This window comes from Eretmochelys imbricata, chromosome 5 (genome assembly GCF_965152235.1).
Source record: "Eretmochelys imbricata isolate rEreImb1 chromosome 5, rEreImb1.hap1, whole genome shotgun sequence".
Taxonomy (NCBI): domain Eukaryota; kingdom Metazoa; phylum Chordata; order Testudines; family Cheloniidae; genus Eretmochelys; species Eretmochelys imbricata.
Genome location: NC_135576.1, coordinates 77,726,361 through 77,798,449, shown reverse-complemented (window position 1 = coordinate 77,798,449; position 72,089 = coordinate 77,726,361). Strand labels below are relative to the sequence as shown.

Below are 72,089 nucleotides of genomic sequence, written 5' to 3'. Positions count from 1 at the left end.
AAGTAGATGTGTCATAATAAGTGACCTACTGAAATGTTGTTTCAGTCTGTTACTGTGTACCAACATTTCTTGAAACAGTAGAACACTAACATATGTGTTAACTTGTGTGCATTAAAATGTTTACTTAACATTTAGTCAAGAAAATATTTTCACTTGTTTTACAAATATGGAGTTTTCAGCTCATATGTTGTATTCCTGATAGTTAAATTGGCTTATATATTTTTGTTTTAGGGTGCTAATGCACAAGTTAAAAGAGCCATGCAAACATTCTTTTATACTGTTGTATAACATTAAAATATTTCTAGTACCTCTTGCAAATAAGAAATTGAAATTCAATAGCATTATAAAAAGCATTATTTAATCACTTTTATCACATCCTACGGTTCATTAAAATCCAGTTGAAGTATATTAATCCTAAACAAAAAGGAAATAAAGATTTGTACTTCAGCAATTTCTGTATGTTACTTTGTTCTCTTTGTAGAGGCCCTTATACATAACACAGTCTGGTAAGCATCATATTTGGATTCAGCACACTCTAGTTGTCTTAAAAAGACTTGTTACCCACTTTGTCTTACAGTTAACATTTCTGAAAACTGGGCTAGTCTACATAGGGAAGGAGGAAGACCAAGGTATTAATAGCCTGGGGAGTTCAGATGAGTTGTCTCTTGGGGAGGGGGGGTGTCTAATTATTTTGGGGGAGGGCACAGTTTTGGTGCATCTAAGATACAGCCACCTGGGTGTTAATTATGACACTTCTGCAATTCACAATCCCTGCTAACCTCAGAAGGAACTGAGCTGGAATTTTCATACGACTTATTTGTGTCCTGTCTTTGTTCTCTTTCTCTGGAAAACCAGCTGGCTTTATATCTTCTTAAAGGGTTATAATATGATAGATCAAAAGTCAAAATCCATGGAACTCGCAACAACTTACTTCCTTTTATCTGTCCTTGGCTGCCAATCTTTGCTGACAGAAATGAATGTTTAGCCATCAAATGTCAAACACCAGTTTAGTCTATCATATCTTTTTCCTTTCTAACTCCAAGGGTGAGTTTAGTGGTTTCCTCATATAATAAACCACACATACGGGACATCCATATGCCATGAATGCCGTGGTGTATAATTTGTACTTTCAAGGGGGCAACATTTCTTATGGTGCCTGGCAGTGGTTTGGAGTTTTTTGTTCAGTAGCAGTGCTTTTGTTAATATGCTCCTATATTTAACTGAGCAAATGTAATGGCATGTCTCCAATGTGAGATTATACTAGCAGCGAGGGAGTGGCAGCAAGGAGGCATATGTGTATACAAATTTCAAACTGTCGGCTACATTCGTGCTGCCAGCATACCTTGAGCCTAAACTGCGCTCTCAGGCACAGGCCTCTCCTAGTCAGAGAATATCAACAGCATCAATAGATGAGGTGATTGTGGCATACGTAACTAGGGGAAACATACTTTTTTTTCCACTTTTAATGCAGGATTTGAATCCAGCTTTCCAGATATGACACACAAGTGTATTAACTCACTATAACCCACTCATACATTTTTAGATGTCAGATATCCCAGTAACAACAGTTATGATACATCAGTAGTAAGGTCACGATAGGCTGCTGGTTTATTGCTCTGGCAAAACAAGGGAGGTTGCGTAGCTAATCCATATGGTCTGTCTCACTGCTCTCTGAATGCCAAGCCCCTGCAGTTCACTCAGGACACGTCTACACTGGCCTTTTAAATCATGTTCTAACACCTTAGCTAACATGATTGGAAGGGAGATCATAAATGTTTGTCCCGAATGTCCTTTTTACAATACATTTTACATGCTCATTAATTAACACTTATTAAAACAATTTAAAATCCAGTCTTGATGATAACAGCTAGCTAAAGGGTGTATAAAAACAAGGACTATAATACTAATCTAATTCTTTCCCCATTAAGGCCCCAATCCATCAAATCACATAAGCACATGCTTATCTTTGAAATTGAATGCAGTGGAACTTCAACCACATTCTTAAGCATTTTGCTGAATAGGATGGGACTGCATATGTGCTTAAGTGACTTGCTGAATTAAGACCTATATTTTCAAAGGTGGGCTCTCACTGCAGTTGTCATGCCTCTTGTCTCTTGCAAATGCACACTGATAAAATGGCCAATTAAACATTACATGTTTCTAATTACACATTTCTAGTACTATCTAATATGCGGGCCTCTTAGAAATGGGCTCCTCCATGTGCTGTCTCTATCTTGAGCTTTGGGTTCATCCACCTGCTATCTCTTTGAGCTTTCCTTGCCACTTTATTTTTAAAGCTCTACTTCCAGTTCTGAAATGTTACAAACTCTGTCTCCCTCTGGTGGTCAGTTGTGCTATATTGCAGGAAGCATCTCAGTACAGCTGCAGTTTGTCTATAGCTCCTCTTCTACATTCTAGGTACAATTATCTTTTTCCTTAATGGTAAGGATCTGAAAACCCTTCTTTACAAGCCATGTCGTGTAACAAGGAAAACCCCTGCAATGCTCACTTTGTTGACATGTTGCTGAAATATGCTCCTTTAGTGCTCAAGATTGGGGATTCTGTTATATGCTCTGCAATAATAGTTGGTGCATATTGCATTTCCCCCGGTACACTGAAAGCATCTGGAATACAGAAAATTAATTCTCCTAGGACAGATGCTGAACTGATGACCATACCATTCACTTTCAATTACCAAGATTTAAACAAACAATCTCTGTCAACACTGTTTTGTACTTTTTCATATTGTTTGGATTTAAAACCTTTCCAAAGTCATGTTACCTGAAGCCTTAGATATATCATTAAGAAAATTTTGGCTCCCATAATTTGGACTGGGAGAGGATAGTTATCTGAAACACTCATATTCCTTGTACAAAACAGAGTGGATCTATTATATCCTGACTACTGTTAGGCCAACTGCCTCTATACAAGCATGTGGCATTTGAATTCTTGTGTGCTCCGGTATGTGATCAGATATGGAGAACTCCAAATCCTGGAGAATGCCAGACAATAGGCACACAATTCAACTAGCAGGTGTCAGTGAGCTCCCACCATAAAGGTGGCTCCAATTTCATCTTCAAGATGGGGAGTGGGTGCAATAGGAGGAAGCTGATAGCAAGGTAGTAGGCCACAGACTCCAGAACTACAAAAACCTGCCCACAGCCATATGCCCAATTCTATATAGTTGTAATTGGCAATTTCTCCCTTTAATAGTGTGAGTAACCTTGACTATAATTATGGATCTTTAAAGTGCAGCTAGTAATGATGTTGGCTTCCCTCACATCTGTGGAGCCACAAACCTAGTTTTTATCCTGTGGCTGAAATTGTCTTAAATGTGTGTTAAAAAGCATAGCTCTCTGAAAACACCATGCTAAGACCGACTAATTGATGTTCAGAGCATGAATGGAGCCATCATACTTCTGGAATGTGAACATACTCATCTTCACTTTACAGTCAGTCTGTTTCAAGCTCAGAACATATCCATCCACTTCCTGTGTTTTGCTTTTCACCCTGAAAGATGGCAATCTCCATTGGAAAGCTTGGAAATATGCCCCTCCAGGAGAAATACGAGGTGGCAGTCATGCAGTACCTTAGGAAGCAGCAAGAGAGATTTCCTAACAGACTTACGTTTGGTTTTAATCAACCCCATATTCCCTCCTCTTTTGTCTGTGTCAGACACTCCCTGGTTCTTATTTTAAAAGCTGCTCAGAGTAGATACCCCATATATTAAGTACAGTCAGTTTCTGGAATACAAGTTTCTGTCAAAATTCTTCCTCCATTAGTGATACAAGCTGGAACTAGAGAAATGATACTTCCCTACAGATGCCTCTGTATTATTTTCCCCTACAGTGCAAGAAAATTCTTTACAGAGGGAAATTAAGTATCTTAGAAAACAAATAAGTGATTTTTTTTTTGGTAGTGTGAGAATGGAATTTTATAAGAACAAACTCAGGATTCATTGGAGAACATAAGGGTTTTATCCCCACACGGGTGTTTTACCCAGTCAATGTTTGTTTCATAAAATAATGTGTATGTTTTATGTTTGTTGTGAAACTATACCCTCCCCTTTGGATTGCTCATTAATGAAAAACCTGTGTGGCTCCATAGTTTGGTTCTGCTTTGGGGAGCAATAGTTCCTAGGACTGCTGGGAGGCTTGAGGGAGTGGTGAGCTTCAGAGTGCTGTACACCTCTCTGCCTTGTTCCCGACTAAGGTACAGATAATAATCTTACTTGCCGCTGTTGTCCTCCTACATGGCCAGGCCACGGAACATCTGGAACTCCTCCTTCCATTGGGTCTATCGCTGGACTAGGGCTCCAGGGGGCTTCACATAGAGTCTATGGCTCACACTGCCAAGGGCTGCACTGCAGAGAACTCAAGAGCTCAGACTCTGCCATCATATTTCATTAACAAAGAGCACAGGTGAATGCAGGCTAAGATGAACATATTTTTAACATTGTTAAACCTTGCGGACTGCTTTGTCCATGTGGTGAGTTGCTTCCAACCAAACTCCTCACATTCCCTGTTTTCCTGATGATAACGGTCCTTCCAGAGAACATGGGCCCTCTGACTCCAGTTCCACTGTTCATGATATGATGGGGACCTGAACCATCTCCTCACCCTTAAAATTGATCCTGCCAGGTCACGACTGGGGCCCATTTTTGGAATAGTGCAGCGGTTCTCAAACTGTGGGTCGGGACCCTAAAGTGGGTCGTGACCCCGTTTTAATGGGGTTGCCAGCATTGGCGTTATACTTGTGGGCTGGGGCTGAAGCCAAAGTCCGATCCTCACCGCCTGGGGTGAACGCTGAAGTCAGAGGGATTCAGCCCTAGGTGGTGGGGCTCAGGCTTCAGCTTCACCCTGGGTGGCAGGGATCAGGTTCCAGCCCCCCCTGCCCAGGGCTGAAGCCCTCACATTTTGTCCCCTCCCCTGCAGGGTGGTGGGGCTCGGGCTTCGGCATCTGAAATGCACATGCATCTGGAAGTCCTTCTAAATCAGATTTTAGTGATTGGATTGAGCATCCAAACACTCTCACTATTAAAAAGCCAACTGAATTTCCTATCATATTTATTCAGGCAAATATTTTCCAACTTTGGCTGTGGGGAAACACTTAAAAAGTAGCTTTTTATTAAAAAAAAAGTTTCCTAACAGACTTATGCTTTGACATCTTGTTCTAAACTATACCCATAGCTATCACTCACCCCCGCACACCCCTGCCACCTGTATCACACTTGTCTGCAAGCACACACCCTTAGCTCCAACCATGTCGACTAATAAAGGAAGCAAGCCATTGTATAGATGTAAAACATGGAGTTGTGTTCTTTTTAGGAAGAATGTAGTTTGAAATAGTATTTATAGTTGTATTTGGCTAGATAATGGTGTGTTATAAGAATGTGAATGTGTGGGTAGCTGATGTTGCATTATTATGAATTGTATGCTATGAGATGGAGGTAGATGTACTTAGGATATATCTTAGTTTAAAAAAGTGATGTGGCATATGGCGAACTTACCTCATTTTTTTTCCTGGTTGTAAGTGCGTTTTTGATGTGGTATTTGGTTAAAGTTGTGTGTTTGCTGACAAGTGTGATGGAGTAAGTAGTTGTGTTGTGGGTGGTTGATGGGTATTTTATTCCTGGGTGAATTCTGTGCCAAAAAATTAAAAATTCTGTGTACAATATTTTAAAATTCTGCAAATTTTATTTGTCAAAATAACACAATATAATCACACCAGTTTCAATGATTTTGGTAATTTATTTCAAAATACCTGTCAGTCAGTATGTCTGTAACAATACAGATGACAAAAAAGATTCAGGAAATGTTTTTTGACAAATAGATTCCTTAATAGGTATATTAGTTCAGAACGTTGAGTAATAATTTATTTAAACTACAACACAGAACTGTGTTTCTCGCCCCCCTCTCAGAAGCAGTGCAAAGGCTTGGGGGAGTCAGGGGTAACAGAGGAGCTGAAGATGAAGGAAGTAATTGCTGGGAAGAAATAATTGCCTGGGTGTGAATTTGGAGGGTGGTTGGATGTGGGTGGGAGAAGTATGGAACAGGGTTTTTTTGTGTGTGCGTGGGGAGAGATTGTTAGGGAGCCTCGCCCATGCAGACCCTGACTGACCCCTAGCCTCTCCCATTCAGTCAGGCACATTTTACCCATCCCCATGTGTCCCTACACCCCCCACTCAGCCACTTTGCCTCCCTCCAACCCCATGTGGCCCTGCACCCTTCACTCACATTCAGCCCCTCCCCGCAGTTTGTCCCCCCCCCACTAGCCCTTCTGAACCCCAGTCTGTGACCCCTGCAGTGACTCCCATGTTCCCCATGCTGTCCATCCTCCCATATCCCATGCCTCTTGACCAGGGCCCATGGGCAGGGTGCTGTGAGGAACACAGCCTCTTCTCTTCCCTTCCCTATCTGCAGCTGGAGCTGCTCCTGCCTGGGAGCAGCTGCTTTCAGTTTTGGTGCCACAGCAGCCCTGGTGGGTGAAAGGCATGACTGCAGCACCTCTTTGGCAGAGTGTATTTTCTGCAGAGAAAAAAATGTCTGTGCAAGACATGAATTCTGCATGTGCGCAGTCTCACAGAATTCCCCCAGGCCTAGTAGTTGTATATTTGAGAAAGTGATATGAAAGCAATATTACGTAGGATGGGATGATGAACTTAAATGGGGATTTCCCGGAGTTTGTGTTGATAGTTGTTGCTCTTTAGCAACCTTAACTTAGGTTGTGTTTTTTTTGAGAGACAAGACTTTGGTTAGAACCCATACACTGCACATGTGAAAATATTATTTTATTTTCATGCACAATTGTGTACTTAATTTTACCATCCTGCATGTTTTAAAATGCATTTTTAAAAATATATATTGTGATCTAGGCACATTTTTTACAGTAGCTATAACTTTTAACAGGTGCTTCTTGGACACATTTGATCAGCAGCTAGAATAGTCTTTCTTTATCTCATTCAAAACTTAGTACAGTGAATGCACCATAAAGTAGAGCGATTATTCATATTATATTTTGTCATTGGGAAGTTGTTGAATGATTGACATTTAAGCCTTGCAGTAAAATGTCTTTAATACTGTTGATTCAGTGATTATGCTGTAGATGATTCTGTTTGTCAAATTTCACTCAAAAAGGTTTTTAAAAGGTTAAGAAACACTGCCAGTTTGCAAGGGTAGTAGCAGCTGAGTCTTATTCTACAATCAACAGACAAAAACTGCACCAGCACTAATCTCTTCACTAACACATTAATTTACATTCAGCACATAACGTGCTGACATTTTCAGTTTATTTTCAACTCTGCTGCTTTGCAGTATTCTGAAATTACTTTGCCTGAAAGGTATGAAACATCTTTTAATGAGCACATTTCAAGCCAGTTATTAGTGCTACAGACATATGGATGCTGGAATATTTGTATTGTTATGCTGCCATTCATACTTTGTTGTGCCATTGATCTTATGTCAGACTTAATGGTACAAGAAAGTTTTTGAGTGACAGCTTCAGTGGAACGAATGTTAAATTTAAACTGATACTTTCTTTGCCTTTCTAACTTGTCTTACACAATTCTTTGTTTTAGACCCACACAAACTGATTGTGCTGGATCTTATGTATTTCATTTATCAGTAACCTACTCAACTAATATTTTTTCTTCCAGTGTACAAATTTAAATACAAATAAATGTTATAACCAAGCTACTTTGCTGATGTTCAACACCACATCAGCTGTCATGATAGAAGAGCCACACTCATAACATTATCACCCAACATCTACCCAAGCAGTCCCACCCCACCAAATCCCTCAAAACATCTGTGACAAACAAATCAACTAACCAACTAAAACAAACATTCCTAGCAGAGTTTTTAATATTTGAAAGCCAGGAAAGCCAGAGACTAAATGAAGTCAACAAGGGATTGTTAGATACTGCTGTTCGATTTTATACAGGAAACACTAGGGCTATGTCTACACTTGAAACTGGGGTGTGATTCTCAGCTCACATAGATGTTCCTACACTAGCTCTGCTCAAGCTGGCATGCTAAAAATAGAAGTGTAGCCAGGGTTGCACAGGCAAGAGCTTGGGCTAGCTGCCTGAGTAGATATCCCAGGGCCCAGGCGGGTATATACTCAGGATGGCGAGTCCAAGCCACTGCCAGTGCTGCCCCAGCTACACTACTATTTTTAGCATGCTAGCTTAGGCAGAGCTTGCATGGGAACATCTACGTGGTGACAGATATTGCAATCCTATGTAACACCTCTGGGGACCATATTGTACAAAGTTTATGTATCACTGTGGGCCAGGGATTGTATGCAACAACATGGGGGAGGGTTACCAAAAATCCTTCTGGAACCAAAAACAGCGGGGGGTGATTAAGGCGAATCACTCAATGAACACCTCCAGAGAGGTATCACTTCCTGGGAAGGCTTGCATGTAAAGGTTCAAACTGGGTTTTCCAGAGACGAACAGACAAAGAAAGGGCTTTTGGCATAAAAACGGCTTTTGAATGTGTTTTAATTGACTCAGAGCCTTCCTTCTGATCCAGTAAATGGAGAGGACCTTCTGCCTAAGAGGGTGCCAACACTTGCAGAAGGGTTGGAAAGAATTTAACCTACTAGGGCCCCATAAAATTGATGGGTGACCTATGGTTAGCTTTACCATGAGTATAGGAATTTTTATTGTTTTGTATGTTCTCTCTGTAATGTTTTTACCTCAAGAATAAATGTGCTTGCTTAGAAAGAGCTGTGTGGTACCTTGTAACTGCAGGCAATACACTCTTCATAGCCCTCAGAGAGAAAAGCAAAGCACAGGCACCGGACTGTAGGCAGACTGGCTTGCTAGGGATATTGCAGTTTAGGCAGGGAGCTGTGCAGCCTTAATAACCCCAGGCAGAAGGGAGTGGGACAAGGATCCTGCCCACAGACAGGTGATGGCTGGAGACTTGAGACTTGACTGGGCATGGAGTGGGGCAGGGAGAGTGGGAGACTACAGGTTCAGTTAGGTGTGGCATACACATGCTGGGAATCACACCCTCAGCTCCAGTGTAGACATAGCCTCAGATACTCTGGTGATAGGCTGCAGTATAAAAAGAAAAGGAGGACTTGTGGCACCTTAGAGACAAACCAATTTATTTGAGCATAAGCTTTCCTGAGCTACAGCTCACTTCATCGGATGCTGTAGCTTAAGAAAGCTTATCCTCAAATAAATTGGTTAGTCTCTGAGGTGCCACAAGGACTCCTTTTCTTTTTGCGAATACAGACTAACACGGCTGTTACTCTGAAACCAGTCAACTACTTGCATTTCACCCAGCTGGAGGTCACAGAACCAGTGCATTTCTCCACTGGGGACAACATAAGTTAATACCTGCAGGCTCTGGAGCCCTGGGTGGGAAACTGTAAATGGCTCCAACTCATCCCTGAGTGCCCCCTTGTAGATGGGCACTTTAACACCGCTTTCTCTCTTGGCCCCTAAGGCCTCCATGACAGACTTTCTTGCCTCAATAATACTCTCTTTGGGGTCAGTTTATTACAAAAACCACGGTGTACCTATCCATAACAAAAGTTCCAAGCCACAGTCTATTCCCCACCCCCAGTGCATGTAGCCCTGACAATCTGACTTCCTCTAGTCCATAGACATAGCACATACCACACTCCAGCCTCCTCCAACAGATCCAGATGCTTCTTCAGGCCTTGCCTGTCATTCGGCCAGGAAAGCCATCCCCAGCTCTTCCAGCTGGAGTGCAACCCCACTCTTCCCAACAAGAGCCCCAAAGCATCTATTGGGAGTATCCATCATACTCCCTTGTCAGCTAACCTCTTGTCATAAATATAAAGGAAAGGGTAACCACCTTTCTGTATACAGTGCTATAAAATCCCTCCTGGCCAGAGGCAATATCCTTTCACCTGTAAAGGGTTAAGAAGCTAAGGTAACCCCACTGGCACCTGACCCAAAATGGCCAATGAGGGGACAAGATTCTTTCAAATCTGGAGGGTGGGGAACAAAGTGTTTGGGCTGTCTGTGAGATGCTTTTGCTGGGAACAGATCAGGAATGCAAGCCTTCCAACACCTGTAAAGTTAGTAAGTAATCTAGCTAGAAAATGGCAGGATTCAGAGTAACAGCCGTCTTAGTCTCTAAGGTGCCACAAGTACTCCTTTTCTTTTAGCTAGAAAATGCATTCGATTTTAATGGCTTGTAAAATAAGCTGTGCTGGAGGGAATGTGTATTCCTGTTTTTGTGTCTTTTTGTAACTTAAGGTTTTGCCTAGAGGGATTCTCTGTTTTGACTCTGATTTCCCTGTAAAGTTATTTACGATCCTGTTTTTTACAGAGGTGATTCTTTTACCTTTTTTTAAAATAAAATTCTTCTTTTAAGAACCTGATTGATTTTTTCATTGTTCTTAAGATCCAAGGGTTTGGGTCTGTGTTCACCTGTACCAATTCGTGAGGATATTATTATCAAGCCTTCCCCAGGAAAGGGGGTGTAGGGCTTGGGGGGATATTTTGGGGGAAGACGTCTCCAAGTGGTCTCTTTCCCTATTCTTTGTTTAAAACGCTTGGTGGTGGCAGCATACTGTTCAAGGACAAGGCAAAGTTTGTACCTTGGGGAAGTTTTTAACCTAAGCTGTTAAGAGTAAGCTTAGGGGGTCTTTCATGCAAGTCCCCACATCTGTACCCTAGAGTTCATAGTGGGGAAGAAACCTTGACACCTCTCATCTCAGACAGGCCACCAGGTAAACCCATTCTCTGCTTCCCCACCTGCATTCCTCTCCAGCTTGGAAGTTGGCAGGAAACTCCCTCTGTTGCCTTCAGCCCTCTCCAGATCTAGCTCAAGGAGATCAGCAGGCAACCCCCCCCCCCCCACCTTCAGCCTTCCATCAGGGAACTCCTCTCTCATTCTCCTTGCTCCTTTATGGCCCCAGGTGTTACCTCACCACCTTAATTGGCCAAACTGTACAGTACTTGTAAAGAGGCACTGGACTTGCTTCATTTAAAGGGAATAGCCACCCTGTGATGGAGACCAATAGCTCTGAGACCTGGGAGTAGCAGAGTGAAAAACATATTTACATGAGCTCACTTCCAAGAGATGTAAAACCCCGGGCGGGATTTTTTGACATTTATAACAGGCTATCCTTTCTGCAGGATTATCCTGCCAGAGCCACTACCCATGGCTTTCCACAGCTGAAGATCAGCAGCATGTTGTGACTGGCTCAGGTACAACATATACTGTACAAGATGAGTTAGGAACATGGAATAACATGTATCAAGTGTGTGAGGGTGTCAACCACAACACCCAGCTCTTTCCTACTGTACTTTATAATCCAATAATCTCAGAGCCTTTAGAATCAACTTCAGCCAGAACTATTCATAGATCCCTTTAATCAGAAATCCTGAACATCTCAAATCCCAGTCCCATGTAATTTAGCAATCTCATGTGGCTTTATAGTGCTTGGGTAATTTCAATTTACCACATAATGCACCTGCTATCTCTAAGATATGGAATGCAAATATCCCCAATATGAATTGGAATTGACAGAAGGTGTCCTCTAAAGCCACAGTGTCCAGAAAATATAATTTTCTTCTCCCAGTACCTGACAATATTTACACTGTAACCTGTTACAATCCTTCACCAAGGCTCAGCTTGTCTCCTGCTGCCACAAGAGGTTATAGATAGCTGCCATGGGCTTTACACGCATCAAATCAGTCAAGAGAGCTGTACACATTTTAATCACTTTGTGGATTCTGTGTCCTATAGGACTAAAACTGTCCTTCAGCTCTCTGTCCATCACATACTTATGCAAGGCATTCTACTTCTAGAATTTCAGACCTGTCATCTTTAAGTGTTGATGGTGCAGTCATTGTTGAAGGGTAAACATTTTTAATATGCTGTCTGTTCAATTTTTTTAAATTGATTGTCCATTTATCCTTCATAAACCATGTTATATTTGTGAGCTTCTTGATGTTCCAAGATTGTTCACACACTTCACACTCTCACCACAAATCTGTCTCAAGAAATCCATGCATCAGACACAGGAACTTTGCTTACCCTCTTTTCAGACATTATCTTTCAGCACTCAGACAACTGGAACACGTGTCCCTTTTCTCTTTTCATTTTTATTTCTCATGGACACATGGAGGAGGAGAGGCCCAGCTAGAGGTATTTCTGTTCCTGGCTTTCAGATATTTTGGAGGTTTCATTGTTTTCTTAAAAACCACAGTTCAGGTCAGCTGGAGTCTAAATTCGTTCCTTCTATTTGAAAACCAAGGCATTGCCAAATGGAAGATAAGAACTAGGGATGTTGACACAAACTCTGAATTTCACTTCTGTGTGCTTGCCTTTTATTACTTCAGTTTATTTTTCTGATCTCTTCATCAGCTACCTTTTAACTGATAGAATTGCTGTGGAAAGCCAACAAGCAATGCATAAAAGGTTTAGTCACATATCTCCTCTCAAGTCAGTAACAGTTGCACAGTGAAACACATTTGGAAAACTGATCCAAGTGACCCCATTTTGCTCCATTAAGCCACACCCTGATCTCTCACATTATCTTACCTGTAAATTACACAACAAGTGGGATGTTAATTTGTGTAATTTCAACATTGTAGCTTGTCTTCTTTGAAAAGAAAAATGCTACCAGTAAACTTGCTCTTGACTAATGCTCTCTATATTTTACTATGCTGTTTGGAAGCCTATTGTTGTAGTAAGATCTGTCTCACCAAGTCCACATAGCACAGTTGAAAAATGAGGGAGAAATGCATCATTTAACAATTGCCTGTTATTCTGCTTTAGAACTATATACTGTAGGGAGTGCCAAATGGAATGTTTTGATAATGTATAAAGAATCTAGAGGAGACTTGAACGAGGAATTAAAAACTCACTTCTTCCATGAGGTTGCAAAACACTAACCCATTAAAAAACCCACTATATACAAGGCAGAGCGAGAGACTAAAACAACATCTTTCTCTGGATCTCCCAGTATATCTTGTATTACCAATGTTTGTCTTTCAAAGACTGAACCAGGTCCCACTGAATTTAATGGAAAGTCTGTAGGCTGCCAAGAGATATGAACTGGGCTTTAATAGACTGTAGGGTCCTCAGAGCAGGGACTCTGAGGCTAGCATAGCACCAAGCACATTCCAGTTCCTGACAGTAAATAAAAAATGTTAATTCTGAAACTTATTTATGAGTTTCCTGAGCTCTTTGAAATTTCTTTTTAAAGCTACAAAAGCACATTTAAAATTTCAAAGCAATTTTTAACACAAATGACTTTGCACATTTGACCCTTTGTGTAGAAGTCTAGGTTGTTGTTCACTGCACAGATACTTCCATCATTCAATACTTAAGCGTTCTAAAAACCAAAAAGGCCGCTGTCAGGAAGCAAAGAACAGAGAAATGAGAAGTATCTGGGCCCATTCAGATGGTATATTGTTAATACTGTTTTTATTTCCTTTTTACAAAAAATAGAAATAACAGACAAAACATACTAGACAAAAAAAAACAATGCTATTGCCTTGGTCTCATTGAGGAGCTCAGCAGGCAGAGTCCTGGCTGAAATTTTTACAGTATATGTCATTGAGAGAGGGAAATACAGACATATTACAGTATATCCATGCAATAGATGAAGTACAAAATGTGTTCAGTGGCCAGATAAACATTCTGGAGGTTGCCCGTGTCACTGCAATTTCCAAACCACTACTTTTGCTCCCCCATGCCTTTGAACAGTATATCTTACAAACAAGTTACACACACACACACAGCATAAAAACATTTTGTATATGGTCTAACTGCTACAAATTTAAGGCATCCTAACAGTCTTGTTTTGCTGGTGAGAGTTATGTCTCATATTAGTGTTGTTAAAGAAGATATTTCAGGCATTTCAAACCATGTTTGAAGGCAGACGAGACACCATGAGATGTGATTTAGAGGAAGAATTCCTGCAGCTCTGGCTCTTCAATACTTTTTTGGCTGTATGATTTCAGACTTATCCTATTGATGTCATTATGCCTGGGGAGAAAAAGAAGAAAATTATCCATGATCATACTAATGATACGGAGTGTTTGGTCTTGCGCTTGTTTATCTTGTTTTATTTAGAATGCAAGTTTTGTGTGGTGAATGCAACTTTATCTATAAGCTTGATTCTCCAAACATTTACTACTGAATGGAGGGCTTAATACTGTACGTAGTCCCACTGACTTCCTTATGGATCTTATTCAGGTATCAGATTTGCATGGGCAGATACCCAAAGCCAGCTGTAGAACTGGGGCCTTTGTTTTTAACATTTTGTAAAATGTTTTATCATTGTGTAAATTAAGGCACTATTCAAATTTAATGATAATGGGTACAATTTTCAAAAATTCCTAAGTCCCACTGCAAGCCAGTGTGACTTAGGTGCTTTTGAAAATTTTACCTCCATAGTACGTTCAGAAAATCATATTCAGCATACAAAAATGCAATCAAAAAGTAAACAAAAGGATGGCAATAATTATATGGTAAGCTCATTATGGGAAGACCATACCTTGTTTGTAGAGCACCAAGTATTCTGTTCCTTTTACAATTTTTCCAGTTTTAATAATTAAGATGTTATTTATTAGCAACATCAAAAAGTATGTCTTCTCTATAATATGTATTTTAATCTCCAGAATGGCCCATTCAACCAGTTTTTAAAGGGTGTACTATGTGCTCAGAATTTTATCCTTTAATTTAAGCAGGGAAACTAAAGAAAAACATTTAAGTCTGCGAACTATTTTATAATATATAAATTCAATTCACAACACTCCAATTCTTTTGGTTTGTCGGTGATCTGAATCACCCAAGAGCATAATGTGAGTCCAATGCTGTTTTAATTCTCTTCAATAATGTTTTTAAATTTTGGGGTAGGATTTTCAAAAGTGCCTAAGGGAGTTAGGCATCCAACTCCTCCCATTTTCACAGTGACTTCTTTTGGACACTCTTAAAATTCCCGCCTTCCATTACTTGTCCTTAGCAGTAATACTGCTACAGTATAATCATCATATAACTTGGTCACTGTAAGGGCCAGATTCTGGTGTGCGGTTAAACTTCACAGAGCACAGGTCAAGGGTGCGTGTCTGAAAAGGTGCCTTCAAGCTCACGTTTGCACAGCCCTGATCCTGCTGTAGCTCTGTGCAAGCCAGACAGCTGCTTTTGGGATGACTCGCTACTGCGCTGTTTCAGTTTTATGCCAGTTTAACACCACTGGAATCCACAGCTGTGTGAATCCCTCAGCCTTCCTCATGTGGAAGGCCGTTCAGAGCACAAAGGAAGCCACAGACTCAAGCACCCTCCATGTTACAGCTCTACAACTGCTCCATGGTTTGTGGGAGGGATGCAGCTTTTCTAGGGGAACATGTCATCTAGAGAAGCTGCTCCTTGACTCCATGTAGGGAACACCATCAGGCTAGCAATAAAACACTGCTCATCACGGCCTCTCCTCAGTCTGCTGCTCAATGCAGCATTTTCCATGTTTTTGTAACACTGCATGCTGAGCTATGGGAGGGAGTGGGTAGGATCTTAGTGCCCCACTTGTATACTGTTCCCAGTTCCTGCCAGCCTGAGGGAGAAGATTTGCATAACAGGTTTCTAACTTGGGTCTCCTGGTTGACAGTGGAGATGGCTACCACTGTGCCCCTAGACTAGTGCACCATAGGGTCCCTTACACAGCAGACACTGATGACTGACCATAACCGATCTTCAACCTGTTATGCAGTCATTTTGCTCAGGAAATATAACTCCCAGCGTAGTCAATTACTGGGCACTGGAACTCACTTTGGCAATGTCTATTGCTTTAATAGGCATTTATAATTTTAAAAGAGTGTACTATTTATTAACTACCTGACGGCACTATGATGGTGGATTCCCCTAATGCACTTGTACATCCAAACAAAGTACTTCTAGTTGCTGATGGCCAGCAGCTAATACAGAGCTTCTTACTGATAAGATGAACCAGTGCTCATTTTAATGTATTACAGATTTCAAATGAAGTGAACATTTCATTGGCATCTAAGACACCAGTAATTGCAAACATTTGTTTGGACTTGTAATAAATAAAAAGCTAACCAGTCCTTTCAAAGAGAAAAAAAAATCACCCTCCGCATTGAAATCTCTCCTCAGATGTTCAGAGAAATGGAGTGAATCTAATTTTACAAGGACCCTGGAAATTTTAATTTCTTCACTATCAAGAAAAGTACTTCGCTTGGAAAAGTAAACAACAAGCCAAAGCCCTGACACTGATGAGATTTTTAAATGTTTCTAAAAAAAGAAGCTGCGGTTGGATGGGGATGTTGGTTGATTTCAGGTTGATCTCAAATAATTATTCACCATTTGCTAAAAAATGACATATGGCAAGGTTAGAGTTAGAATGAGTTTGAGACTGTCCAGATAGATAAGCCACAGGCTTACGCATCTGAAAAAGGTTATAACTGTAGAGGGAGCACCCTATTCGAAACAGGTACTTCTTTTTTCGGAAAAAGCTGTGTAATGTTTCAATCAGAATTACAGTCTTCCAACTCATTCCAGGGGAAAAGTCAGACTCTGCCCAGAATGACTGGTAATGGGACTGAGGCTGATACTTTCCCTAACACAAGGGTCACCAACGGGTCGATCCTGGAGTGTCTGACAGTCGATCATGATCTCTGGCCACTAAAAGTCTGGCAGTGCAGCGGGGCTAAGGCAGGCTCCCTGCCTACCCCGGCCCCATGCCGCTCCCGGAAGTGGCCAGCATGCCTCTGCTGGGGGGGAGGGGTGGGGCAGGGGTGTCCGTGCGCTGCTCCTGCCTACAGGCACCGTCCCCGCAGCTCCCATTGTGCTGCTGACCAGGATCCGCCTGAGGTAAGTGCTGACTGGTGGGAGCCTGCACCCCAACCCCCAGCCCCCTCCCAGAACCAGCACCCCATACCCCCTCCTGCACCCCAACCCCCTCCTGTACCCCAAGCCTCTGCTCAAGCCCTGAGCCCTCTCCCAGAGCCAGCATCCCAAACTCTCTCCCAGAGCTTGCACCCATACCCACTCCTGCACCCCAAACCCCCTACCACAGGCTCAGCCCGGAGCCCCCTGCCACATTCCGAACCTCTTGGTCACAGCCCAGAGCCCGCACCCCCTCCTGAACCCCAACCTCCTACCCCAGCCGGTGAAAGTGAGTGAGGGTGGGGGACAGTGAGCGACGGAGGGAGGGGTATGGCATGAGCAGGGCGGGGCCTCGGGGAAGGGGTGGCGCAGATGCTGGGTGGCACTTAAAATCAAAAAGTGATCTTGTGAATAAAAAGGTTGGAGAGCACTGCCCTAACATATTAAGCTGCACAGGCTAAATCACACTAGTGGGTGGGGTTTGCTGATGAATGGGAAAATGATAGGCACAGTCTTGTCAAACTTGAATGTTCCAAAATCATGAGACAGACCAAACCAACGTTTGACTTAAAGAATCATCAGAACCCTTTAAAAACGTTTTTTAAACGCACTGCTTGTTGGTCTGTTTTCTGATTTCTGACTCCTAGCGAGAATAGCCCCTTTTTGTAATTCAGGAAACAATCCTGAAGTGCACAGAAAATACACACCCCAACTGGGGGACCTCCTCCTTTTTTACTCCTGGTTGACAGGGGGACTCTTCCCCAAAACGATCCCTTCCCCAACCTACTGATCTCAGCTCTCTCCTCTGTGCCCTGCCCTCTACAGCTCCCTCCCTTCAAACGAGCACCAACCCACACCTCACTCTTTCTACTGTTTCTGGGCACTGCCGCTGCCCAGCTCCCATCTTAGGATGCCTTCCCCTGCTCAGCTCTTTCTCCCCTTCCCTGGATGCTGCCCCTTGTGAATGGTCTGGGAGACTGCAGCGCAGTTGGGGGTGGCTCCCTGCAGGCTGGAGAGGAAAGGGGAAACACCCACCCACTGAGCCATCTACACGCTCCTTGGATCCTTTTTCTACCATCACACACCCCTACCTTTGCTTCTCTCAGCCCCACTCAATGCTGGATAGGAGGAGGAGATAGTTAAAAACTATCCCTAAACTGGTTCCCTGTTTCTCCATCTGCCTCATGGCGCAGAAAGCATGAATGGATTCACCGTGAGGGAAACAGCAAGGAGAGCACCAGCCTCTCGTGTGGCTTGAACTGCAGTCCAAAGTCTGCAGCTCAGTCTCCCAGCAGAGGCCTCTACAAGCTGCCGTCAGAACTCCAGCATCCACTACATCAGTGGTGCTCAACCTTTTTTTATTTGCGGAACCCTAACAAAATTTTGAATGGAGGTGGGAGTCCTTTGGCAATCTTAGACAGGATGCCCACAGGTTTGTGGACCACAGGTTGAAAACCACTGTTCCATGGTAATTACAACCTTTTGTGGACCCCTTAGACAGTTTGCAGACTTCCAGGGGTCCGTGGACCACAGGTTGAAAACCACTGCAGTACCTCTCCAGCAGAAAGCCTATGCTACCAGGAACTTCTCACGAAAGGCCAATTTTAATGGTGCAAAATTGTGGCACTTGTGAAAATACTGCGAGGGCTCACAGCCCTGTGAGATGGTTCTAGCGCAGGGGGATGATTAATGGCCTAGCATCTCACAATACTCAAGCGTCTGGGCTATTTTGGCTGGAGAGCGTCCAAAAAACATTACAGGAGACTGTTATAATACAGGCTTATTCCCGATCTTAAAATAGGTCAGAAGTGAATCTCCCCAGTATTCCCCAGGGAAGAAGAAAACCTTCGAAAACTAGAATTGAGTATCCCGATGCTGATTTCACTGACACCGGTGTAAGTGAGAATCAGAATCTTGTTTGTCTGAACCAATGGTTCTCATCCCATAGCCCACTTGCGACCTAATCAGTACACAGCTGCGGCCCAGGTGACATCCTCATGGCCATACAGGTAGTATATATATTGTGCGGATGTGGCCCACATAACACACACAGAGCTCTATATGGGGCCCACATTGGTAATTAGGTTGAGAACCACTGGTCTGAACTATTAAAATCAAGTTAGGGATATGCGAGAAGGATTTGGGTGGTAGGGAACAGACACCCCCAGCGCTAGATTTAAAAAAAAACAAAAACAAAAAACAAAACCTCCTGAACTCCTAAAACTGCTAAAGTCATTCAAACTCCTAAATTGCTAAAAGATTAATTTTAAACTTTTCCCAAAGTTGCTAGCACTAGGTCAAAACAACAGAGCAGTTTAAGGAATATTTTCTTTTAAAACAAACATATATCTTATCAAATGCTGCATTTTGCAGCACACATTTATGGCTACTGAAAAACTGGTCTGTCTGCCTGACAATCTCATAACGCAGCACATTTAAATTAGAAAGATTAAACAAATGGTCAAAATCATGAGTCTTTGTTTTAACATATATAATTTCTTCTGAAGTCCAAGGCCGGGTGAGAAGAACGCGGGAGGGAGAACACTGTACTTTATGTTCAGATTGTGATTAGAGGTTGACTTGCCCTACTCATAAGAGGAAATTTAATTTCCATTCTCATCTGGTACTTGACTTTCGTTCAACAGAGACCGAGTGCTATGCCAAACGGAACTAAACTGCATGGTGGATTTATGAGTATGACTACTTTTATGCATGCTCACAGCTGAGGCCTCTAGGCTAGTTCACCTGTGACATTAGAAGAAGTCCATCACAAGTGTGTTTTTTTTTCTTTTTTTTAGGAAATCAAATATTTGCCCTGTTTTTTATTCCTGACATAAATCATTTCGTTTATCTCAGCTGCGAATTATTTTAACAAGCACATGCAATTAGGACGGGGAAAAGCAACAATAATGAAGCCAAACAATTCACTCTGCATCAGCACATACCATGCATAGTTACACAGATGGTCTTCAATCAGCATGCTAGAGGAAAGATTGGTGTAGCTGGAGTAAGGCCCCTAGGGAAGTGCAATATATAAGTCAGTTGAAAACATGCAATGAGCTTATCACATGCACAATGCACACAGACATATGTAAAGTAACTGTGCAGTCAAAAGGTTACAGGAGAATTTTTAACAGTGAAAGCTTTTTAAAAAGATACTTTAAAACATAATTAATCTGTTACTTTTTTGGAGATAGAGAAAGTCCATTGCTGTGAGGTATCTCTGACCAGCTGTGAAACTACATTTCCAGATGAATTTGGTCTTTGACAAAGATAACATGCAAATGTGGCACCTTGACATTTAACAAGATGACCTCTCGAGGTCCCTTCCAGTCCTACGATTCTACATAGAGCAAGTGTCAATACTGCAAGGAATGATTGATAGCGTCAGAATTTCCTTTCTAACTGTTTAATCTTCCTAAGTGAGCTAAGTAAATTATTTACGACACCACTTTCTGTCAGTTTGCAGTGTTGTAGCTGTCTTGGTTCCAGGATATTAGAAGGACAAGGTGGGTGAGGTAATATCTTTTACTGGGTCAACTTCTGTTGGTGAAAGAGAAGAGCTCTGCAAAAGTGCGAAAGCTTGTCTCTTTCACCAAAAGAAGTTGGTCCAGTAAAAGATATTATCTCATCCACACTGTCTCACTTTCTGCCAGAATATTTTTGAAGACAATCAGTCCTTTTCTCTCTCTCTCAAATATCTGAATCCATCTTTTTGAAAAATTTCACTCTTATGGTATCGAGTTACTTCTGTATTTCAATGGTAGTTCAACTATTACAGTTACAACAATTTGTGAGCTATTTGAAGGCCGAAATCTGCAATCTTTAACCTGGCTGTGCATTTCTATGCAAATAGCATTAAGTGCACTCTCTCTTGTCCATCTAACCTATCCCATTGGCTTTACATTTTTAATTTTCATTTAATGTTTTGGCACTACATGGTCTATTAATAATACAGTAAATCTTATGAGATTGCTTTTTCTTCTTTTTGCCTTTTTCTTTCCTTCATTCACTTCTTCTCACTGGCTGTATATTTGGATGCACCTTTTCTTCCTCTTTTTCCATTTACTCCTAAATTGTATTTTTCGACAGTACATAATTCCTCCATTTTTCTCTCCCTTAGTCTGTTTGCTGTTCTTTTAGTTTCAGAGTAACAGCCGTGTTAGTCTGTATTCGCAAAAAGAAAAGGAGTACTTGTGGCACCTTAGAGACTAACCAATTTATTTGAGCATAAGCTTTCGTGAGCTACAGCTCACTTCATCGGATGCTGTAGCTTAAGAAAGCTTATCCTCAAATAAATTGGTTAGTCTCTAAGGTGCCACAAGTACTCCTTTTCTTTTTGTTCTTTTAGTGTTTCTCCTCCCCTTCAATTTCTCCTTCCTTTTTTTGTCCTCCATTTATCCCTTCCCTCGTCCTCCTCACCCCAAGAGACCCTGACTCATCACTCACGTTCAGTGCTCCACCACATCCTGTCAGTCACACATTCTATTCTATGCCTCGCCAGACACGCCTGTTGCTCCTTACAACCATATACATACACACTGTACTCGCATTGTTTCCCACCCCTCTGTCTCTCTTGCACTCAAACATACACACACTCTTCTTTCTCTTCCTCCCTCAGGGAGACATTCATTTGGGCGAATTCTGCTCCCTCTTTCAAACAAGGGAGGCGGTTTCTGAACAGACACATCCTTTCCCCAGTTCCTCTCTGGAAGGGCACTTAGTTGGGCACCCAGGTTGCATGTGAGCTACATCATGGCTCAGCTCACTATAACATGCCAACTCTCAGGTACCAATCAGCTGCTCTGATATGAATAGGAGGATGTAGGGGAAAGAAAGCAACAGCTGGGAGGGTGTGAGGAGTGAATTGGGCAGTGGCTGCTCATAGAGAGCACTATAGCGGAAATGGAGGCGGAGAGGGGCAGCGGCAGAAAAAGGGTATGTTTACATTATTTTCTGCCACTCTCTCAATCCTGCCATTCGGGTAACCAGATCTATAAGATAGGGGTGGTCCTGAATTTATTTACTCCTTTGTAATCCAAAGGTTTTAAAATTAATGTTCTCACTATGAATTGTCCCCCACAAGAAGATTAAAAATTTATTCTGGGTGAAACTCCCCTCTGTGCAGAGCACAGAGCCAATGCTCAATTAAGGCCACTTGTGCACTTAAGCGGTTCCTAGATTTTGTGCTGACTCTCTGCATGGGGAGAGGAATTTCACCCTCAACAATTCCCTCTCCTTCCATAAGTCTTCCAATAAAGGCCAACTATGATCTGCACTCTGTGATTCTTTTTACCAGTCAAACAGCGCTTATTGTTTGTTTGTGTGTACATGGCAGTGGGGAAGGAAGAACACGAAGCTGTCATTCTTAATCAAAGGCAAATTGTTCATTACTTAAAAAGGAAAAGAAATGAGAGGAAAAAAACACCTCCTCCCCACACCCTGAGAGCACTCACTGTCTTATTTTTTCCTTTAGTAGGAGCTGCTGGATTTCCCTTGCTATCTGCAGCCTTTCTTCCTAAAGAGGTAAAGGGCAATGTTGATGAGGTTTTCATCAAGTTTGCTGTTTGACTGTTGTTGTTGTTGTTCTGGTTCCCGCTCAGAGTCTCCATTATAGATCTAAATGTTCCAAATGGCCTTTTCAGCTGATCCCCAGGTTCAGTGCTGGCTGGAGCCCGCTGAGGTGCTTTGCCCCGGTCTTTGTCCTTTTCCTCATTCAGTTCAACCTCTGTTTGCTCCATCTGCACCACGGGCTCCTCAAAGGTTACTCTGAGTTTTAAATTCTGGGAGGTTCTGCGCTTTGAAGAGGGAGACTTGAGGGCGCTCTTAGGACTCGTAGCAACCTTTTGAACAGTGGCACTGTCAGTGCTGGACTGAGAGGTATCTCCAGAAACTTGGCTCTGAGATGCAGTCCCAGACTGATACTGGGGTTCGTTATCAGGATCACTGCTCTCTGAAGAGGGAGATGGGCTGTGGCCGTCCACAGATTTGGAAGCTCTAATGCCAAAAGGAAACCGGCGTCCTGCTGCCAAAGTGTGTTTCTTAATCATCAGGTGCAAACTCTCAGTGCTTTCAACATTTTCTACTATCGGTTGTGGCCTTGGTTTGTCAGTTCTTTTCACGGGAGTATTCTTCAGGTCCTCAGAATTATTTGAGTCTGTATCAGACTCGCTGAGGGATCTCTGCATAAGCTGCCTCAGTCTGGCTAACTTCAGCTCTCTTTTCTCCGGTAGAATCTTCTTCACATTCTTGGAGGAAGCATGAGCATCCTGAAATTCCAATGTCAGCTTCTCCTGCATACAGACATTCTCAGAGATTTCTTTCCCCAACAATTGGCGTAGGATTTTATCGGAGTCCTCGTCTTTCATCTTGGACCGAGTATGGCTGGAAGTTCCCAGGCTGCCAAGAATCTGAATCCCATCTTGGGTGTTCAATTTACTTTTTGGTAGAGACAAATCATCTGCATCAGAGGCTTTCCACTGGGGTTTGCCAGAAGGAGGGGACAATAGTGAACTTAAATAAAAAAAAAAAAAAAAAAAAAAAAAAGAGAGAAATGATTTTCAATACAGGACACTACGGTCAAATATGTACAGATATCAAATTCAGTGCTGCCATTTGCAGTGCGCATCTGTCTGAGCATATTGCTCCTCTTATCCCCTTGATCTTTGTCCACGTAGAATGTATTATTATGGAGCAACTGCAGTGGCTCCACCGTGAAGGCTTTAACTCTGTTCCCATTCTAAACTAGATTTTGACTCCCTTTCTCTCCTAAAATTCACAAAGAAAAACTCAGTACAGCCTGAAATTGTGTATGGCTACTTGAATTCCAAAGAAGAGTTTTATAGGAAAAATTGAAAGAAACAGCTGTTTTTCAGTTATAGAGCTTTCTTACACGTTTTTCAAAAAGGTAAAAAAAAAAAAGCATTCTTTTTTAACTATTTTTGTCCAATCATAATACAAAGATAACTTGGCCTAATTACCACAAACATGCTTTGTGCTAGCCAGAGGTGCATTTCACACATGTTGGATTCACCCACCACTAACAATAAACCATGTAAGACTATATAAAAAGTTAGGGCCATTCACACCTCCCCCTTTATATTTAGCATATTGAAAAGGATGTAAATATACATTAAGTTCCACATTATTAGGACATTACACAAATAAAAAACTCAAATATTAGAAAGTAAGGAAATACAATCTTAAGTCTGGCTTGTAAAGGATTTATGTTACAGAGCTCCTTCCCTGAGGCATGGGTCAGAGTCCACAAATTCCATATCCTGATTACAAACAAAACACCACCCTGCTTTTACTCATGGCCATAGGCAAGGAACTCAGTTACAGTTAATTTGAGGCAGTGTAGGTGTGAATTTCTTTTTTTCAAACAACTATAGTTCTAATAATTTCATAGTCCTAATGCTGGGACTTTTTACATTAATTATACTATTATTAATCACTTCATCTTAATTAAGAAATGTTTAGTATATAAGTGAAATAGTAATAAATGAAATAGACAAATGAAAGCTGTATCTGGCCTCCTGGGAAATGTGCATGCAAAAACTACTTGGGTCTAGCATAGAGATTCCTATCATTTGCGTGAAAGAGGGTTAGTTCTGATGATCTTCCTTTGGCTCTTGGAATGTGCTTCAATGAGCAGAGTTATTGGCATGGTAAGATAGGATGGGTGAGGGAGTTGTAACTGGGAGGAAAACAGTGACCACCATGAAAGCAAAGTTTAAAAAAAAATGAAGAGCCACTTTCATCCCTACCCACATAATCAAGAGGAGGTGGTTCGTGGTTAGAATTAGTAAGTGATGGAGAGCATGCATCTTCCTCTCCCATGTGAAAAATATATACCAACCAAGCAATTCACCCACCAATCCACCCCTCTTGTATATACAAACACTTCTTCAGTCTCAGAAGGTGCATTTACTTCAGAAAATAATATAAATAATAATGATTTGCACTTGTATAATACCCCATCCAGTGCACTCTACAAATACTAATGATTAGTATGTTTCCCACAACGTATTAGGTACTGTATAAATAGCACTCTATGGGCTTGATCCTAAGTCCACTGAAGTCAACAGGTGGCTCTTTCCATTGACTTCAGCGCCTATGTTAAAATCAAGTTAGCTCCATAACACACCCCTCTTATGCAGGAAAGTATCATCTCCATTTTACAGATAAAGACTCTGAGTGAGAAAGAGATTAAGGGAACAATTCTGCAAACATTTAAGTATGTGTGTTACTTTGCTCGCATTTGCAATCCCATTGAAATCAACTGGACTGACAACTGAGTAAAGTTAAGCACATACTTAAGTTCTTGCAGGATCAGGATAAAATTGGCTTGGCCAAAGACATATAAGTAGTCTGACAGGGTCAGAAACATAAACCAGGCCTGCTGGCTCCCAGTCTTGTCTCTTTCCTCCCCGCAGTTTTATGTCAAGTGATCTATTTTAGCAAAAGGCATTGACGTTAAATTATATAGGTTTCTGGTTTTGTGGTTTTTTACACTAGCTAGTATGGGCAAAACACATAAGGAGTGTGAGGAGCCACATTAATCTGCAAGCATGTTTTGTTAGCAACTGGTTTTATGAATTATAGCCAGCATGAGGTTACAATGGACCACATAAAGTGAAGCTTTACAATTTCACCAGGTGTTTCCAGCGTTCACTGTGATTCATCTTATACAAAATGTACTCGGCTTTCACAATAAATCAGATTTTATACTGGTGAGGAACAGGGATGATTAGTTCTGCTTACATCTTTCTAAGAATGTCCAGTATTTACACCTATTACAAGCTGGCAATTTAAAAGATGTGAATTTTAAATCAGCAGTGAAAAAGAAATGTATTGAGTTTTAGCAGATGTTTTACTATTTTTTAACGTGTGAATGAATAGATAGACCATCATCTCTCCTGATAATAGTTATACAATAAAAAGGCTCCAAGTTACACTACTTTAGAATTCCACTCCTGTAAACTGTTACCTTGGGGATGTTGGTAGTGATTGGCCCTCTGATCTCTGGGCTTCTAAAAGCTGCTGGAGTTGGTTCTGTAATGTCACACGTTCTACTGTCTGCCTGTAAGGAAATATTAAACCATTAAACCCATCATTAAACAAGAGGGTAAATGATACCACTCATTCAACATCACATTCAGAAGAAAGGCTCTGTTCATCTATAATTGAAGATGCAAATATAGAGTGTATACAAATATTAACATGGACAAAGAGGTTCTGTACTCCTGCAAATTGCCTCTGATCCCTATGGGAACCCCGTGATCACTGTATAACACCTTCTGAAAACTGCCTAGTTAATATAAATTATTTATTACTGCTAGTGACTGCTGTAAGTTGCAAGTTTAGAATTTTAAGCAGCAATTTTCTGGAGCTGAGTGACGCACAAAGTTTAATCCCTCTGGTGCCAATTTAAAATCCCAAACTGTCAAGTCACAGCAAACTTAAGGTCAGATCACGATGGCTCTTGCTCAGCTATGCATGGGAAGGGAATGGATGCCCCTTGCAGGAGGCCCTAGCTCTGGGGAGTGCAGGTATTGCTCACTCCTATTCCCTCTACAGAGCAAATCCCAGGAAGGTTAAGAGGAGGGGGCAAGGCCATTGCCCACAAAACAGGACTAGTGCATCAGCAGAACTATCTACTTCATCCTGACGGATAGAGCAGACTGTGTACCTGCACTCCCACATAGGACAGTGACGAAAATACCACAGTGTAGTCAATACAATACACAACCATAGCCCATACACAACCTCTTAATTTCCTGTTTTACTCTGTATGTGCTTTGTAAATAGTCTGCATGCACGTCTAGAGCTTTGGAGAACCACAATTAAATAAACACACAATATTGTGCATAACTGATATTGCACGTATGATTACAGAGCAACCCTAGCAAAGAAAGAGAGAAAGACCATATATGCAAATATGAACACATATCTATATAAACAAAAATATGAAGATGACATCCATAATAAATTGCATTTCTCTTGTACCTGTGTGGCTCAAGACAGACAATATTTACTCTTGTACCAATGACAGATTTAAACTCCACTATCTCAAAACTTTGCAGAGCTAGAAATTGAGGCTTCATAACTGTAGGAAAAGAGAGACTCACAGCTTTCCAATAAAAAGAACAGGAGTACTTGTGGCACCTTAGAGACTAACAAATTTATTAGAGCATAAGCTTTCGTGGGCTACAGCCCACTTCATCGGATGCATAGAATGGAACATATAGTAAGATATATATGCACACACACACACAGATAAGTTGGAAGTTACCATACGAACTGTGAGAGGCTAATGAGCTATTATCAGCAGGAGAAAAAAAAAACTTGAATCTATTTCTTTAAGTTAAGTATCCTCACACCTTCTTGTCAACTGTCAAAATGGGCCATCTTGATTATCACTACACAAGTTTTTTTTCTCCTGCTGATAATAACTCATCTTAACTAATTAGCCTCTCACAGTTTGTATGGTAACTTCCAACTTATCTGTATCTCTCTCTCTCTCTCTCTCTCTCTCTTACTATATGTTCCATTCTATGCATCCAATGAAGTGGGCTGTAGCCCACAAAAGCTTATGCTCTAATAAATTTGTTAGTCTCTAGGGTGCCACAAGTACTCCTGTTCTTTTTGCGGATACAGACTAACACGGCTGCTACTCTGAAAGCTTTTTCCAACAGCAGACGTAATTCTTCCTTCTGCCAGGTTATGTTCCCACGTACAACATTTTACCATGAAGAAGTTTTTATGTACATAAGGGTTTTAAGGCCTTTTTAAGAGGTGTTTTAAGTTTATTAGTTTTAATTCTTCCTCTTCTTTGACAGTTTGTAGTTGGATTCACGGTAACTAAGACACAGGTAGAACAATCTAAGAACTAATCCCAATACATTTTTTTAAAATTCTCTAAAAGATTTCCGGAATAGCTTTTCTGTAAAATGTGTCATATAGAGAATTCATAGTGGGGTGGGGTCGTATAACAGGTTTTACTGCACATATACTTTTAAAAAGGCCAAGTTTTCAAATGTGTGTGCAGAAGTTGTGTCAACCAAAGTGCATACACAAATATTGGTTGTCTTTGTGTATTTTTCTGAGAGTCCACTTTAGGTGCTCACCTTTGAACAGTTCACCCTTGGAAATATTTTATTACTTTATTTAAAAAATCCAGTTCTCTAGAATATGAAGTTTGCACCCAGCTGAAGCATTCACTGATAACTTGCTAAGAAAGTTGACACTATATTAGTTAGGCTCATATTTGATACAATGATGCTGGCCACTAAGATTATGTGTACACTGCAATGAAAAACCCACAGCTGGCCCATGCCAGGTGACTTGGACTTGTGGGCCTTGGGCTGTTTCATGGCAGTGTAGACTTCCGGGCTCAGGTTCTAGGATCCTGTGAGGTGGGAAGGTCTCAGAGCTCAGGCTCCAACCCGAACCGGGAAGGCTACACTGCAACGAAAGAGCCTTGCAGTCCGAGCCCTGCAAGTCCAAGTCGTCTGGCACATGCTGTTTAAGCAACCTAAGACTGAAGCACATTTTATACAATACTCTATCTTGATTCAAACAGCCTTTTACTCAGTCTCTTCATGCACTGCTTCATTTTGAGCTCTCTCAAAGAGTGGCCATGAGCTACAATTTATAACTTTAGGAGTTGCACTTGGTGTACAGATTTACTTCCCTTTGCTCTAAAATTACTGTCATCCCAGGCCATATGCAAGACACGGACAAATCTGAACTGTACTGATTGAGGCCACAAGAAAATGGATTCATTTGTGTTTCGAAAAGATACGTCAAGATACTTTCTAGGAGCAGAATTCTGGACTCTCCGGTCCTGAGTGGAAGGCGGGGGAGAACACTGCATGGAGCTTCTTGTGGCTCCCTGATTCAGGGCTATCCAATCTGGGTGCAAATTAGGACACCACAGGAGCAGTCCTAACTTAATGCTGGCATATGATTAGGTGTATCTGAACTCTGCTCCACTGTGTCCCATCCTCTCCATCCCCTTCTGTCGTGGGTTGGGAATGGTTAGTGTGATGGCTGGCTCAAGAGGTGGTGGAGCTACATCTGCCATCTTTCTGCTGGCTCAAAATTCTTCTTGTTCACAAGGACTTCACCACTGGTTCTTTCTGGATGGTTCAAAGTGTACTACTTACAAAGTAGCCTTGAGCAGACTGCAGACAATTGACCTAAATTTCCTGGGATGGAAGCTTTGACTCCTCTATCCACTGACAAAGCTGTCTCCTGACATAGCCGTGAATACTCAACATACACTAAATTCGGGTACCATCTTAACTAAAATACTCATATTTGTGGGTCTTGCTATTTAGCTTATCACAGATAAGCCTCACACGAAAGAGAAAACTAGAAAGATTTAATAAATGTGCAAGACAGGTGGTGTAAAGTGCTGTTTACCCACAATGCTTTCAGCACATTTGATTTTATTTCCTACCCCTTTAAGCATAGGTACTTGTACATTAAAAGTGACCATGCAAAAAGCACTACCTTTTTAATCTGCTTTATGTTTTTGGTCTTATCTACCTCCTTTATATTTTTAGTATTTTAGTATTTTTTTAATCTTGTTAGTTGTGCAGAACGAACATAGCTCTGTGACAGTGAGCTGGATTTTTTCCTAGCTCAAATACCATCAACAGAATTGTTAACTACGTTCAAAATACAGAGTCTTTATAGTTGGAAATGTCAGAGCCAGAAAGAATCCAGATGACTTCTCAGATCCCAGGTTGTATTTGCAGGACTGACAGAAAATAAATGTTTTTTCTTCTAACGTACAAAGTGGATCTGGAAAGTACTAAAGCAATAAAGGGGAGATCCCAACATGCCATTTTACAGTAACTTCTCAAAGCATAACCACACTAAGTTATACACACCTTCTCGTCTTTTAATTTTGCCTTTTCCTTCCCTTCGCCTACTCAGTTCTGTGTACTATTTTAAAATCACTCCCTCAGTCTGTCAGCACTGGATTATACTGTAAATTCCCAAGACACAGTCTTTTCCAGGGTCAGGCAAATTATTTTCATTTGCAATTACTCTCTGATAGCTACATAGCTATTCACTCACCTCTTATCCTTTTCTCAACTTCCATTTCAGAATATTAAAATAAGAAATATAAATCACATACCGGGAGAACTAATCTGAAAGAATACAAACTGCTTCATAGGTGTAACTAAAAACTTCCCATACTTGTAACCTTTATTTATATAAAGGTTTATTTATCTATATTTATATAAACCTGGATTTGTGCTGGAAATGGCCCAACTTTATGATCACTTTAGATAAGCTATTACCAGCAGGACAGTGGGGTGGGAGGAGATATTGTTTCATGGTCTCTGTGTGTATATAATGTCTGCTGCAGTTTCCACGGTATGCATCCGATGAAGTGAGCTGTAGCTCACGAAAGCTCATGCTCAAATAAATGGGTTAGTCTCTAAGGTGCCACAAGTACTCCTTTTCTTTTTGCGAATACAGACTAACACGGCTGTTACTCTGAAACCTTTATTTATATGTTTCCCTCACTAGAGCATCTTTTCTTACAGTTACTCCTGCCCAACCTCAATTATTTTTGAAAGGCACTATACAAAAACATTAGTTCTATTTATTCCTTATTAAACTAAAAATATTAAAGCTTACTCCATTGCCATATTTCCCTCATTTCATTACATAATGAATACTATGTAACAGACATGCACGCGCACACACGATAGCCTTGTGAATTACAGGATCATATATTCTTGAGGGGTAGTTATAACTCTTTAAACAGAGTCCACACCACCTGCTAGAAACACATACCCCCAGGCCCTCTATCTCCAGTTTTGGCCCCACACCACAAGAAGGATGTGGAAAAATGAGAAAGAGTCTAGTGGAGGGCAACGAACATGAATAGGGGGCTGGAGCACATGACTTATGAGGAGAGACTGAGGGAACTGGGATTATTTAGTCTGCGGAAGAGAAGAATGAGTGGGGATTTGATAGCTGCTTTCAACTGCCTGAAAGGGGGTTCCAAAGAGGATGGATCTAGACTGTTCTCAGTGATATCAGATGACAGAACAAGGAGTAATGCTCTCAAGTTGCAGTGGGGGAGGTTGGATATTAGGAAAAACTTTTTCATTAGGAGGGTGGTGAAGCACTAGAATGGGTTACCTAGGGAGGTGGTGGAATCTCCTTCCTTAGAGGTTTTTAAGGTCAGGCTTGGGATGATTTAGTTGGGGATTGGTCCTGCTTTGAGCAGGGCGTTGGACTAGATGACCCCCTGTGGTCCCTTCCAACCCTGATATTCTATGAGCAGTACTTTGTCATGCAATATTATGGACTTTGCTATTAAAATACATAATTACAGATCACCCTCACTGCTGTGTGTATAGTTAGGGGTTAATTTACTTCTAAACATCTAAAGGCCAAATACTGAGATTCTTACCTCAGGGTATGGCCCTTACTAACTATGGGCCTTACCTTACTCCTAATCAAGTCAGAGAGTTTAGTCACTGATGACAGTGGGAACAAGCTGAGGCCCCAGACTGTATCAAAATGTTTCAATGTGCCCAGATCTATTGTTTTATTTAAAAAACCCAGGCAGTTTATACAGTAGAAAATAGAACACATAAGTAATGATGGAATAACACTTTAAAGTTAACAGCTGGTATCTGAATACACTTTTATATTTTATAACAGAGTACCATACACAAAACAAATAGAGCATACTATAAAGTTTCATTTTATCCTATAATCATTATTAATTGTTTGGCTTCAACTACACAACTTTATAAAACCATTCATATAAAATTTCAGCTAAATCCCGATGTTTTATCTACAGAATGTAGATGAACAGGGGCAACAAAAGGACAGACTGCTTTTTGATGAAAACCTGTAGTCCATGCTTCACTGACACGAGGGTATTTTTGTCTATATCTTTTTATTCTAGGGCTCCTTTATTCATTGCTTTGACAAAGAGCTTGCCCCTTGAGGATTTCAAGGAAGCCATTTAGTGCTCGGCTTGGGTAGATGATTCCCACCCCCCAGCTCCACCAAATGTCATCTAGCTATGGTATTATGTCCAATACATCGTGCTGCAAACCATAGGGAGTCCACAGAGGAGTCTGCCATGGAAAGGCACTGTCAAAGAGATCTAGGGAAGGACTGATTTTATATCTTTAGGCCTGACTGAATTGTTCAGGCCAAGATAACTCAAGTAACACACAGGTCAAGGCTGATAATGCCAGTAGAGGGTCAAAAGTTGGCTCATTTGTGCATCAGGGTGTCTTCTATCAGAGGTCCATGGGTTCCTTAGGCCATAGACATATTATTGAGGAAATCAGTCTGATTAATCAAATTGTTAAGCGCCTCGGCTGATTAACCAAATTGTTAATTTGACCTTGAGAAGTACAACCGAAGGCATTTTATGTAGGCATTGTGAAAAACTTTTGTGACTGTCTTGGGACTCTCTTTTGGTTGGCTGCTCCCATTCTGAATTGATCATGTTCTCTATAACTAGACAGAGAGATGCAGGATGGGCTTTTTATATTCAAGCTGAAGATAAATACTTGTTTGTTGTTTCATTTTCCCTTTGACCCATGGTAGAAGGAAGTTTCCTGGATCTCTTTCTCTTCTGGCCTGGATTCTGAGTTCTTCTTACTCTGAAGATGAGGATGAAAGGGAGGATTTCTGGCTTCTACACATTTCCTACTTTCTGAGTGTCATATCTTCTCTCCAGGGAGAGACTGAGACCACCTTAGAGACCCTTTGTGTTTACTCTTAGCCTTTGACCTTCCTCATTTGCTCTGATCAAGAGGAAACTGAAAACTGATCTGAATGTTCTGTTTTACTCCTGTTTTTGTGCTCTTCCTTAACACTGAACCATGGAGGGGCTTAGTCCAGTAGCAGAGTGTCTTTCCCCTGGGGTTGCTCTCTGCCAGGTGCTCCTTTTCTGGGGAGGGTCCTTGAAACAAGAAACAGAAGAGATGCTTCCTGAGCTGGTTCAGGCATCTGAGCTTCTGGCTGGCCAGGATGAGCAGGAGGGATGGTGATCTGATTTCACATAGCCAGATCCCATCAGATTTGGCACAGTCTGGCTTGACAACATGCTAACAGTGGCGCCCATTCCAGGGAGGCAGATGAAGTGGCTGAAAAGGAAGGTGGTAGTATTAACCACTTTAGCGCTTCCATGGACGGAGATACAAGGGGGTTTCAGAGAAAGGCACTTATCTCCGGCTGATGTGAAGCACTGGTAAGTAAGTGGAAAAGTAAGCTGTGGTCAGCAGCAACTGGGAGGGTAGGGGGAAGGTGATGGGAAAGTGTCCAGTGTTATGCTGCAATGGCCTGATGTATCAGTCCAGGATTTGCAGCAAGTGTGGAAGGTGGCCATTCTGGAAGTCTATAGGGTCATGCTTGACACTGCTGAGGGAGTTTGCGAGGCAAAGGTGACTCTAAGCCTCCTTTTAGCCTCTTCCAATCCTGGAACCAACCAGGGGCTGCTCTAATTTATGCAGGATGGAACAGTCCCCTAGGGACCATTCTGCCAACCTAGGATCACTGGAGTGGAGGGCACTCCAGCTGTAATCCCTCCTGCTCCTGGAATAATTCCTATTATAGGCTTGGGAGAGATAGCAGAGAAAAACCAGCATAGTAAGCTTTGTGCCAACAGGAACATACCCTTTAAGTCCTCTTGGCTGAGGATCTGGCCCTCTCAGATGGGGCTGGGGCCCTGCTGAAGTTGGAATCTTGAGAAATACTGGAGTCACTGAGTCTTCCAGTTAGCCTGGAGCTGGGGCTCCCTATGCCCATTCATGACAGTGGTATCGCTGTGTGTTTCTGTGCCACTGGTTTGGGGGTGGGGGCAAAGCAAGGCCTGAACTCTTGTCCTCTTCCAGAATATGCACTGACTGCTATGTGTGGGCAACTAAGCATAGTGGGTAGTTGCTCCTATCAGTTCCAGTAGTGGGGCAAGCAGGTGGGCAGAAGTTGCTTTTTCAAGCCAACGATGGATTATTCCACTGCCTGACTAGGCTGCAAGACAGCTCCACAAGAAGCTCACAGCATTTTGTCTCTATCAGAGATGGGGGAGAGGCAGTGTTGCACTCAGTGGAACAAACCCCTTTGGCCTGAAGAGACGGAATCCGACAGAGCACAGATTGATTTCCAGCTGGGACAAGCACAGAAACTAATCCGGAGTCAAGTTTAATGATTTTAAGGGCTTCCTAGGCTCTACAGCTCAAGGGAAGCCAGGGGTCTGGGAGGTGCCTGTTGCTGTTCTCAGGAAATAGTCTGAGCTAGATATTATTCCTAAGGGGGCAAACGTGCCTGCTGGCTGGCAGGTTTAGTCTTCCCTCCCCAATGAGACATCAAAGGTAAAATCTAACAAAGGTACGGTGAGTCTTGATAAAAGAGAATTCTACTGAAACAGAGAACTGATGGTTGTGATTTATACTCTCCATTTCTATTTCAGTTTGTTTTTAGTGAAAATATAACAACCAAGATGAGTATCTAAATAAGAGTGAATTTTCAATACTGAATGACAGCATATGAAAAGTGTGACAAGATATAACATTTTTGTCTTTTGAATTCACTGCTTTGGAAGGTGTTTCTCACTGTGTGTGGGGAGTGAGGAAAGAAAGAAATGTAAGCAGCTGGATCTACTGCACCGCTTAGCAACCTAATTCTTGAGCATCATGTTCAAGTTACCAGGAAACAGGCAGGAGCCACACAAACTCATCTGGACGGGGTCAGACACTAGTCAGGTCATCATGAATCAAGACACGGTCAGGATACTAGTAATCAGGCATATCAGAGTCTGAAGCATTGGACGAGGTGTCTGTGCAGCAACCAGACAGAGCCTAATTGTGCAGACAGCTTCCTATTTAAACCCAAAGAGAGGCACAGGAAGCCCTGACCAATTAGAGATCCTGGTGTTCCTTCAGTCAGGGCCCGAAAGAGGCCTCACTGATGTTGCTTTTGGTTTCGTGATCTCTCCGTTTGGTCAGCAAGTAGAGATTAACTGGGTGTGAGCAGGGAGAGGTCAGTTGACTAGCAATCTTACAGGTTCAAGAGCCATGGGGTCATTACAGTGTGTGTGTAAAATGTAAACTATCACTAACTGAGATGTTTCAATAACACATGTATACACGTTTGCATGTATGTTCACAAAAACAAAATACCTCAAATGAACTGAAGTGTTCTGTAATGACACAGGAGGCAAGTTGCTACTGTAAAGTCTTTTTGTTATATATACACAAAATCCTATGCAGCAGATACACATGTACTTAAAACAAAGGAAGAATAAATATTAAATAAAACATTTTGACCCTGATTCTCAAAACATTGGGTTTGTAATTGACCACATAAATCATGTGACCCATGTCTGAATGTGTAAATGGGATAGAGCGTGCACTAAAAGCTGGATTTTCAAGGTTCATTTTTGGTCTAATATTACCACTGATCTCAATGGGAGCCAAGTTAGGCCAATACTGAGTGCTTTTGAAAATTCACCCTAAGGGAACATTCAACCACAATAACTGCTTACACAATGCAGACATGCTATCGCACACCTAACATTTCGAAAATCAGGCCCTTATAGCTAATTCATTTGCTATGCGCCATAGCGATGCACTCAAACTTGGTCATATGCAGAAAAAAACCAGAACATAGTATTCTGGAAATATTGTATTTCCAAGACCCAAAGACTTTCCAACTACTATTTTCGTTATTCCTCAAAACGTCAACACGCAACACTGTAATTGCAAATAACCATTTTAATGCATCTAAATGTATGCTAAGTGAATAGAAAAATAAGATTAGAAATCATGTGATCCTTAGGCTTTTAAGGGAACAAGTGTAAGGTGATTACTTACACACACATAAATACATAGATATCATCACTCAAACCCACGCCCACATAAGAACAGCGAACTCTCACCAAGATTAGTAGAAGAGCTAAGCAGTTAAAGATGAAGGAGCAGCTTGATTAGAGTTTGTAAGAGTATGGTGGTGGATGGAGAAAGAAGGGGAAAGTGTTAATTGACTAATTTTAATGTAGAGGAAGCAGAGAGACCTAGTTAATAAACTGAAGACAAGGGAGAGACTTGTTTTGAGAACATTCCCCGTGTAGCCACTATCCCACCCTTATGAATTAGACACTTACTCCTTTAGTTGTTTAGTTAACTTCACAACCTGAGATGCCAATGACATGCATGTCTCCACAACCACTAAGTAACGGGAACACATGGTGTGTCCATGTCGTTCAGCACTTTGTGAGGGTTTCTCTCCAGCACGGTTTTGCATAGTGACATTTGCTCCATATTCAACCAATGTCTGCAAAGATGTAGAAAGAACACGACTAGCTGTAAGTGTCTTTAAAACCTCTGCTATAAACTAAGGCAAAGGTTTTCAAGTCAATGGGAACTGCTGGGTATTCCTATTAAGGTTCCTAATAAGGTTCCTAAAACTGAATTCAGAACCCTGATTTTAGGCACTCCGTTTTGAAAATCTTGGTCTAAATTATTTTTAAAAATCATCCATACAGATAACTCTTCAGTAAGTCAGAGCTCTAACTTCACAATCAAAGTTAACAATGGGGAACAGGAATAATTTAGAATACTGAACTATCCCTTAAGATGATTATAGAGACCAGATGATACATTTCCCCCTTTTTGCTTTTCCTGTCCCACAGTTAATTTGATTTTACACCTTTTGTTACTTTGTGTAATGTAACTTTTATAATGGGTTTTAAATATACAGTATACACTGGGGTTGAGACTAGTGAACGTAAAGAGAGTTTACATTTGTACACCTGCCAAATTTTGCTTGTGATAATCAGGGGTGAAAGTAAGATAAAATACTTACCGGTACGGGGACCTGGCTCTGGATCCCTGGAAAGGGTGGGGCCTTGGGATCAGCCTCCCCCAGCCAGCCCATGCTGGTCAGGGCTCTGGCAGTGATTTAAAGGGCCCGGGGCTCCAGCTGCTGCTGCGGTAGGAGCCGGGAACCCCAGGCACTTTTCAATAGCCGAGCCCCGGGGCAGCTGCCCCTTTTGGCCCCCCCCTTCGGCGGTGGCCAGGGAGGGGAGTCGGGGGGTGCATGGAAAAAGGGGCACACTGTACTGGCCCGTACCAGCCTACTTTCACTTCTGGTAATAATACAATAAGCCTTTTTCAAATGCACTTGTACAAAATCTACCTTTTTCTGTGAGTGACCAACTAGCCTGATTTTAAGAATGCCTTACTATGAAATTACCGATCCAAGCTTTTCAGCTCAACTGGGTTTTCACTGGCACAGGGAATCCCTGAGAATAATAAGGTCAGTGCAGCTAGCTTTCTGTCCTGGTCGCTTGGCATAGGAGCATGTTGTAGATGGAAGATGTGGCAGACTCAGAGGGGTGACAGACACACTCGAAGAACTCTAGTAGATGGGAGTGGCACAACTTTCCTTTACAGAAGCTGTGCTTTTTTAAAAAAAGAATCTAATTATTATTTCAAATAAATTTTCCTGGTACTGATATAAAGCTTACTGGTCTGTAATTGCCAGGTTTTCCCCTACTGGTTTATCTATCAAAGAAAAAATTATTTTCAAAAATTCAGGACAATTTATTCAAGTTACCTCTTCAGAAGGGAAACGGGACTAGTCTTGCGTTCCATTTAACTTCATTTCCCAGAATGGACTGGAATTGTTACCATTCCATGCAAAATCATTTGCTAAACACTGCTCTTTCACAATTTATCGCACAGCTCTAAGGGACACTGTCAAAGTTGGTAGCCTTAAACATTGACCTACCATGACAGTACTCCCATCTGGTAGGTCCTACACCTTTCGCATTCCTTCCATCTATTTCTTTTCCAACTGATCGTTGCAACTATCTGAAAAATAACAACAAAAACACTAAGATAGGGATTGCGCATATGCGCTGATTCGTTTAATGTGACTCTCACAATAAACTGGGAAGGGTCCACTCCTGACGTCTTTCAAAGCAGGACAGCATCTCACTAACAAGGAAATTCAGGAATCAAAGTTTTGTAATGGTCATGTCTCCAAATCTGTTTGATCGATTTCTTACCTCAACGTCTGCTGGTTCAATTTTCTCCTATTGTGCTTACTACTTACAGATGCCTGAAATGACTTTCCTGAAATTAGCACTCCTTGTCTATGACTCTCAAAAAAATATTACTACTGGTCAGATACATTTTCTCTGTTTCTCTCTTCCTCTTGCCCCTGTATCTTCTTTTTCCCATCTCGGCTTCTGAGTTTGTGTCTTCCATCCATGTAGCTGATCTTCTCTTTTCCTCTTCTCTCTATTCTCCTTCCTTTCTGACCAATATCTTTCTCAGATACTCTCCTTTTCCACACAATCCATTTGCCATCCATTTAGACTAATTCTTTCCCCATCCATTATTCATCCTGTCAACAATTTTGGCTGCCTAACACAAGAAGTGCTAGCAGCACTGAACACTAGAAACCATTTTTGTGCACAATGCTTCTGATGATTCCCAGGGATTAAGACTGTGCAATGCTGGACTGGGCAGCTAGCTCTGCGTGCAGTTGTTCATCACAGTGCACCATCGCTGTTTATGGTTTTTCTCCCTTCTGGATAGTTGCAATGGTTTACTCGAAAGAGAAATAGATGGCAAGCATCAGAAAGGTAAGAGCTTTCAAAGGAGGTCAATGCCAGAGTATGCCTATCAATCCTGACAGAGTCCCTTTCAGCTCTTTAGAAGTTCATTGACTCATTAAGGGGGTAGTCTCATCTTAATGCACATGGAGTCACGTTATCTTTCTGTGTATCAATTAAAAAAAAACCTCTCTACAAATTCAGTCCTTAATTCTTGTCTCATTACAACATAATTACTGTGGATTTACATGAGTATAACAGAGTGGAGTTTAGCACTTAAGGTACATACGTTTTTAGAAGTTTCACTTTGTGGCCTACTTGTTCAAGCTTTTTTATGGTTTCAGTATCTTTTTATTATAAGGATTTATTTCTTATCGATACGGTTCTCCATTTTGATATTAAGGATTTTTAATCAGCAGATTTTTAAATTTAAAGGAGCGCTCTGAAATACGTGTAGTTAGTACTCTACCTGTATACATCCTAAATAGCCATGCTGGGCAGCTATGTGCACTGCACTGTTACCATCCTGGTCAACTTCATCCAAAGAAATCCCTTGTTCTTGCATAAACTGGAGAAGCCAGAGAAGTATTTTCTCCTAAGGAAAAAGATTAAGAAAGAAATAAAGCAAAAGCAAAATTTATTAGAGATGGCGCTGGTAACACTAACTATTATTAAAGTTGCTTGACACTTCTCTTAAGACCCTGTTTTCAGTTCAGGTATCCCCCTTAAAATTCTTCCTTGGAACAATCTGGAAGGAGCTAGTGGTCTTGGTACATATAGGTACTAATGACATAGGGAAAAGTAGGAGAGAGGACCTGGGAGCTAAATTTAGGAAACAGATTAAAGTCCAGGTAGCATTCTCCATGGTAGCATTCTCTGAAATGCTTCCAGTTCCATGCATAGGGCCAGTTAGACAGGCAGAACTGCAGTATCTCAATGAGAGATCAGTGAGAGGGAAAAAAAGCAGTGGTGGCAAAATCAGCAACTGGTTCTGTGCTGTTCCCAGTTACACAGGATAAGATGAGGGCTGCTTGTGCACTCCCCCTCTGAAGGCCATCAGGCTTTGACTGGCCCCTGAAGAAATTTGGGGGAGAGTAACCTATCCACCAGAGGAACGAGACAGGGTTAGCAGCCCATTAGTTCTTTTCCTCAAGAGACACCTTGAGATGTCCATTAGGACCATGATGAGATGACTAATCTCTTCTACCAGAGGTGAGAGAGTAACGTACCAACCTAATGTGTCACTTAACCCTACCCACAGCCAATAATTTACATCTTGATGGCAGGAACTAGAAGGAGAAATAATTTTAAAACACCTTAATTAAAATATGCAGTTGTATGGGGCCTTAACATTCTGACTAATTAAGAAAGTTTGTATTTAATAATTGAGAGGTTGCATTTAGTAATGAATGTAAGTTCTGTTGCAAAACATCTCACATGAAGAACAGTATAAAAGGGAATTCTTGTGCAAGCATTGAATCAGTCTCTTTTAAAAAGCAAAAACACTCATTTAAAATGGAACCATACCTGACCATAGCAACCTGCATAGTGAATAAGGCTTGGGTGATCTTTTGAGCAACTTAATTCAGCAATGGCTTCTGTTTCGCTCACCATCCACCGTACACACTCCAGTTGACCATTCTAAATAGAGAAAGAGAAGGATTAAAAAAATTCCAGTTGTTTTAGATTCCAAACCACATCTACTACATATTGAAATGCTAATGAGAATCATGTATGCATACTGATGTTCATGTAAATCATCCTAATTTGTTTGCAAGGTTGTGTTTATATCTACTGATAACATATTTGTTAACGCAAGTGGGCTGGCTTAATTATAACGTGATAGTGATAACATTTTGCCTACTTAAAATTTACCCTGGAGATTTATATGAATAAATTATTCCTCCCTTTCCCTTCTAAATGCCTGTTGTATAGAGTTTTTGGCACAGAATGGCTGCTGAATGACACCACAGATGCGGCTGCATTTCAAGAGTAAATGAAGTGATACTTAAATATTCAAGCTGTACAGAATGGAACTCTGCTGGTGTAACTCATGAGATTAGTCCCAGCAATTTAGAAGTCAAATCAATGGGACTACTACTTGTGCGAATAGATAGAGTATGATTTGGCCACATATATTAAACTTTTACTGTCACACAGTTAAAGGGATACTCTCTAGATTAGGAGATACAAAATTTGACCTGCCTTTACCTGATAAGATACATTTCTTTTTGTAAAACCTTTGTAATGCTCTATCTAAAAAGTTTCAAGTTACTTTACTCACTTTCTTATATTTCTCTCAATTTAATTAAAAATAATTAAAGCTGTGAAAATATTGTAATGTATACTTTTAATCAGTCCTTTAAAAGAAATCTTACATCTCAGATCCTGGCTCTAATGCAGCCAAATTTAAAACTATCTTGATAAAACAATACCTTTTTTTACCACCCCTCAAATAAAATCTTCTATTTTGAGACTTTTTAAATCAAAGAAATGGATTAATAAATGATAGTGTTTGCTAAACAACTAAAGTCATCAAGGGAACCCTTTATAATTTGCAGGGGGCTTTCACATAAGTTAAAACAAACTATCAGTATGGCAGTGTGACTTGCTTGATACAGCACTTACTCCAGTTCAACTCTCCAGCTCATGAAAGAATCAGAATGAGGTCTTAAATTACCTGGCTCGGTTGGAATTCACTCAGTCCTTAATCGAGAATGATGTGCATCACACAAACATCATCTTCTGAAGCATGTGGCAATGGTCATTGTCAGAGACAATTAGAATAATCTGGTATGGGAAGTCCTGCTCCTATACACAGACATTGGGTCTGCACACTGGTGTAAATCAGAATATACTCCATTGGAGTTATACTGTTATATAACTCCATTGGAGTCATACTGGTGTAAAACAAGTGCAAGGAGAATAAAACCCATAATAAATTATATTGGTGCCTAAAGAGTTGCAGGGATGGGGATTAAAGACTGTCAAATTTAGTTATGCCAGAACTATTTTACAACTTGAAGGACAACACAAGCACAACACATTATAATTAATGGAAGTTGTGCCTGAGTCTCCTACATGATACAGTACCCATGCCTTCATAGTATAATAAATATATATATAGTGCTTTTTATCTCAAAGGATGCCCACACGTTTTATAAACAAAAGGAATGGCTTCATCAACTATTGAAAAAACAGCCATGCACTCTGGGAAGGAAGACAATGAAGTTAGCAGAGTATAGCAACGCTATCTGACAGGTTAGGATAAGTAGTAAAGAAAAATACTACACTCAACTGAAACTGCAAGAGGACTTTAGGGAGACAGAATGTGGATATCCAGACTTGAATTTGGCCAGGACAGTCACTCTAAGGCTATGTCTATACCGTGTGCCTTACAATGGCACAACTGTGCCACTGGAGCCATGCCTTTGCAATGTACGCAGCGTAGCTGCTCTTTGTCGCTGGGAGAGAGCTTTCCTGGTGACAAAATGACACCACCTCCAACGAGGGGCAGTAGCTTCATCACCGGGAGAGCACTTTCCACCGATGAAGTGCTGTCCACACAGGCACTTTTTGTTGTTGAAACTCTTGTTGTTCAGGGGGGTGGTTTTTATACCCCTGAGCGACAGAAGTTTTAATGACAAAAGTGCAGTGTAGACATAGCCTAAGATTCCTATAACTCTGAAAAGCAATTTACTTGCCAAGAGAAGTTAGACATCCATTTCATTCCTTATTTGAAAGATAGCAGTTTAGTTTTACTGTCAAACTTCCTGCACACCATTGGATTTTACTACAGCACAACAGCACTATAAAGTTTCATGTTTTACTGTAAAATACATTTTCCCATAAGCTTTAACTTTTTCCCAGGTGACATTCATTTTTCTAGTTTTTGACAGGCTGCACGCAGTGCTCTGCAAGAGGTCCATTTTAACTTTGGTCTGGTACTCCAAACTGCTCTTGATATCGAAGAAGTTTCAGCTTCAGATGTGGCACATTGAAAAAAGCAGCATTAGAAACTACCAAAAGTGCTGTCATGCTTTACCAACACATATTTCCCATACTTGTCTTTAATACTATACTCATCTGAGTGAAAAACAAGACATAGTTATAGCCAGTAAAGGTATACTAGTCTGAATCTGAGTTAATATGAATAAAAGTTCCTTGAAATAGAACAGCTGATTTTTCTTAATACCAGTTAACTAAGCTAAAGTTAGGTTAATGTGTATGTGAATAAAACAACAACAATCCATTAAATGATACAGTGGTTTATGGCTGACATTAACTCTATAAAAGAAACACATTTTTATTTACTTATGTGACATCACTTAATGACAGAAATACCCCCTTTTTGCTTTAATTTAGCAAAAGGATTGAAAACAACATCATCCTGGTCTAAGCATTATTTATAGCCCAAAGATAGATTATTTAAGCCCAAATCACCTTTATTGCTAACCCAGCTGGAGTTAGTTGTTCATTGTTCCGCTCATTCAAACAGTCTTCTCCCATCAAAGAAGTGAGATGTTGCAAGCACTCTGCGTGTCCCTGTGATGCTGCTATGTGCAACAGATTGTTCTCCCTTTCATCATGAATTTTGTCCAGATTGTCTGCTGCTAGGTGTGGCTGTGCAAAAAGGAACAGTGGAAAAGGCAGCAATTCAATTATGCAATTTAGGATAAAAATGTATACAGGATATCAAGTCTCACGGTTCTGGATATAAGCCGATCACAGGATATAAGCCAAACACCAATATATGGGCCTATGAAGAATCATTCTCCATGCACGTTATTGTACATTTGTCCATAAGAGGGGTTTTACACTTTCCTCTAAAGCATCTAGTGCTGGTGTAATCAGAAACTAGAAGGACTATTGGTCTGATTCAGCAGTTTCTAACAAGATTCTCATATACAGAGAAAGGTCATGTCCTGTGGTTTGGCCTCTCTGTATAGTTTCTGGTTACTTTATCTGACAGAATATACTCACATTTCGAATGTTTTTTTAAAATTTGTCCCTTTTCTTTTTTGCTACTATCTCTAGGAGTAATTTGGCATAAAGTGTCCATGACTCCCCTTAGCAAATTTGCCTATGCTTTTTTCCCCCCGTTTCACATGCCACTAGGAGGACAAATAATTGAAAAAAGGTCAGATTTATCCTAGTTCATGGTAAAAGTGGTAGCTTATATTAGGTACAGTGAAAAATGTAATTAAGCTCTGAAACGTCTGAATGCTATTTTAATGTGTTAGCTAGTTCCATTAATATTATTTGTATTGCAATAGTGCTTAGAATTATTGTATTAACCAATGCACAGATATATGGCAATATGTGATCCTTGCCTGAATCTAATTTTAAAACAAAACATAACTGTTTTTCAGAAACAACAGGAGAGAGAGGAAGAAGGGAGGACAAAGGTAAGGAGTAACAGTGACAAGATCATATGGTTATGCAGATTAGCTAGCATACAATCTGATTCAATTAGGTGTTTTATACAAAAATCCTCTGCGTTTCTTTACTTCCAGCTTTTTGAATTCTGTTATTATTTTTAGTATTGTGATCTATTCCTCTGCCTTTTTCTAGTCTTTGAATAACTCTGCTTTTGTCTTTGTTGCTGTGTTAATTATGCGCCATTGTGCTTGCTTTAGACTGGTAAAGCTGAACAAAAGACAGCACAAAATAGTGCATGCACTGCTACTCTGACAGCCTTTCTGAGTCTTGTTTCCCTGCATCATGATGTTAATTTGCAACTAGTTACTTTGGAAACGCCTATTCATGGTTCTGATCGAAGAGCTGGAACTAACCAAAACTTCATATGGGTCAGAGGGCAATCAAGCTTTAGCTCCCATCTGTGAATGCTGCTGCAACAAACTGGCATAAACACTCCTGAATAATAATCAGAATACAACAGAAGCCTCTCTGTTCCCATGGTCAGCATCTGAGTAGAAAGTGACGTAATCCACAAATAACTGAACAAAGTGAACTGCAAACATTCTGCAAGGCAAAACTTCGTAAAGAAATACATTTTAATTTAGTAAACAAGTAGATTTTAAGAAGAAAAGCATCTGCATTTTATATTATTTCAGTTTATTATCTAAATTACTAATATTGTCCATCATGACTACCTAAGATTAAATATCATATTTGTACATAAACTCCACGTTTCATTTGGAAACCCATGCACACAGTTTCTGATTAAAGGGGATCAAATGGAGTTGCAACGTATGATATGCACCTAATCAACTGTCGACTTATTGTATTGTCTTACAGATGTGTTTTATTAGAAATGCCTTATGAAAAGGATGACACTTACCAGTAATGATATCTGCCCTTCTTTCACAATGTTTAAGATGCTTTTATTTTTTTTCATGTCTTCACCCCTTTCCTCTGGGCCTCCTGAGCTGCTCCAGTTCATATTACTGTTCAGTTCATCAAGTTTGTTTTCTGTCACGGCTGTCTGCAGATGAAAAGTCCTCAGCTGGCAGTTTGGCATTGTCTTCTCAGTTTTATGAGCTTGGGGATCAGTAAATGTCCCGTTGAGGAAGCCCTTGCTCTGGGCTTCAGTTTCATGGACTGAGCTACATTTAACTAGAGGCTGGGAAAGCTCTAATTCTTCAGCTAAATGCTTGTGCTGATTAAGGACAATGGACTGCGCATTTCTCATCTGAGAGCTTTTCACAGGGGACAGAACACAAAACTGTGTTGTGCTGGCTGGCAAGTTCTCACTGTTTCCTGCAGAGCAGGTCTTGCCACTCAGACCATTCTCTGTTGAACATACACCCAAAATCCTTTTCTCTGGGGCCACCTTGGTAAAAGAAGCAAGTTGCTGGCTTGATTTAATGTAAGGCACATCCAAAATTTCATCCATGTCCAGGTCATAATGCTCCAGCTCCCCAAGCAAAACACCAGACTCAATGCTTTTACTTTTAAGGCCCTCTCCATCTCCTGAACACTGATCATCATTCTGAGATGTAGGGTGAGAATCGCTACCTTTCTGGTATTCCACCTTCTGGTTCTTTTGATCATCACTTTCATTGTTCTCGGAGCTCTCCGGCTGGTGCTTTAGTGGGGAAACCCTCTTCACTGGTCTGAACTTACTGTACATGTCTGCAATTCCTGTTGGTTTTTGTGCATTTCCAATAAGAGTTGAAACGCCACAGCTCCAGCCAGTGCTTGAAACTACAGAAAAAAAGTAATTTGAGTAAGAACAGAACATCAGTATCAGGTGTATATGTTTATCCAGTTGTATACTTTGAAGATTAAAGCACAAGGAACAGAAATTTACTAGAAAACATGTTACATTCACACCTAAGCAGATTTGCAGTTAACCATACTTCTGCTACAGTAATACCAAAATTAAACAGTCTGGAAAGAAACTCTTTTCAAATTTGACATACACCTTAAACAAAAAGAACTGAACCAAATTTAATGAGAAAAATGTAAACCCCAAGTACATGATGCATGTAACATCAATTGGTAAAGGTCTATTGGCATCCATATTAATCCTGTCATAAAACCATGGTAACCTATGCTCTACCATTTTTATCTCATTGAGCTTCATTGGAAGAGTGGGATATTCTTCTGCGCGTTTAGCAATAGGGCTGTTTGGAAATTTCCCATCACAATTGACTTTCACTGGAAATTTGGATTTTTTATTAAAAGTTTTTCACAAAAACTGTCTGCTTTCTGCAGAAAAATTTTATTCTTCATCAAAGAACTGGAAAGTTCTTGGACTCTGGTTGAAAATGAGATATATCTATTTGGATGTGCCACTATGGTGCCTCAAAGGAGCTGTAATTCCTTGACTTATGTCCCCATTCTCCTCTATGGGTCAGGCTCCCCAGCTTGACTTTATGCCCCATTATATATTGCAGGCATGGGACTCCTGTGGTGCACCACGTCCCCTCACCCCCAGGGAAAATTGTGATGCTTCGTAGGAAACGTACTCTGACCCAGGGAGCTTGTATGGGAGAGGGGGAGCATGAGGCACCTGAACCTCAACTCCCATGAGGCATTACGTCAGGATTTCCCAATCAGAATATCTGGCTTTTTTGGTGGAAACATTTCAGTTCTGTATTTTTCATGGAAAGTTTCAAACTACTGGTTTTCTTTTCATTTTGGTTGAAAATTTTATGCAAAATGCCTCCATTTTTCAACCAGTTCTAGTCAGTAGAAAAATCCTCCACCCTTCCATAACTACAAAAAGTACAGTCCCAATGCATCATAACCACAGTGCCCAGAATCAGTGGAACCCCAATACTAAGCTTTATATTTATATTTTTAGTGGGGAGGTGGGAAACTCAACAAATTCTTTCACTAAAATCAACTTAGATGTTTTCTTTCCAGGTGACCTATAATGTTTATAAAGAATGAGCACATTCTAAAGAGGCACATTTTAAACATGGTAGATTTATTACTAGCTGTAGTGCATCAGTGAGGTCTAATTTGTGATCACGTACATAATCTGTAACAAATACCTTTCTTAAGAAGCAGCAATATACAGTTTTCAATACATTATAGAAGATATGAATCAAAAGGATAGTAGTGCTTAGTAAATGGAATTGTCCGACTATCACCTTGATTTTTTTGGAGGCTCTTGTGAATATATATCAAAGAAAACAAACAACAACAATAAGACAAGTAATTTAGTGGGCCAAAAGAAGAACGCATTATACTCATTTATTTATGTATTGTATAAGATTCTAGGTTCAAAGGGTTACACTTTTATGTTGGTTTTATTTACATGTGAAATTTTTTCCAAGTGATACAGGGAAATGGATACCATATGTTTTCCAGCTGTTTTGTTCTGACAGGAACCATTAAGGACCCTGAATGGAAATGAATTCTGCCTGAGTCTTATGAAAACACTTCTGTCAACAGAAGGGTCTAGACAGAGAAAACGGCATCAACATTTTGTTTGTCATCACTTTCCTTATGCTTAGATCCATTATTCTGTTCCTAGGCTGAAACAAGCTACCTCTTTGCCACTTTTTAATCTTAAAAATTAAAATCCACACATAACAGTGATAGATAAAAATATTAAATCTGATGTTAAGAGAAAGCAAAAGCTGTTTTCTACAAAGCTTTCTTGATTCACCACATGTTCATTTAATTCTTGTTTCCTGCATTACATCCACAGTAAACCACCTTTTGCTCATTACTCATTTTTCCTTCTATTTTGTCCACTACATAAGTCGGACATTTCTTTATAAGTATTGCCGACAGAAAAGCAGATTTAAATACAACACAATTATCTAAGTTTCCTGTAACTCATGAATATATCTACTTATTTAAGCAGAAAGATGGATTGATATTGCACATAATACAGGACTAGAAGGTTGTAGCGTAAACCCACAGACCCCGATAGGAAGTGAAGCTGATCAGACAGGCAGGCACAACCTATTCTGATGCTGCTTCCTGTGGATGGGGATTGCATATTTTGCACCAGCCATTACACTGACAGAGTGCTGATCCCTCATGAGCACCGGCCCCACTCCACAGATCTGTGCAGAAAGGAGCAGGGCCATGACCTTGCCTCCTCCCCGCCCCCTTGTCATGGACTTCTTCCCTGAGAGATCAGAAGTCAGCAGGGGGTTTGATTTCCAGAGAGCTGAGGGCTCAAGGATTGCTATTGTGAGTAGCTTTACACAGCTGCTCCAGTGGGAGAAGGATCTTGCTCACCCCTCCACACTCATGAGGTCATGCAGAAGCCATTGTCAATCAGGGTCAAATAAAGGCTAACTGCTTGACTACTCTAGAAACCATGACACAGGCACTGAAATGGAACCCAGGAGATTTTATTCAATTCCAAAATCTGCTCCACACTTACGTAACCATTGGTACATCACTTATACAATGTCTCCATTTCCCAACTATAACAAGGAGATAATTCTTCCCTATTTCATAGAAACTGAAGAACCCAGGTTTCCTGAAGCTCATGCTAGTGCCCTAACCACTAGACCATCTTTCCAGTGTGCAAACTTCTCTATGGACTTGCTCAGGAACAGAAGGTTTGATACTGGGTGATAGTTGGCTAGGTTTGATGTCAGGGTGGGTTTCTTCAGTGCTGGTTGGACAACTGCATGTTTGAAGGAGAAAGGGAAGATTCCTTCTCTGAATGAGTTATTGGCTATTTTGGTGATGAGCGGCATCTGCTGTTCATGACGCTCTTTCACCAACCTGGAGAGTCATGGTTCAGAGGGTTTGGGAGGAGACTTTCCCAGGTGTCCAATACTTCTAGAGGCATGAAAGGACTGAACTCTGGGAATGCAGAAGGGCTGTTCGTTGGCCAGTATAGGGGGAGAAGTTCCATGGCGCCTCAGAAGCCTTTCTGAACATGTGATTACTTCACTAAAGTGGGATGATAGTTCCTTGTAACACTTGGTACTTGGTTCTGCTGTGGACACCAGGGAGTAATGGTTAATGAACAGGTTTACCACCTTGAATGCCTCCTTAGCAACTTCAGAGGCTGAAAGGCAGGTTTCCTGACCTATAATACTGCTTTAGCATAGGCTTTGAGATTCTTTCTGTTTTGACTTGTCTGGTTCAGCCTTTGTTTTCCAACATTGGCTTTCAAATTTCCACCCCTCTCTTTTTATCTGATACAGTGTGTCTGAGAACCAAGGAGGTCTGTGTAGTGATCGGCAGGAGGGTACTGCTTGGAGACCACTGGGCCAATGGTCAAGACTAGAGCATGATGATGATGATATGCTGCTGTCCTTAAGCATGTTTTGGAATTTGATGGGCTCCATGAGTCTTCATAGTCATATCAAGGTCTTGGGTTTTTCTTGTTTCCTGAGAATTGGGAGAGCTATGATAATTTCCTTAATGAGATGACTGTCCTTCCAAGATAGTAGCTGGGTCATGATGTAGTCTATAATGACATTTAGCTTTATGGGTTAGACTGGAGGTGACATGTGAAAGTGCTAGGGAGGTAAGTGAGGAAATGTGTTTTGGGGCTTTTGATTCTGAGGTGTTGTCAGCATGGAAGCTGAAGTCTCGTAGGATGGCATATCTGGAATATTCATCACTGTTGCCGACAAGGTATCGATGGTCTCCATTAATCAACCTTTTAGGCTTTCATGGTTTGTAAATGAGCACACCTATGTTAGGCTTGGTTTTAGTTGGCTCTCATTTCTAACGTCAGATGAATGAATTCAGAATACCTTGTCTTAATGAAGCACCTCTTCTCTGCCCCTGCAGAACTTGGTAACAGCTTTCAATTTCCTATCATCTGAAAATTCCCTTATTGTGGTGTTTACTCCCTTTCCATGATCAGTAATGAAGACTTGGCCTAGCACTGATCCTTGTGGTACCTGACTAGAAACCTGCACAACATTTTAAAAAAAATCTAGCCCTTTATGTTTTAAAGTTACCATTTATATACTGTATACTCCTGTCTTTCCAGTGGTTAAACAGATGGATGATTTTACATTGGGAATTCTGTTGACATCTCTGCCTTATCTTTCCTCTTGTGGTTCATTACTTTACTTCGTCAGAGCCCCTTGAATGAATTAAGACTTTCTTTTATTCCACGTCCAGCGGTCTTGGACTTCGTATACAGACACTGAGGCGTAGTCTACACGAAGGAATATTTTAGAAAATTCCTCACAGTTGTTCACACTGATTCATCTCCACCAGTGTTAGCAAAGATGGGGCTTTAAGAGACAAAGGGATGCTATATATAACAATGGGATAATAAGAACCAGTTCTGAATGTATTTCTATTTTAATTAATAACATCAGTGAAATATATTAACAATTTTAACTGAAGATGGTGCTGTTTTACAGTTTTAATATACTAGCAGCTTCAAAGAGCACAACTTGTGCTTTGACACAAGTGCTCTGGCATGAGAAACTTGATTTGTGAATGACCCTATGTGTGTGAGAGTGGGTGTTCTCAACTTCCTGGATTTCAGTTCCACTTATCCATTAGGACAAAGTAAGGTCTGGGGTTAGGATATGACAGAAACAGACATTACTATTAGCTCACTCTACATCTCTTTCCAAATGATCCATAGAGCAATAGCCTCAATGAAGGATTCATTTGTCCTAGCTTGGCTAGAGGAAGAGCATTGCAAATGCTGTCAACTATAATGGATAGGATATAGAGGAGAGAGGGAGGGAGATGATAAATGAATTGGGATCTTCCAAACCTTGTCTGGACTGATTTTAGGATGTGACCAGGTGAGGTAAGGGAAAATCTACACTCAGATGTCTGGGAGGGAATCACAAGGTTAGTACAGATACAAAATAATGAAGGGGAGGAAATTAGTTAAAAACAACAGATTTTAGGCTGAAGAAGTATCACAAGTATAACTGAATTACTATATACCCATTATTCTAATTATTGTTTATCTGAACGGAATCTTGTATCTTCCCCTTTTTTTCAGGGCCTGACATTATCCAATCTTTCATTTATTCCAGTAATTTCAAACATATTTAGTTGGGACACACTTAGGAGGAATTATAAATACCCAGAACTTACAAATACAACTGCCACCAAATCACAATTGTACCTTAATATAAGTCACATATTGGTAAACTACCAAATAGAGTGAAACATAAATTGTGCAGAGCATACTGCTGGGGGAATTCTGTGTAACTGCGTATGCACAGAATTCATGGCCCCTGCAGATTTCTTTGCTTGCCCACAGAAAAATGACTTCTGATGGGAAAACCAAGGGAAGCCGCCAGAGCGGTCATGCACCCACTCCCTGGCAGTGCAGACAGGTCAATTCGGGCACCCAGAGCAGCCAGTAGAGACGTAAATCACCACCTGGGGGAGGGAGACTGAGTAGTCATGTGTAATTTTGAGAGAGAGAGAGAGAGAGAGAGACACTCTCTCTCTCTCGCTATTACAGTGCTCTCAGCATGGAGGGGCAGGGCTTTGGGGTATTTCTGAAGAGGTAGGTGTGGGGCAGGCTCTGTTTCCTCAGGCAGAGGAGAATATAGCAGCCTGCCTGCTTAGTTAATAGTTCCCATTGTTTTTAGTTAATTCCCCCAGGAGTATAAAACAGGTGTAAAATTTTTTTTAAGGCTCCTTTACATTGCCACAATGGGGTAAAGGAGCCTTATTGTAAAGGACAATATGGCCTTATAAATGCTTATGGTGCTTTAGTTATGAGAACTGGTCTAAATTTTTGGACTGAAAAAATGTCCTGTCAAAACGTGCTCCATGAATTGTTTGCTGCTGACCTTTTTGGACATGGTCAGTAGCCAGTATAAATTGTGAGTTTGAGTCCCCAGCCCTCACTTGTTCTTCAGTTGTCTATTATGTAACATATGGCTGCATATATTTGTTGACTAATAATTGGAAGCAAAGGGTCAATACCCCCTGGATATTCTTGTGAACCATGCTTAATTTAGTTCAGTGGATACAGTAGCATAGAAGGTTACTGAGCTAACCTTTCACTGCTGGGGATAAGAGGTCAGTTGGTTTACATTAGTAAGTGAATAAAGATCTCCAGTAGGATGCTGTTCTTGTTCTAGACACCTATTTAACATCATCACAAAGTCATCTCAGCTAACAGAATACACCTTAGTACAATCAACTAGCTCAGTGAAGCTGGTTGGGCACAGATGTCTTGAACTATTAGCTCCAAAGGCCTTATCAAATCTACCTGTCTCCCCAATGTTCACTTACTATGAGAAAGAAAGCAACCAATTTCATACTGAACAATGAAGGCAAGAAGAGCCGATTTCTGCTCAAGTAAATCATTCTTGCTTAGAAAAAACTCTGGAAATCAAGTGACCTATGGACAAACAACACCATATCAGAAACTGAACTAGCTGAAATTATGTTTAAACTGATTCCTTTAACTCTGGTTGGCCTCAACATAGATAGGACCATAAAGGTCCTTGGATCTAATTACCCTGACTATGAACAGCCCTTCCATGAGGCAGGATGGGACAGAAAACCCTCACAGGATATGCCTGTATTGCAGCTAGGAGTAAACCTCCCACTTTGGGTTGACAGACTTGCACTAGCTTGAGCTGAGCTAGCACACTAAAAATCGTATTGTGGATGTTGGAGCTCTGGCAAGGTCAAGCCTAGGGGGTTTTCCTCCCAAGCCACAATGTCCACACCACTATTTTTAGTGATCTAGCTTGAGCCCCGCTAGCGCAAGTCTGTCTACTCATGCTGGATGCTCACTTTCAGCTGCAGGATAGACATACCTCCAAGTTCTCCCTGAATCATTTTGTGTCATGAAGGAGAACTGGATGGGCCAGAACTTATCTCATACCCTTTCCCCACAGAAAGGAACGTGCTTTCCCTCTTAAATCCAGTGGAAACCCAGGGATCTGGAACACCTGACTAACTGTGGGGCTCCCTGCAGCTTTACTGAACTCCTAGGTTTCTCTTAGACTCCACAGTCCCAGCAATGTTCCCATTAAACAGTAACTCCCTGATGGTGAGAGAGTCACAGAAAAGATAAAATGCCCTCACTTTGCATTAACTCTGTTAATTTGTGCAGGACGTGGGAGAAAGTGAGAGATTGAGGAATGCATTTCCCCTTAGGCACAGATCCTTGACCTTCAGGAGACAATAGAGCAAGAAGATGCCATGGAGGTGATAGACCCAACCCTTTTACACCATGGGGAAAATCCAGCTGGAGGGGATTCTTCTCTCAGACCCGTTGGCCCCTCGTTGACCAAAAGAATGGACAATGAGGGGGGAAAAAAACATGCATTAGTGGATTTTTGAAAATAAGAAGTGAAATCCAGAGAACCATGGGCCCTGAAGGAGCAACAGTCAGGCAATAAGGACAAAAAAAATCTGTTGAAAAGTTTGGAAGGAATCCATGAGAAAACATTATTTACCAATCAGCATGCTATGTTTTCCTAGCATTAAAGGTATTTAGAGCAATTTAAAATCAATATAACCAAACGCTTTCTCATGTTACCACCACATTATTCAAACATTTAGATGAAATGGGTGGAGAAAATGGTATTGAGTAAACCCCGTTCTTACACCATGAACAACAGATTAGCAATGATGTAATAAAGGATTTTAGTCTCATCAAGAAGTTCTGGTGACACAATTCAGTTCAAATTATCCTGCAGTGAGATTGCTGTACACATATCTTCAATTTTTTAATATAAAATAAAAATCTATCTATATTTTTCTGGATTCTTGACCCCTTGATTGAACTTGCTGAACTAAAATAGAAAAGAAAAAAACACCAAAACACTGATTCAAACCCACAGCTGGAGGAAAAAAAAGTGGTAATTTATTTTTTCTGCAGTACACCTAATCCAAAGCACCACTACTGAGGCAGAGGAAAAGTCTCGAGTGCACAGTGGTTATTATTTTGCTAGCCCTATTATTCGGATATGTTTAGCTTTCAGTTCATTCAGAAAACAGCTCTGGGATAAATTTATGCGTGGCTTGACATAAGTAACTTGCCTCATTTCTTATTGGGCACGATTGGGAAGATGAATGGAAAGTTAAGTTCTTATCACAGGCAGTATGCTGGAGTTAGGATGGCTAGCTCAGATCAGGAGAAATATTCTGCTATTAGTAAACAAGCCTAAATGTAAAATAAGGTAGAGGTCAGATTATGCATGAACAGCACATTGAGAGAGCTTGCTGTATCAGGACTGGTTCCTAAAAAGTAACCAAGCCAATCATGAAGCATGCGATAGAATGTATATTAATGTGATGTGTGAGTAAATGCAAAGGAACAAGTTTTCTGTGTAATCTGGATCTGTGACATATCCTGTGCGCTTCCACCTCCTGCGTTTGAGATTAATCAACTAAGTGTAGCTTTACTGTTTACCAAAGAAAGGAACCTGAGTGATGAGATGGGAGTTGAACCGAGTTCTGGGGGAAGTGAGTGGAAGAGGTCTCGGGGAGCCCCAACACTTCTCCTAATACTGCACAGTTGTTCTGTATATAATTATAATTTAAATTGTCAATGGAGTGCAGACATATCAGGTTGTCTTCATTTACAGTTTTTAACATCTTCTTAATGTATCCAGTAGGGGCTGGATATATTTTCTCTTTATATGGAAATACATAATAAATAACCCTTGGAGAGTTTAATAGCTTTGCTATAATCAGCAGATCAGGAAGTTAGAAGGACAGGAGACCACCAGTAGAACAGAATAAAACCTGGGTTTTTCCCAGTGACTGAAGTCAAGCCAAGCCATTTTTCCCATACATAACAGGGCTGGTTTTGCCTCCTAAGCTGCAGTAACAGGAAAACCCCATTGTTTGAATGGTGAACCTGTGAGTGAAGGAGAAGAGATGGGACTTGTAGTCTCCTGCTGCAAGAGAGGATGAACCCAAATACTTGTTCTGGGGTCCATATATAACTGCTAATGTTTTTTAAAGTTTTGCAATAATTGTCCACTTAAGCCAGGACTCTGAGGGCTAGTATGCCCCCATATGACGGTGGTGTGTATATGTATCCTAAAGTTTGGCACTTACTTAGCGCTATACAGTCACTGATTAATTATTTATCCAAACGCTTTCTGAAGACAGGTAATTATTATCTCTATTTCCTAATAGGGAAACTAAGGAAGAAAAATTAAGGTTTCTCTCTCAAAGGCAACTATGTAAAAATGACCTCAGCTGATGTATCTCTACTGATACTTCAATGGAGTTATACCTATTTATGCCCATCAAGGATATGGAATGGTATCTTCTCACTCAACAGTTCTACTCCCTGCATATATTCCATTATACGTTTAATGAAAAAAATACGGTCATGCTACCTTCAATCCTACAGAACCATTAGGACTGAAATGGTTACTAGCTCTGAGAAAGTAAATTGCATTCTTTTCTGGATCAAGCATCTTCCAACAGAACTCTTAGTTAATTTCCATTGGTAGGGGTCCCGTGGTGCTACCGTCTGTCTTCCAGAAATGCCTGTAGTTGCATCTATCCAACCCTATTCAAGGCAATTGGTGTGTAAAGTAGTAACTCAGCGGGCATCACTGGAAGACAACTGACAGCAAAAGGGACTTTACAGATGGAACTTAGTTAAAAATTCAGCTGCACAACAGGCTGTGGCTATCCCAGGATCTCTAAGAAGAATCAGGCGTAACAAATATTCCAAACTTGTTATTGGTTTATATACATTTACATTTGCAAGGCTCTCTCTCTGCAAATAAAAAGAAATATTATTTCTTCAAAGAGAGCTGAGCAGACCATTCTGGCTGGGAGACTAGAGAATGAATTGTGACTTTTAGTGGCAATTCCTACCCTGCTCCCTCTTGCTTTATCCCCTTTTTGTGGAGCAGTTTATGTAGAGATCTGTATGTGGAAGATTATAATTTAAAGACGCTCCCTCATATGGGACAGTATTATAAATATAGTAGTTTAGAAAGGTGTCGTGGAACCTGGGATTGAGAACACAGCGTAGCTGCGTACAGCAATTCATCACAGAAGTTCTGTAGTTTGTTTTATTCCTCTCTCATTCACTGGTTTGTTGTTTAATGACCCCACAAGATCATTATAGTTTACATCCCATTTCCCACCCCTTCCCCACCCACTTGTTTGCAGCAGAAAAGTATTGTCTGTGTAGACCCTGCCCTCCCCTCTGCAGCCAGTCACAGTCTGAGCAGAGAAGTAAGTGAGGCTTTACTTCTCTTTATTTTCAAGTCCAGCTGCCATAAGGATTGTGACAATCTAGCCCTTAATGATTCTGGCAGGAGAAGCAGCTATTAGAAAGCTTCAATTTATCTACAAACCTTGGTAATTTACAACTATGTGAAAGGAAATACAGAAATAAGGGTTGCCAAAGTCTGGCATGGTCCATCTTCCCATTAATTTCAGGTCTCAGGTTTCTGCTGTAAATGTTTTAGATTCAACAATATTAATGAAAGCACAATTAAAGCATCAGATGAAAGATAAACTTTTCATAGCTCCACACTAAAGTATTACTCTCATCAATTCATTTTTGTTCATCACAAAAAGAAAAACAAAAGAGGCTTAATCTGATTTAGAAAGTGAAAAACAACACTGCATGAACTTTTTGTCAGTGGGGGGGAAAGGTCTCCAGCTGGTTCTCATCTAGATGCCATGATTCTTCATTTAGTTTACACTATTAAACTCAAAAACTTTGCTTTAATCTTAACTGTTACAGTATGTCCTAGATTCTACTGTACTCTGCTCTATCTTGTAGCATCTCTGATAGGATTTCAGACCCTGGCAAAATATCATCCCTCAAACTGGTCACGTCATAGGGGTAGTAAATGTATCCAACATTCTTTCATTGGCGCCTACATCATTATGTCTTGTCACCAATGGTTTCTTGGGTTTTCAAGTAAATTGTTGCATATATTGTGGTTTGGAGTTGCTCAGATGAAGCCTTACGTTTATACAGCCAAATCCTTTTATGGAATTTTTTTTTTTGTGCTAATGACCTAACATCTGTTGGAAAAAAAAAAATCCATGTTTCCAGAAAGCAGTACAAAAATAAAAGAAAACAAAAACAGCAGAACACTGCCAAGAAGCAAAGGCTGTCAAGTTCTGCAATTTAAGAAGCAGCCTAAAAGAGGATGGGAGAACAAAAGTGGGCAGCATACCTGATATGTCTTCATTTTGTGTATCACACCTTCTACATAATTCTGGGATAGTCTTGAGAGAAGTTACCGAGTACTGAAATAGAGAGAGGGAAAAATGCATATAAAGTACAAATTGGTTCATTCCCAAAATTATACAAAAGAAAAACACAGTAGTAGTAGGGACACTTCAAGTGTCCTATGTAGCTGAGTCCTGAGGCTACCCCTAATCTGCACGAAATGGAGCAGCTGCCTATGAAGGCAACTGCATCCCAGCATCCCATCAGATATCAGTATTTCTTGCTGGGACTTGTCATCCCTGTGGAGCATAACTGCTTGGGTCATGATGACATATCACATATATTAATAATTTCCACAGGTGGCACCACCATATTAAAATTGACAGGGGCTTTAGAAACCCAGGGACTACTTTGATCACCTGTGCTATACATTATGGTGTTTGATTTTGCAAGATCCAGCATACCTCTCTAACATAATTTGCTTTATAGCAGATAAAATTCAGATTTATACAATGCTCTATGAAAAAATATGCTAGTGTGTTAGAGATCTGATCTCAGATATAGACACCTCCCCACAATGCACAGGAAAACAAGAACATAAGTCTACTCATCCAAGAACAGCTTTCATTAAAACAAATATTTGATGTGAGGGGATACACCTGATGTTGATCAACAAGTTATTCTTTGGATCCAACTTTAAAAAGAGCAGGGGGGTGGGGAAGGACAACATATTTATCCGACTAAGCGGCAATCATTTCCTTATAATCTCGTGGAATGCCTTCAATCTGCCATATGATCCAACATCATAAAAAATACAATTTCCCACAAACAGAAATCTGGTTACTCAATATCAAGAAACCCTTAATCTAATGCTAGAGTGTCACAAGAGTTTCCTTTCAAACCAACACATATCTGAAAATCATTATGCCGTTGGAAAAAAAAAATCAGTGGCTTTTGCACATTTAAAAGCTATTAAAAACAGTTAAAAGGTAAAGTAAAAAATAAATATTTAGGATTAATATAGCACAAAATTTTGAGGAATGTATAAAAACCCTATGTTCTTAAAGGAAGACATATTTTTAGCTAGTCTGCTATTGACAGATGAAGCAGAACAACGACATACAAAAACATGGCAGCTTTCGACACAGAAAAGGAACTGTCATACCAGTTTTGTTTTTTTGTTGACAGTTTGCCAATTGCATGTCTGAAGCAAATTGAAGTTCAAGTGACAATATGCCTCTGAATGATACAAAGTAAATCTCAGGTGACCAATTACAGAAATAACTTACTCGTTTGATTCAAGTGAACTCAAGTAGAACAGTCACTCCATGGATTGTGGCTACTTCAAACACACACCACCCCCCGCCCCCCCCCCCCCCCCCCAAACACAGCCCCCTTCCATACTTTACTTTTCTCCTTTAGGCCTACTAATCCTGAGAGATATTGGGCACCTGCAACTATGTCAATGGGAACTGCGGATGCTAAGTATTCTCAGCATCAGAACTTTAATTTATTAATTAATTTTTATATTACAAAGCTACCCAGAAAGAAGTTCCATTATACTAGGGGGCAGTACAAACACATACAAAGATTTTGTCCCAGCTCACAATCTAAGGTTATGTCTACACTGCAATTAGACACCCGTGGCTGGCCTATGCCAGCTGACTTGGACTAAGGGGCCCGGATTAAGGGGCTATTTAACTGTGGTGTGGATGTTCGGGTTGAGACTGCAGCCTAAGCTCTGGGACCCTCCCACCTCGTAGGGTCCTAGAGCCTGGGCTCCAGCCCGAGCCCAAACGTCTACACTATAATTAAACAGCCTTTTAGCCAGAGCCCGAGTCAGCTGGCATGGGCCAGCCACGCGTTTTTAATTCCAGTGTAGTTATACTCTAAGATAATAAGTGATATGTGAAGGGTGGATGGAGAAGGATACCATCAAATACAAACTGCATGTATTTTCTGTTGCTGCTATTGAATAAAAAGTCAACTATCAATCTGTACATTTTGGTATTTTACCACACAGATAAAAAAAGATAATGTTGAACTGGCATAGTAAGATTCTTAAAAGAAGCTACCAAGAAATATGGTAGCTCTATAACACCAGCTGGTGCAGGTTAAACTATTACACAGTCTGTAATTCAGTTAGAATTAGGCCTTTCGTACTCTACGGTAATGTGTTTGTCAGGCACCCTCAAAAGTGAAGACCCATTCCGTCTCTGTCTTTTTTCTCCACTCCTGGAAGTACAAACTTTCTTGTTGGTCCTACGTTGTATTAAAATATATTCAGTTAACCACAAAAAAGTCAATTAACTGTGTTATAAATCTGATGATGATGTTTAACGATATATGCTTGATTTTGTTAACAGATTTCCTCCCACCCACCTCTGGTCTCAGAAATATTTTTGCATTTTTACATTTCTGCTATCTGCATTTGTGGTCAATACAGAGATGTGGCTTTCAGCTGAGAAACTACAGAGCTGCTAGGAGGTAATAGTACTTGCTTCCTGTAGCAGACCTTTCCCAGCTCTTCCCTCTGCAACTTCCTTCTCTAGCTTTCTAGCTCCAGTCCTGGTCCACCAACAGTTGTTAACCTTTCTTCCAGCCAGAATTTCCAAGTAACTCAATGGATCGAACTGCGATGCTGATAGCTGTGGGGCTCCCATTCTTTATCCAGAATGCCATGTTTGCTACACATAATTCAGGGATGTTATTTTCTACTTTTCATTCAAGGATCTTAAAATGCTTTACACACATTAAGCAAGCCTCACAGCTCCTCTGTGAAATACATATTATTAAACCTAGCTAAAGAAAGAGAAACCAAGGCAAGAAGCAGTTAAGTCATATGCCCCAGCGCACAGAGTGAGCGAGCAGCAGAGTGAGGAAGAGAGGATTCTCCTTCTTTAAACGGCAGACACTCTCTATCCTGGTCTTCACGAACTCAGAAGAGGAGTTATCTTGTGGTTTACACTAAAGTCCAGTTGCAAAACAAAAGCATGTTACAAGACTAGATTGCTTAGTAGTAGTATTTTTTATTTCAACCATGTTACCCAGAGATGACCCAGATTTTAAAAGGTGCTGAGTGCCCTCAATCCCCACTGAAAAAGATGACATTCAGCAAACTTCATGATAAGGGTCTTTAATCTGCAATATTTATACCTCTATGGTGGAAAAAATGGTACTATTAGTACGAGATTAGTAACAGCAGGCGAGAGATTTCTAAGAATTTAGTGGGAATCCAGATAAATCCAGTTTTTCTGCTGGGAGAAGCTGTAAATCTGTAGTCACACACTAGTGAAAATGATCATGGCTTGTTAAATAACTAGTCCATTCCAGCAATAATGGACTACAAAATCTTAAGGAATAGAAATTCTAAAATCTTTGCACTTAACATTATTTTAAAGTTTGTATTAAATGAATTTTAAATATACACACCCACAATCAGGCAAACCTTCAGAATATCTAGCAGGGACATTCTAGGCAGTTTCATTCAAGCTTAAAATTCACAACCAGCCCAACAGTAGGAGAAAGAAAAATAATGGAAGAAAAATTAAATGTAGCGGGGACAGAGATATAACAGAAACAATTTTAAAAATAAAATTAAGGGAAATGTATAGTGACAATAATGGGTTTTTGTTAATCTTTCACTTGTCATATGGAGCACCCTTAACTTCCACTACATTGGAACTGAGGTGCTCAGCACTTCCCAAGAGACACTCAGCACCTCAATGGGGACACTGACAACCTCACAGGATCAGATCTGTAGTGACCGCTGAAAGCATCAAGGACCTTGCCCTGCTCCCACTGAAGTCAATGGCAAAACTCTCTCAGACTTCACGGGCACTGGATTGGGTCTCCAGTGCCTTTGTCTTGATCTTAAACTCCTAACTCCTCTGTTTTTAGCCAGATGACACAGACAACTTCTTGTCCATATTACAATTAATTTTTTTTTCAGTTATTAACATTGTAGAACTTTTCTTAGAACAAACCATTATTGTTTAAATATTATTCTGGAAAATGCAACAATTCAGTCATCTTCCATTCACATTAAATCAACAAAAGAAAATTAACTTTTAGTTCCAAATTTTGGCCTATCATTCAAAATTCTCGACTGATACTAAATTCTTTAACTGTTATATTGTATTGTAAGTCTGGATATTAAACACTCTCTCAAAAAGATTAGACTTAACTACCAGAGTTAAGATTATAGTTGCACCATTTTATGAATAAGTTTAAACATTTTAAGTAAGTTTTAAAACATTTTTAAATTCACTACTTCATGGTTTAAAACTGTGCAGTACATTCCTCTTTCAGGACACTTTTCAAGGGTTGCTACTTAAACAGTGACCTAAAACTAGTAAAGCAATACATAGAACGCATCACCATATACAGTGCTTCCATAGTAAAATGAAAAACACTCACTTTTCCCCTCCAGAGACAAGGTTACAAACCCTAGCTCGGGTTGCACCTGAAAATGAGGAAGGTGATCAGATCTTAACTATTCCCTTCAGGGTTTTTGTGTGCCTTACAGACCTCTTACCCACAATTCCACAAATTCACACTCTGTGTCCAGGACACACTGTGGGTGCTGCAGGTCAGGAACAAGATTATGAATTAGCAAAGCAGCCTTACAACATATTTTATTAATTCATTTGTTTATACTGCATTTCTGATACAAATGGCTGCCTAAGCATAACAGATGAATATTTATTGACATTAAAAATGAAAACAAAAAGCTTACACAAAAAACTTTGTCTATACTATGTCAGTGCTCCCAATCTCTTCCTTTAATGAACACAGAATTCACTTTTCTAAACATTAAAACAAAACAAAACACAAAGAATAGCATCCATAACTGTAAAGAAAATAGCAAGACTGGTGGCTTGACTATAAGGAAATAATTTACTTCCCAAGAGCATAAACTATGGGCCAACTTGCTATGATTAACACATTTGCAGCCCTATTCTGATTCTTCATGCTCATGTGTATTGTTTGCACCATCCGATATAGACATACCCTCTGTATTTTATTCTTCACTTTTAACAACAGACAGGAGTTGTTTTTCTATTGGCTTTATAAGTGATACACGTCTTTTGTTTGAATCTGAAAGAGTTTGTAAGTCTTTTAACAGCCTTTTGCCTGTTGTGTCTCTGTAAAAATTAGAGGCTGATAATTAGCTCTGCCAAGAAGTCAGTCAACCAATGTCTGGCTGGGGTGAGCAGCCATTGAGGACAGCCAATTTTATTAATAAAAGACAAAAGGCTTTCAAATTCATCAAGGAGTGCAATAGCTAATCTGTGTAAATAAAAAAAAATTATTACTGTATTTAATTACCTCTTACTGTTACTTAAACTCACATGTAGCGTATTCTTTCAAATCCAGCTCCAATCCACCACTGGCACAATGCAGGCAGACCCCTGTACCCACACACAGCTCTTTGGGAAACAGACTGTCTTCCTGTGTGCTTGTACAATACCTAACACATCGGGGCATTTTGTATTACTGCTGTATTGCAATAGTAAGTAATAATAATAACTTTAACTGCATAACGTGAGAGTGTAGTAAACAGCCTGTATTTTAAAGTACTAAGAAACCATAAAGGGACCACTAGAACAGTATACAACTTACTAACAGGGCTAATTTTATCTGTCCCCATAGGAGTGACTGGGAAAGGGGGAAGGTTAAACTTGTGCATACCGATTTTTAAAGGTATACCTGAGATTAAATGCAATTTACAAGTTTCATAGTGTTCCCACTTTTATTCATTTCCTGCTCTTCTGTTGCCTGTTTCACTTGCTCTTTCATGAGAGTAATAAGTGAAGATGTGCTAGTTGATGACCTAACGTCATTTTGGACAGAATGATATTTCTGTATAATGTAAACAAGAGTCACACTACCCTACTTATATATAAACTACACCCAAATAAATCTGTGATTTGTGGCACTTAAATTATGGTAGTCTAAAAGTCTCAAAAATGAGCATCTTATGGGAGAGAAAGCTGTAGTTTTTATTTACTTAGACACATATGTAAGACTTAAAAAATATTTATTTTGCGTTTAAAACATCTCTAGTATTCCAAAGATAGTCTCTGTGGCCGTTCAGATCTGGACCTGTTGGCCAAGATGACCCACAAGGACCTCAGCTGGAAGAGAAATGTACACTGAGAAATGGATTAAGACCACTACAGCACTTCACATAGGCCACAGAACAGCCATCGGATTGTAACAATTTCCCGTCACTACTTATCTGCTTTGGATCTGAAGAGGAAGTGTAGCAGGAAAGTTGAAAATGGTTAACAAAAGTGCTCTGGAGCTGCTCTCTCCACAACAGCATGAAGGTGAAATCTGAAGTTTCAGAAAGCCGAGAGAGCTTGACAGAGAGCCCTAAACAACCCAGACAAATTAGCCACTGCTGGTCACATGCTCACAGGTAACTAGGGATTAGAGAGGCAGCAGCATAAGTGTTTTGTGGACTGACAAAAGGGAGCGTTTTGTGGACTGACAAAAGGAAGAATTTTGCCCCGTTCCCATCCCTGCACGCTTTCCTTGTGCAAAGCCTGTTTATTCATGCATTTGACCACACAAGAGACGAGCAGAGTAGTAGGAAAGCCAGTACTTCTCAAGTTAATCTTTCCTTTGACATCAACTCCTTCATTCTCCTGCCCGGGGATGGGGATATTTCTTGTTCTATAATCTATGCCATTAGCTCCGACGTTCAGCAGGAGGTCAGAGTACTTCCTAATAGCATGGGCAATCTCAGCTGTATAACAGTGAAACTGGTAGGTAAATCCACCATTCAGTAACATCAGGCAAAATGAGAGAGGCAAGAAGAGGATACATCTATTCTGCTTTATGTTTTTTGTAAAACTGGGCCTAGAAAGAGATTACAGGACATAATTTAACATGGAACAGTCCTAACAAGACAGTTCCCCAGAATAAACTATCCTCTCAAGATTGGATCATTGTCTTGTAATGTCTCAATATCTCCCCCCACCCCCTTGCCTTTAAATAAAAGTCAACATAAAAAATAGGTAAAAATAAAACCCATTTTAAAAGGAAGCTGTATGTGAGTAAAGCATCTGGAGCTTTTTTAAAAGGAACCATCTTCCAAAATGCTAGAAAGAAAATAAAATCCTTTGCAAGAGTTTATAATGTTGTCTGACGAGAGAGCTTGGGCTCTGCACTTCGTATCATAAAGGTGACCTGCAAATCAAATTAATAAATTCCATTTACAACAGAAATATTCCTGTGTCAAAGTGCCCTCATTCGCCAGACATTCAGCATATAAACAACTTTTAATTCATAAAAGAGAAACATTTGTGGCAGAGATATGATTAGGGAGGGAGGAATCAACTGCATTAGTGGTTCCTGTAATAACTGCCAAGTGTTCACCTTAAATGAACAGCTTTTTTGCTTACAATAGTTACAGCTGCAAGTATTTCAAGAACACCTGGACTGAGACATTTCTTACCTGATCATTTTCTTCCCCTTAGCAGCTTCTCTCAGATTCGCAAAAAGAAAAGGAGTACCTGTGGCACCTTAGAGACTAACCAATTTATCTGAGCATAAGCTTTCGTGAGCTACGGCTCACTTCATCGGATGTTGCATCCGATGAAGTGAGCCATAGCTCACGAAAGCTTATGCTCAAATAAATTGGTTAGTCTCTAAGGTGCCACAGGTACTCCTTTTCTTTTTGCGAATACAGACTAACACGGCTGCTACTCTGAAATCTCTCAGATTCATTACTTATGCACTAATTCTCCTCCCCCCACCCATATGGAAATTGGAAGTAGTCCAGTGAGTTGCTGGATACTCCAGGACTAAGCTCCGCCCTTCAGCTCAAGCCACCAGAAGAGTTATTCCACAACTGTAGAAAAATTTCAGCAACCAGTTATTAGCATTAAGAAAAGCTCATATGAAATGTACTAAATTAACCTTAAGACAATATATAATATCTAAGGGCCTGTCTACACAATTAGACTGTGGAAAACTGGGCTATGAACTTAGACTGTGACAGGCTAGTGCAGGGTAACTGTCCCTGTGGATCCTGCTGCCATGGGTTAACAATTCGTTAGAGTGCTTTGAGCTAATTCCAGTCCAAAGTCGTCTAGATCAAAGTGTGCTCATGAACTGTTAATGTGCACCAGCAAGGTCTACATGGACAATTAGACTGCAGTAGTCTAGTGCAGGGTAGATTCAGACCACAGCTTGCACAGACTAATTGTTAGTGTAGACAAGCCCACAGTCTCCTTTTAGAGAAAAGCTTCAACTTCTATTCTGGTCATTTATCAGGCTCCGGGGGTGGGCTGAATTTGGAGAAAAGCTACTAACAGAAAGAAAATTATCAGCTAAGAAATTTCTCATTCATTTGCAAAGCTTCTCTCCTCACTCATTACTCATAGGAAGAAGCAAGCAGTGAATCTCAGAAAGAGGGAAAGATAAGCAGAATTTAATAATTATAGTCGAGTAATAGTAGGAATGGAAGCTCCCCTTTATAAAGCAACAGCTTTATAAAAGAACAAGTTATGTGGGAACCAACCCAGTAGCTTCTTCCTACCAAAGGATGTCTCTTCAGAGGAAAAGAAGCTTATTTTATAAACCCTCCTTAGATGAGGCCCATACACTTTCCCCCTTTAGTTTCCCCACATACCTAGCATGCCGATTGGTGCAGAATTTTTATATCTTGCCTGCAGCAACTTTGAGGCAATAAGGCCTTTGCATTTCAGATGGAATGAGATGAATAGGGTACAATTGGCGTATATATACCATATACTTGAGATGTGTGTTTGGAGCGGTAGGAATGCCCACATATGCCACAACCTTTCAAGGATTACAACAAAATAATAGGAGGACTATTTTCCAGGAACTGTGGAAAGAGGAACTTACCTTGAACAGAAACAGTTTCTGAAGCTACAAGAATAAACTTTTGCACATGGCAACAGCACTGTGTTTTTTGTATAGATATAGGAACTAATTCCAAAACTTGCCTTTCAGAGGTAATGACAACTAGAAAGGCCAGCCACAGGCTTGTCTAGTTTGTCATTGTGATTAAACATGGCACCTCACAGTCAAATAGAGGATTCCATGTGCCTGGCTGCAAAATGCTGCTAAGACCGCTACCCACATTTCTAAGGGGCTTGGCTGTAGGGCTCCAAACAAATCTCCCGGAGAAACTCTAGCATAGCTAAGAGCACCAAACTTTGGGATTATTATAATATTTGTATCACAAGTATCTAGAGGTCAGTGCCCCATTGTGGTTGGCACTACACAAAAGAGGCAGACCCTGCCCCTAAGGAGCTTTCCCATTACACCTGAAATATAAATTTGACCAGATCAATGAATGAAATATCCTGGTCGAATTCTCTCTGACCACCAGACTTGATTAGAGGTTAATGAAGAATCCATGATCAACTTCTTTTCCAACACTCAGGGAGTTAAATGTAGGTTTTCCCAGTCTGAATGAAGGAGTCAGTGCATCAAGTACACGGTTCTACATCCTCTGAAGAAACTTCTGCAGGTACATTTTAAGCAACCCTAGCCACTGGAGATAATTGGCTACTGATGGCCCCTCAAGAAATGAATGATGTAATGAAGTTTTGGATATTTGCAAATCTTTGTCATTATGGTAACATTATAGACAGAGCCATTATTTATTTTGATCTCTGCGAGAGCAATTCTCTACATTGGGATCAAAAGCTCTTCCTGATTTTGAAGAACAGGTAGCTATGAATCCTTTCCAGCTGCTCTCCAGTTATGAATGATTCTGTTTCTCTGTACAAGGTACTGATTGGCATGTTGTCTATGTATGGGTATAAATGTGTAATGTGCGACCTGTGCCTTCTGTGACTACTGCCTGCCACTTCAGACTCCGGGTGCAAAGGGTTGTTCAGAAGAAAGAGTCTTCAGGAATTATAAGCACTCGTACACAAATGCTCTTGTGTCTTTGTCATGCTGAGACGTAGGTATAAGCCCAATCCCAATTACCGTATAAACCTTCTGACTTGGGTTAGCAAACCCTGAGGACCCAGGTCCTATGAGCTGCCTAGCGGTGGGGTAGGGTGGGGTGGGCTGAGCCCAAGTCCCAGTGGGACTTGGGTCCAAATCCTGTCATTTTGCAGCATGGACATAGCTGAAGCCTGGGTCCCCCAGTTCACATCCAGAGATTCCACCAATGCTATCCCACAATCCTTCGGCCCTATATTTTTCAGTCCCTTTACCTCCCTGTAATCCCATTACGATATGGCTTCATGAGGAGTGGAATCCTCGAGTGCCTCTGATCTGGTCACTGACTGTCTGAAGAGAATGTAAGGGTTTGGAGCCAGCATGCAGAGTGAGGGAGAGGTGAAGAGAGAGCCCCTTTCCATGGCACAGCAAAAGTTTATGGCTAATGATCATATGGTACAATTTATGGCACAATTCCCATTACTGAAATCTGAGTCCCTTTCCCTAGCAGAGCAAGGGACTTCGGGCTGAAAGCCAGACAGGCATAGTTCCCATTAGGCTGCATCCTGAGCAGGGCTCCACAGGAGGAACAGGCTTCTCTGCATGTCCAGACATGCAGCAGGGCGGGGATGGGGCCATGAACACAATACAGAGCACTATAAGAGCTTCTATATAGAAAAGCCCCAGTAAACAATCCCTCTGCAGAAGGCGGCAAAGAATAAGGGGTATTGCGATGCACCTGGTCACAAGTATAAACCCTGATTTTCACCCCACTTGTTCATTAAAAATATTAATTACTGCCTTGTGAAGGACACAATTGCTTTATCCTTTTTGGGTCTCTGGGGTTTTCAGGACTTATCCCTGAATATCATGAAAATTCCCTGAATCACAGTGGGAGCTGTGTAGGATCCTGGCTTCTTTCCCCAAGGAACAAAGGGCGCACTTCAGTATCCACAGGGTCGGGGGGGGGGGGTTACTCTGGATCCTTTCTAGGGGTTTTTTCCCCCTGTCCAGCCCAAGTCTTTTGCAGTTAGCTTCCTCCTCATTCTTAGACTTTCTCCCTGAAAAACTAAAGAAGCCCCTGATTGGAGTTGTCTCCCCTCTGGGCAAGGTGGAGACCAGACATGCCAGTCCAACTCTGAGCCCTGTACTCTGGCAGAGCAAGTGTGTTGGCTGGCTGGGAAGAGGCAGGGTATAATTCACCCTCTGTAGCTGTTGTAAGTGCTGCCTCACATAGGGAATACCTCATTAGATTTAAGTCAAGTATTTGCAGGCTAGCTCTGCCATGTCTGAGTAAGGGCAGAGGATCCCAGCAGGGGAGATGCTGCAGTACAGATCCAGGTGGTTGAAGTCACCATGCTGCTATTTACCCAATGCACAGGAGGAGGAAGAGGAAAATTATAAACTACAACTGCATGAAAATGAATACAAATAAAGATTTAAAATCAAAATGTTCAGGAGAAACTGAACCGCCAACTTGGTCCACCTCTGGAGGCAGAAAATCCAGCATCCTGAGCTCAAGGATGGAGCTTAGTCCTGGAGCCTCCAAAAGTAACATTGGACTGCCTCTGAATTCCATACCTAGGTGGGGGGCATTAGCCCATTAGTAACGGATGAGGAGAGAAATTGTGTAACAGAGCCATGCTCTCTTTAGACTCCCTGGAAGTCCTGCTGGCTCTAGCTGTACTATAAGACCTCAAAACATATCAAATTGCAACCTATTAATGAAACTTGCTGAAGTCTGGAGCTGGCCTATGTGGCAGAGTAGCAAGTTACACAAATAAACTCATGATGGGAGAAGGGGATAGCATATGGCACTATTTTCAATTCTTTTAAAACTATTCTTTTGGTGATTGTAGGTAATCACTTGATGGGTATTTCACCCAAAGAGTTAATAAAGGCAGTTCAGCACGAGTAAAATAAATGTATTAAATTGATTTGAAGATCATCTTTACTAATGCAGACAAAGTGCGGGCCCCAAACTCTACTTTCAGCGATTTATGTTTCCCTTGGAAAAAAATCTGATTTTCATTCTAGCACATGGGGACATTGTTAATTTTTTCTGTATACCTGAATTCAGTTCATATATACTTGAAGCAAAATAGGTAGCCTCTGCATGAGGTAAAAGCCTGCTTTGGCCTCTAATGACAATGAGATGTGTGTCTTATGCTAGAAATCGAGCCACTTAAATCCTCTCTCTCTAAACAAACAAAAAATATTTATACTTACAGATATATCATCGCTAAAATCTATTTCATCCAAATCAAGGTATTCAGGGGCTTCCATTATTCTTCTATGCACATTTTGGGTGTGTCAGTACAGCAGTAAAGTCCTATTAAAAATACAGAAAATGAGGTAATATATATTAAAGAATCTAAAACCTTTAAAACATTTTCACATGGTCACCACATTACTGAAAAAGTATTTAAGCTGGACTGGAATTGAAGTACCCTTCCAAATACTTTTCATTGAATTTGTCTGCTCTGGGCAGGTATCATGGGGTTTTTTGTGCATGTGCTTCTGCCCATTTCAGCTAATACAGCAGGACAGCCACCTTGAATGTGAACAGGATGTGACAGACTCCAATCCTGCAACTTGTTGTACACTCACAGACACCCTCTCCCCATGCAGAGCCCCACTGAAGTCAACAAGGCTGTGCATACAGAGTCAGTTGCAGGATCAAATCCTTAAACAGTAACAGCCCACTAGATGCTTGATCCTGCAAGGTGCAGAGCACCCACATCCTCAGTGGGAGAGGCAAAAGACAATATCAAGGAGGTGGATGACTTCCTTTTTGTCACCCAGAGTACCATCGTGATACTCATTCCTTGAAATGGTGACCGTGACAAGAACTGAACTATACCTATAGGCATCTATCCTTGGGGTTCTTTACTAGTTCCTCACAGCGGAAAAAATAGCTTAAGAAAAACTCTGCATGAGCAAAGAAAGAACATAAGATCTGCAAATCTGCATGAATCAGAGATCACACATCCCAAAGGGGTTAGGATTATAAAGTACCCATAATTTTCTTAATTCTAACCAAATCATTTTCCAACTTGTCAAAGGTATACATCCTGACCAAAGACAAGTACAATGCTGAAAAAAGGAAGATATTTAAGTTAGCTGACAAAGAAAGATGATAATGCATTAACAATAACAATTAAGATGTAAAGCACTAAGTGCTAAGCATTATTACGGCAGCAAATTCACTCTGCCAGCACTTGTGTGTGACAAACGAAAAGCTTGAAGCAAAAGCCCCAGTTCATCAATCTGACAATTGGTAAACAATATATTTACAAATAATGGAAATTAAGCTGTGCTGGTCTAAACAGAATCATTGTATGCATCAATAACATTTGGTTAGCAATGTTCCAACAAGTTTAAAAAAAAACCAAAAAACCCTATTCTGCAGGTGTTATATTCATTGGCATACAAAATTGTAGTCGTTAATCTCCTACACACTGACCTCCACAAACTAAAAGTTGATCTTAAAACAGCTGCTCTTGAAACGTTATAAAAAGTAGAAATGAGAAATGTATTCAAAACAGTTTTTAAGCTTGAAAAGCTGAATGTATGATTCTCATCAAATTACTGCAAATACAGGATCATTTAGTATCAGGTTTTCTATGGAAGTTCAAAGGTCGTGTTTTTTTTTTCCCCCTCAAACACACTTAAGGTATTAATATATTTCTCCCTCACAGCAATCTACAGACAGCTGTTTAAAAACATACAAATCTTATGTGTTTTCTCCACTTACGCAAAACAGGTTTTACCTCAACTAAACCTTTGTGTTCAAGGAGCAAAATACAAAATTGGGACAACTTCTGTGACAGACTCTGGAATAAATTCACTTGTGAATTAGCTGGTGGGTCGGGTTACATATAGATGGGACAATGGGAGGGAAATGGGTGTAAAATAATACAAAACAAGCCACATCTTCTTTATATCAGGGAGCAGAAGGTGGCGTATAATAGGAAACTATTGGGCAGAATAATTACACTCATTTTGTTCACTTGATAAAGACCAAATTGATACTCAAAGTGCACTCACATAGTAAGATACCAGTCAGTGTGAGTAAGGGTGACATGATCAGGTCTTCAGAGTTTTCCACCTGTTTGTTCATTAATGAGCACATAAGACTGCAGTATATTTGTTATGGCTGTTACACTGTACATCTGGAGGGAAATTATGGCTTAGTCATGGCAAAATATTTAGTTGTAGATATTTTAGTCAAACTGTATCATTAACAACCAAACTACTCTTGCAAGCATAAAATGAGAAAAATTTCCTGCTCCATTTTGTACATCAATTTGGCATTCACTAAATGTGCCAACTTACATGTGGCCAAATTCTGCAAGGCATCCCTATGCCAGCGACCTGCATTATGGGAAGCTATGCAGGTGCAGAAGCAGGTTCTGCAGAACTACGATGTACCAGACTACACTGGTGGTAGGCAGAACCGGGCAGGAAATGGCAGAACCTTGACTCTGCCCCCCACAACGTGCCCAGTGACACAGTTATAATGGCACATTTGACAGCATACACATCTCTGAGTGCAGACCTAGTGCAGTTCACTCTTTCCACAAAACAAGAGGGGAAGAGGGATGGAGATTATGAGTCCCTGAGCCACAGCCTCCCAGACTGCTCCAAGGGCAGTGCAACAGTGCACTGTCCTTTATTCTGCACCAACTGTTACCTCTGGACATAGGCCATAATGAGGGGTGAAAGGCAGTGTGTGTTAGAGCTAAAACAACTATTAGTGGGGGAGGCTGAGAGAAGAGTGAATGTTACATGAAGTAGGAGTGGCCCACTTTACATTACTTATCTACACCCATTCATCCCATTGACACACACACCATTAGTAACTACAAAAAAAAGAGCATCAAAAACGTCAGTCCACTTCCTCCACACCCACATTTCACTGCCATGCAACTGTGTCGGTACAACTGTGGTTCTATTGATATGCAGCTTCATAACAGGCTCAATGTCATGAAGTCCCCAAGCAGGCTACGGAAGGGCCCAAATTATGGCAGCAGATTCTGCTGTACAAGTGTCCACATCTTTCAAGCATTTTCCTGTACAGTCTATGACATTACTTAAGTATTTGACAGTTGCCACCAACTCAATGTCCTGTCCATGCAGATTCATATTG

The 72,089-nt window shown here is 40.6% G+C and overlaps 1 protein-coding gene across 1 annotated transcript; it reads right to left on the bottom strand.

Moving 5' to 3' along the window:
- Positions 1-13,909: 13,909 nt before the first annotated feature.
- SNCAIP (synuclein alpha interacting protein) lies at positions 13,910-69,223 on the bottom strand. Its single transcript, XM_077816357.1, has 11 exons — positions 69,167-69,223; positions 57,003-57,075; positions 44,780-45,645; positions 42,919-43,098; positions 40,003-40,116; positions 38,945-39,070; positions 36,016-36,185; positions 25,843-25,935; positions 22,307-23,363; positions 19,796-19,866; positions 13,910-13,994 (listed from the first exon to the last, which is right to left on the bottom strand). The coding sequence occupies exons 1-11, from the start codon at positions 69,221-69,223 to the stop codon at positions 13,910-13,912; spliced, it is 2,892 nt and encodes a 963-aa protein (XP_077672483.1).
- Positions 69,224-72,089: the final 2,866 nt, after the last annotated feature.

Coding starts and splice junctions, on each gene's coding strand:
- SNCAIP (XM_077816357.1), bottom strand. CDS start 69,223: ATGGAAGCCCCTGAATACCTTGATTTGGATGAAATAGATTTTAGCGAT. Junction 25,936..36,015: donor TTAACTAAACAACTAAAGGA/GTAAGTGTCTAA, acceptor ATTTCCTTACAG/GCAGACAGTAGAACGTGTGA. Junction 19,867..22,306: donor CTAAAGGAAAAAATAAGACA/GTGAGTGCTCTC, acceptor GCACTTCCCTAG/GGGCCTTACTCCAGCTACAC.